We start from the raw sequence: 72089 nt of genomic DNA on the forward strand, positions 1-72089 counted from the left end.
CTTCAAACGTTTGAATTGTCGATGAAAATGATATTTTTGCCAATTTCTCAACTGGCAATAGTGAATTATAGGATTAATAGGATTATTCTTTAACACGGTAGGACTGTTTATAGATACCATCTATTTTAAGGCTTTCTTTTAATAAATTTTAAAAATATAACTTAAAATTATGAAATTGCAACTTTAATCTTGTGTATTCAGCACTAATTTCTTTTACATTCATTCACTATCAAATCTTTATTTAAAAATCATTTAAAATCACCAAAAATCATCTAATTTTCTACCTGTGTCCAATTTAAAGCTGACCATTCAATTTTGATAATGAGTGTCCAATTTAAAAGCATTTAATTTCTCAATCATTTACAAAATAAACCCAATTGATTATTGATGTATAATGATTAATTTTTGGACAGTGGTCAGGAAATTGAATACTTGTAAATTTGACACTTATTATCAAAATTAATCAGTCAGCTTTAAACTGGACACAGGTAGAAATTATATGATTTTTGGTGATTTTAAATGATTTTTACAAATTTTTAAAGAAAGGTTTGATATTAAATGTAAAAGAAATTAATGCTAGATACACAAGATTAAATGATATACTGGTTACAGTGATATTTGTCAGTTTTATTGCATTTTAGATGTTTTATGTGGAGAACATGTGTCTATATTATTATCTTTGTTTAGAGAATTGATAAATCTATATTGCGATATAACTCATCTTGTGTACAGCAGTCAATAGTTTAAAAGCAAAATTGGTTTAGAAATAACAAAACAATCTAACATTCACTTAATATCAATTGAAAAGGAAAATTTAAATTTAATCATATGGAGCATGTTCCAGCATGTTCCAGCATGTTCCATTACTAGTAGAATTAATAATTTAATTTCAAATTCTAGCTTTTTGGGGTTTGGGGGGTGGGGGGATACAAATTCAGATCAATGTTTTTTTTTAATGAAACATCTTATTTCGTTGCAACTGTTTCTAAAAAAAATTTAATGATATTGTGCATTTCTAATTGTGTTTACTTCATCCATATTGCATGCGCTAATTGCAATGACTATAATAGCTGAATAATAAGTGATAAACCAATGAGTTTACAATTTTGAATTGAACACAGCTTCATTGTTTTCAATGAGAAATAATTCATACAATCAATATTTCTTAGTAGTTTGACATTTAAAATGATTTGTCTTGTAAATGTACGTTCCAATATATTCCAATCAGATAATTCTTCCATTGGTTTCAGAAAGGGGGCAGGGGATACAAGACTTCTATTGCGGGATTAGGGAAACTTAATTTGGCGGAAGGGAAAAAAAAACAAACCCTCAATCCATTCCATGCCGCTCCAATGAGCAGTGCAGTGATCCATCCGTGTTGCAAGTATTTAATTTTAGGCCTTTTGGGAAGATCGGAATTTCCCACATATCGATTTGCACACCACAAAGATTGGGTTAATATTAGGGGTCGGTAACTTAAACCTTAACCCCAAAATCCTTATTGAATAATTTTTTATATGGAAATGATCTTCCCAAACAGTCTGATAATAGACAAACCATGCTTGTTAATCGTACAGTAGAATTAAATTATCTTAGAGCAAATATGTAAATTATTTATGAATTGTAAAAGGTCAGAAATATTTCCACATTCTAATAATCTTATAAAGTATTTTTAAACCTAGAGAATTAACCCTTTAGTCCTTGGTACATAATGTCATTATTGACCTAGAGAATTAATCCTTTAGTTCTTGGTACAAGACGTCAATACTGACCCCAAAGAAAATTAGAGCGGAGTGATATAATATGTTCAGATATATCCCTGGACAGTCCGAAAGCACAAAACATTACCAGACTCAAACCGTCCTAGATATGTGAATAGTTATTCATATGATTCAGGTGGTTTGAGCAGCCTAAGGAGCCCTAGTGACAAGACAGTTTTCGGTCAGTCTAAGGAGCCCTGTGACCGACAGTTTGAGCAGCCAAAAGAGCCCTAGTCACAGTTTGGGCAGCCAAAGGAGCCCTAGTGACCGGTGGTTTTGGCAGTCTAAGGAGCCCTAGTGACAAACAGTTTCAGTCAGTCTAAGGAGCCCAAGTCACAGAAGGTTTTCGGTCAGTCTAAGGAGCCTTAGTGACAGAAGGTTTTGGCAGTCCAAGGACCCCAAGTCACAGATGGTTTTCAGTCATTCTAAGGAGCCCAAGTCACAGAAGGTTTTGGGTCAGTCTAAGGAACCCTAGTGACAGACGGTTTCAGTCAGTCTAAGTAGCCCATTGACAGACGGTTTTCTGTCAGTCCAAATACTAAGGGGTTAATACATTAGAAATAATAGTTTAACATTTATTAATAGTTAATAAGTCAATTAGAAATGTCTTACAAACATAGAAAGATTCAAAATAACACACCTTTATGGATTTATAACTTCTTGGTTTATTATCAAGCAATGTTAGTCATTTGATAAAGATACCTGTATGAGTATTGAAACGGTGCATGTCATAAACGGGTTGAGTGGTAGTTATTATACACTCAGTACACGATATTAATTTTGAAATTCTGAATATTATTCACCATGTCTTGATGTCCGATTGGGCATGGTCCTGGTCAGACAGTTTAGGAAAAATGCGTTGGACATGTGCGGAATATACGGGAGAAATCCCATCACTGTCATAATCCATAAAGTCGTGTCGTTATGTATTTTAAAGGTATCTCTACTTAGAAAGGTCATTGAAGGATATTAACAAACACAGAAACAATTTGATTAAAATACAGATCAATATTTCGTTTCACTTTAACTTTTCGATGGCCTAAACAACTCGTAGGTCGTGTCAGGTGTCGAACGAACGGCTTTTGACCCTATGACGTCAGACATTGATTAATCAATCAGCATTGGCGTTTCTAGTGGTTTACCCACAGTTCCGTGCATAGCATGCCAAGAAGTCGCTGTAACAGACTGTTTCATTGGCTTATCCCTCACTTCAACCAAAACACCGGTAATATAACAACTTTTCCAGATCCTAGTGTAGTAAGGACAAGTAAAACGAAATTTTGAACTATAAAAAACAAAATGAAATAGGATCTGTGTTTTAACCAGATTGTCACAGAAAGTTCTTGTTCATTTAAGTATAATTTATGCCTGTAAATCTGCTAGAAAAACCAAACCTTTTATTTATTGTTTATTTAAAGATACATTATGGGAGATTAAATAAAGAGCTGGCAGTTCTCACTATAATAGTTAAAAACTAGATAATGTAAATGGAATTTGCTGAAAATTTCTGACAAATTGATCCAATAGATAACATTTCAGGCCTAAAGAAAGACCTGCAATGGACAGATTTAGCTCTTGCATAATCTTCATTTAAGTATAATTCATTGTTCATAATATTGAAGCCATCCAAAATCTACCAAGGTAACTGTGATTGATTATACTGTATTATGAGACATTATATATTTGATATTATTATTATAGGTTTTTAATAGTAACGGGAAAACTTGGAAAGTCAAATAAATCAAAGTATTACAGGACACATTTTTCTCTTTAAAAAGATAAAACAGTAGTCTGAATTCTAAATATAACCTAAATTTAAAAAAGCATTCGATATATTTCTTTCTTTCTTAATAGAACAGAAATTCAAGTTTATTGAAACACATTTTTCTCTTCAGATCTGATTGGAATACAAAAGTAAAAAAAAAAATAACCGAAGTAAAGCATGCAATATTCCGTATTTGTTAATAAATCATAACCTAAATAAAGATTTCAAAAGATCTAATGGTTAAAGTGCTTCAATTCCAATTTTTAAGTTTTTCACTTTTTAGCCCTGCTCATTTTTTAAATGAGACCAAACATTTGAAATTTCAACATTTTTACAGGTTAGTCAGTTTGAACAACTTTCACTGTATAGAATTGTATTATGCATTATGTTGTGATAACAGCTGCTGACATTTGTATTTGCTGAGGAATTGTATAAGATATTCACTATACCAAATACTGGGGGCTTGTCCGGGATAATTTTGTTATAAAATACCTCAAAATCCTTAAGCTTCTATCACAAATTACCAGAGATATACGTGTTGTATTTATTGTACTGTAGTATATATTTTTGGCTTTTATTGTGTAAATGAATTATTTTTTTTTAAAAAGTAAACAGGCACCCAGTAATTTTATCTGCTTTTCAAAAAACAAAGCTGAGCTTTTGGTAAATTAACACTTACTGTTTTTTTAATATTATGCTTGGATTTACTTGATTTCAATACAACTATAGAAACAGTTATAGCTTTTATGGACCAGGAACTCATCCAAGGGATCTTAAGTCTAGCTTATGTCGCCCTACGACGCGATAAAACTGACGAAGACTCGAAATCGGCGTCTGGTTTACGATCAAGTGGAACTGATCAGTCGTGACTATGAGGGCGACCTGAGCGCTGTTACGACTGGTGTAAGTCGGACGGCAACCAGTCGCCGTCCAGTTGTCTCCAGTTTCTCTGAGACGCACATGTTCTACTCTTACGACTGGAGACAACTAGTTGTCCCTAGTCGCAAGCAACATGAGCGCACCTACGACTGGCTTAAGTCGGCACTTCGCTGACGTAGCCAATAAGATTCGGTTATTTAGTCACGTGGTACCCCAGGGCGGTAACAACCATAGGAGACAAGTGGAATAAGGCCATTTTGAAGGTTATCACGTGTCAGTCATGTGATCAGTTGTGGCTCCGATTCTGCAACTGACGCCGGCCGACATGAGCGCGCTTACGACTATGATCAACTGGTTGCTCGTGGTTGCGTCCAGTCGTGGATAAAGTCAGTCGTAGCGATATAAGCTGTCAGTTGCCGTTAGTCGCTGTCAGTTTTATCGCGTCGTAGGACGACATAAGCTAGGCTTTAGGGATGATGCTCTTTAGAAAAAAAAAAGCCGAAGACAAGGCCAATTCAAGTACGATCAACATGAAACTTGGCATGTTCATTCCTTGGACAATTGTGCATGTCACATTTCCAAGATGGCTGCTCGGTTCCAGGTCCATATGCTACGCTTGTGCTTGTTTTTTTTTTATTGGATGGTGCTATTAAGTAAGCCTCATATATTGTTAACTGGTTGCATTGCATTTGTGTATAAGACTTATTAAGGGTTTAGTTGCATATCAGTTATTTTTGTATAATGTAGAAATAGATGTTGTTTATATGTAATTATATTATATATCAATTTGTATATTTAAAATTACTGATCAAGTATATATCCCTCCATTTATATTTCTTCACTCTGCCTAAATTGCCAAGTGTCTATTTTTGTTAAAATAGTAATTTGTTTTTGTATATATTGTATAGTATCATATCTATAAGTGTTTTAATTGTTATCGTTTAATTGTGAGTTATAATTTAATCAGTTTAATATAATTTAATCAGTTTAATATGAGTTATAATTTAATCAGTTTAATATGAGTTAAAAGTTAATCAGGTCAATATGAGTTAAAAGTAAACTGGGTTGATATAATTAGTTTAATAATATGAGTTATTATTTAATCAATTTATTAGGAGTTATTATTTATTTAGTTTAATATGAGTTATAATGTAATCAGTTTAATATGAGTTATGATCTAATCAGGCCAATATGAGTTAAAGGCTAATCAGGTCAATATGAGTTAAAGGCTAATCAGGTCAATATGAGTTATAAGTGATCCAGGTTAATATAATTAGTTTAATATGAGTTATAAGTTAATCAATTAAATATGTGGTAATGAGTTATTATTTAATCAGTTTAAAATGGGTTAGTATAATCAGTTCAATATAAGTAAATCAGTTTAATTTGAGTTCAAAAAGAGTTATAAGTGAACAAGTTTAATATGAGTTACAAGTTAATCAGTTTGACATGTGTTATAATTTTACTCATGTCACTCACTATGAGTTATAAGTTAAAGATGAGTTATAAGTTAATCAGTTTAACATGTGTTATAATTTTACTCATGTCCATATGAGTTATAAGTTAATCACTTTAACATGTGTTATAATTTCACTCATGTCCATATGAGTTATAAGTTAATCACTTTAACATGTGTTATAATTTCACTCATGTCCATATGAGTTATAAGTTAATCACTTTAACATGTGTTATAATTTCACTCATGTCCATATGAGTTATAAATTAATCACTTATGAGTTATATGTCTTAGGTCTTGGCCAATGGAAAGGCTGTATTATTTTAGTTTAAATTTTCTTGAATAAGAATCCTGCTTTGTGAGATGATTCAGATCCATTGTTGAGATATTATAGGTAATATTATATACAATGTGTACATATAAAATAATTATATATTTAACATTTTATATTAAGCCACACCAATTTGATTTTCGGAAACAACTGTAAAAAAATTCTTGCTTATTTCTTCAGGAAAATAACTAATTTAAAATTCAAAAGTATTTGGTTGAATTGTTTAAAAGTTTTAGTTCCAAATTTTAGACATACATTATGCAAGAGCTAAATCTGCCTATTGCAGGTCTTTCTTTAGGCCTGACATGTTATCTAAATTATTAATTAGACATTAATTAACTGATCCAGACCATAATCAACTCTAGATGGCATCGCTAGTCTGCGATATTTACTGGATTATGATCCCATTTGCTGTTCGAATTCCATTCATAATTTAATCATGAAATGAATGATTGAGACTATGTTTTTTTATCGTACTCACTTTAGTAATGATGATCAAGGCTAGGCTGAAATTTCAGTCGCTAAAATCTCGATTCGGAGTGGATCAATTTGACTGAAATTTTCAGCAAATTCCCTTTACATTATCTAGTTTTTAACTATTATAGTGTGAACTGCCAGCTCATTATCTTATCTTCCATAATGTATCTTTAAATTTTGAAATTTTGAACAAAACACCTTTCACATGATTCATGTGGCTATAGATTTATCAAATGTGTCTATTGATTTATTGATTTATCATGTGGCTATTGATTTATTGATTTATCATGTGGCGATTGATTTATCATGTGGCGATTGATTTATTGATTTATCATGTGGCTATTGATTTATTGATTTATCATGTGTCTATTGATTTATCATGTGTCTATCGATTTATTGATTTATCATGTGGCTATTGATTTATTGATTTATCATGTGGCGATTGATTTATCATGTGGCGATTGATTTATCATGTGTTTATTGATTTATCATGTGGCGATTGATTTATTGATTTGTCATGTGGCGATTGATTTATTGATTTATCAAGCCCCTGAAAAACAGAAAATCCAATTCGAGTGACCTACTTACTCAGAATGATATATTTATTGTTAAGCCAAGCAACAAAGGATAAATAACTGTGAGTATTTATGTATTTTTGTTATTTTGAAAGGGGCTGGTTAGGTCTGTTAATTCCGTTGAAACCCAGGGACCCTCCCTAAGGACGAGAACTTATTCTAAGATTTGAGAATACTGACTGTCCATTGGCTGACAGCTTAATTCATAGCATAAATTCTGACCAATGAAAAGGCTATATTCTTACAAATTTTTACTTAATTAATTAGGCTGTTTCACTTATTGCCCTGCCATGGATTATGATCAATTTGGGCGACCTTCAGATGTAAACTATGGTTCGGACTACAGTTTGAACTATCCCGACCATGCTCTAACGTATGGTATGGCTGGTCACGACCACATGTTGAACTATAGTGCAACACTAGCCTAGACTGTTCCACTTATTGCACAACAAGCAAATTTAAACCTGCTGATATGGTTAAGTAATAGTAGTTTATTTGTGCCATATCTTCACTTCTCACTGTGTATTATACTATATTATCCAATTTATATATCATATCATTATGTATTGTCTATTGCATTATTTATACATGTTATTTTATCGTAAAAAAAACCCCAGAAAATTATTATTATTATTCTTGTAATAAGTATTCAAGAAGTGTCCTGGTTATGATGGTTTTCTTTCCGTTAACCGGAACCAGTTCTGTTCGCTCAGAATCTACACTTAACAGTACCTGCTTTTTGTTCAAAGTCAATTTTGATTTGTTCAGGGTTGGATTCTTACCTTGAAAAAAATCAAAATGGTTTCCTTCAAGTAAAATTCATTGAAACTAAATGACATCATCACAAACTATTCAACACTTAATTATGCCAATAATACAATTAGTATTTTAAGAATAATTATTGAAAATATGTTACAGCGATTTGGTCTATCGTGTCAACTATTGCAATTCCACTTGTTTATTTTGTTAAAAAAAAAATGATTTAGCAATTCCATAACTAAAAGATTAAACAGCATAGTTAACCCTTTTGTACCTGGTATATATGTAAATATTGAAAACCCCTGTTTCCAGACAAAAATCAGAGAAAAGTGATGTTTTTTAGCTCATTTTCAAACGCCTGAAACTGCTGGTCCTTTGTCCAGTTCAAACTACCTGAGTCACAGAGCTAGTATATGGTTTTTATATGTTTCACAGCTATTCGAGTGCCTCAGGCAGTTTGTGGCGCTATATAGACACAGTAGTAGTTTCATGAGTTTCAGGTGCCAAAGGGTTAACTACTTTGATAGGTATCTTTCAATAATTTGGTACTATATATTGAGGGCATCAGATATCAAAGATTAAATTCCACTTTTGCTGTGATCGTATAAAATCCTATTAAGTTATTCTTCCCCCTCCATTTAATGACAGTACAAAGGTGTAAACAATTGCCCAACCCAGACTGTTTTAAGGGGCAAGTACACCTCGTGATATTGCTTAAGCAGGTGTGCATACCGTGTTATTTTGTTTAAGGGAGTTTACATGCATGCATTATATCATTTAAGGGAGTTTACGCACATAGGTTATATTGTTTATACCTGCTTAAGGGGGTGTACACACCACGTTATATTGTTTAAGGGATATACTATATAATACATACCAATTGTTATATTTTATAAGGGGCTGTACACAACTGCTTATATTGTTTAAAGGGATGTACACACCATGCCAGGGCTCACGCTGTCAGTAGCCAAATTCGCAATTTGCGATAAAAATATGAGATTGGAGATTAAAGTTTGATTTTGGCAATAATTTTGGCGATAACGTTTTGGGATACTGGCGGAAAAAAAAATATGAACAATTTTTTGTATAAAAATTATTATCTATTTTGGCGGAAAAAAAATGAAAGCCAGTGTGAGTCCTGCATCTTGTTATATAGTTTAAGGGTGTGTGCACGTCTTGTGTTGTTTAAGGGGCCGTGTACACTTAGTTGCTATATGTATTAGTTAATATTGAAGAATAACTTAATATGAAAACATTTTATATTTTAAATATACATATGTATGAAAAGAAAGTTATTTTAATTTGTATAAATATTAAAACTATACAAGGACCTCACTATAACACTGTTTTTGTCGGCCATTGCATGAATAGCCTTTCGTTTATTAAGTGAAAAAATGGTATACTAACTTGTACACCAGGTGCAGTACAGCTGTTACTGTGTGGGTGAAATAGGTTTATTTAGCGTCCGCTTCACCGAAGTGTTATTGCAGATAACCACCGCAGTTACAGAGAAACTCCCCTACTACACTGGGGCTTCACTTTAAATAACAGTGTTGTTGCCAATTGAATACAAAGCCCAAGGAGAGTTTATCTATAATGCTGTTGTCACGTCCTTTGGATAGACAAACAACAGTTACAGTGAAACTCCCCTTATATTTTAAACACACAAGAATTTCACTTTAGATGTGGTTGGAAATCTTGCCGATCACCCGATCCCGTGTTATAGTGACGTCCGTCGATAAATAAGCTTTTCATATTTTTTATTATATAAACAAATTTATTGTTATTTACTGACTTTCAGGTGTTGAGTGACAATATCCATCAACAGATTGTGATTTTGATATGTTTTACTGTAAGTTTCTACTAACAAACATTAAATATGAGTTACCTTTTTTTGCACTATTTAAGATTCTTTGTTTTATTTTGGATACACCCAAGCATTGCTTTCTCCATCTTGGTCAGGGGGATCGGGTGTGGGGTGGTGTGGGGTGGGGGGTCGAGATATCTATTACATGTGCTTAAGATGATAAGGTCTGTCATTGGGGGGGGGGGGGATGGCTGAATGGTTAGCACGCGCGCGCTGTATCATAAAGTCTGTCATTGAGTCAACAGGAATGGTTTCGAATCCCCGGTTGTACGTGACAAGGAGTAGGGTCGCCTGTCCAACCTTGTGGGTTTTCTCCGGGTCCTCCGGTTTCCTCCCACTGCTAAAGACCCCTACGCACAAGCGAATTATTGAAATAAAATTAAACCATATGTAAGTCCCGAAATGACCTAGTTTGTGTCGAGTGGATGTTAAACCCCAATTCTCTCTCTCTCTCTATCATTGGGTCGAGTGGCCTGGTTTCAATCCCAAGCTTGTACAAAGAGTAGGGTTGCTCGACCAACTCCTTGGGTTTTCTCTAGCTCCTTCAGTTTCTTTTCACTGAACATTAAACCCAATTTCTCTCTCTCTCACTCTCATCTGAACTATCAGTGGGGTCCGGTACTGCTATTATAACTACCCTTGGTAAGCAACGGACTGTCATATTACTGGATGACGAGGACTATGCACCATTCCGACAGCTTTAAACAAACTGCTATGATAATTCTTGTAATGTAAGGGGAGGTAGGGGTGGTTTAACACATGTGGTGAACTGTGAAATCACAAGGTCTGTCATTGAGTCAACTGGTGTGGTTTAGATTCCTCGCCTGAACCTGACAAGGAGTAGGGTCGCCTGTCCAACCTTGTGGGTTTTTTCCGGGTTCTACGGTTTCCTCCCACTGCTTAAGACCCCTGCAAACAAAGCGAATTATTGAAATAAAATTGAACCATATATTAGTCCCGAAATTGCCTAGTTTGTGTCGAGCGGACATTAAACCCCATTCCTCTCTTTCTCTTTGTTGGATACAAATTTTGGCAATTAATAACATTACCATTTGACCATTGATGGGTCAACCATGAAGCATTCTGATGACCAAACCTGGGGTGGTGTATAACTCGAGATCACTAATAAACAGTACTAGTGATATTTAGAGATTCACAGTAGCCATATTGGAGATTCACAGTAGTGATAATGGCGATTCAAAGGAGTGATATTGCAGAATCACAGTAATGATTATTGGAGATTACAACCAGGATATTGGTGATTCACAGTAGTAATATTGGAGATTTACAGCAGTGATAATGGAGATTCACAGTAGTAATATTGAAGATTCACAGCAGTGACAATGGAGATTCACAGCATTGATAATGGGCATCCACAGCAGTGATAATGGACATCCACAGTAGTGATATTAGAAATTCACAGTAGTGATCTTGGAGATACACAGTAGTAATATTAGAGATTCGCAGTAGTAATATTAGAGATTTACAACAGTGTTATTAGAGTTTCGCAGCAGTGGTATTGTAAATTCCCAGGAGTGATATTGGCGATTCACTGTAGTAATATTGGAGATTCGGGGTAGTGATAATGGAGATCCACAGTAAAGATTCAGGATAGTGAAGTTGGAGATTCGGGGTAGTGATAATGGAGATTCACAGTACTCATATTGGAGATTCAGGGTAGTGATATTAGAGATTCAGGGTAGTGATATTAGAGATCCATAGTAGTGATAATGGAGATTCGGGGTAGTGATATTGGAGATTAGGGGTAGTGATATTAGAGATTCGGGGTAGTGATATTAGAGATTCACAGTACTCATATTGGAGATTCGGGGTAGTGATATTAGAGATTCACAGTACTCATATTGGAGATTCGGGGTAGTGATATTAGAGATTTACAGTATTCATATTGGAGATTCGGGGTAGTGATATTAGGGATTCGGGGTAGTGATATTGGAGATTAGGGGTAGTGATGTTGGAGATTCAGGGTAGTGATATTAGAGATTCAAAATAAATTAAAGAGTGTTTGTGTACTTTTGGATAACATGTGACGTGGATAATTAAGAACGACAGGTTAATTACTGAAGTGATAAAAAAACATAAAAAAAAGAATTGTGATACATCGATACATACAGCATCTCGCGATTCAATACACAAATTGTTAGAAGGTGAATCGTGATACATCGATTTAACGATACATTTTGCCAGAACTAATATCCAATATTTAAAGCGAGAATTTCAAATTTTCTAAGAAAGTCAAAACATAATTATTTCTATGTCTTTTGCTCAATAGATTATCAAATCACTATTATACGATCATGGGCATTATTTCCCACCCTTAAAAATCTATGACACAGGAAATAACAACACAATTACCTCCCCTGTTTTGCTATTGACAACTTGGGGCAGCCACTTTCCAACGTTGGAACTTGAAGTTAAAAATGATATTTTTGCCAATTTCTTAGCTGGCAATAGCGAATTATAGGATTAATAGGATTATTCTTTAACAAGGTAGGACTGTTTATGGATACCATTTATTTTAAGGCTTTATTTTAATACATTTTAAAAATATAACTTGAAAATTTGCAATTGCAACTTTAAAGATACATTATGTAAAAAGCTAAATCTGCCTATTGCAGGTTTTTATTTAGACATTTCATTTATTCACATGACAAGCCTATAATCAACACTCTAGATCATCAGACTGTGCAGATGTGAACGAATACTATAGCCATTTAATGATTTGATTCAAAGCCCAGCTTAGGCATGGGCCTGAGGGGCCCTCCGGTTCAAGGCAAAAAGGGAAAGAATTCAAATTCCAGAGGAAAGTTTCACAGAGAGGATCTAAAGGCACGAGGGCGGAGATTGAGCTATCCCTCAACCTTCTCTGTGAAGTTCCACAGACTTGTATGCCTTTCGGAACTGAATAGATTTCGTATATGATCATATAATTCTTGTATTACGGACCGTTTGTGTGTTACGCATGCGTGCCATTCAAAAGGATATGCAATAATCTTTTCATCGCATTAGGGGCCTCGGAATTCTAGTCAGGCCCAGGGGCCCTGCTCCGGTTAAGCTGGGCTTTGATTTGATTAGAAAATAGAAAAGCAAGGCTGAGTCGCAATTAACAAATAAAGGTGCTACGATAATAAACAATCTATGTCTAAACTTGAAACAGTGATAAGATCGCTCAGGATAAAGTAATTTGAATGAATATTATTAATTTTAAATTATCTATTTTGGAACTATTACAGCAAGAACGACCAGCTCTTTATCTAAATCTTACATGATAAATCTATAAGACAAAATGAACATTTTAAAATCAATACACACGGTCATGAACATACTGGTTTCAAGCGCTATTTGTAACGAATGCATCCCAATTTGTTTTAGGTATATCGCACCATTCCTACTGTTAAGGCCTGAACAATAAAATGCTTATTTGACAAACAAAATATTTACTACTGAAAAAGAATCGTATTGATAAAAAATTAGCTACACACTTTTAAATATTTATTTCTTATATTTGTGCAGAAGTATTTCTGATTTTTTATTATTCCAAAACTCAAAACACTGTAGCACAGATAGCAGCCATTTTAGTTTTCTTTCCTCAAAGGAAGTTACATTTATACCACCCAATATTGGCAGTCAATCTATAAATGAGGTGGTGGTCACGTTGGTTAAGTGGGTAGACGCTTGCTGGTTAGCCTGGAGGTCGGTGTTCGATCCCTGCATTGGCTGAGAAAGTTCATCCAGATTTTCTTGCGTGGTTCCCCCTTGTAGTTATGCAAGATGGAGGGCCTGACAAGAATAGCTGTCTAGTCGTTTGAATTGGACAAAAACCAAGGTCCCATGTACACATTGGCGTGCACGTAAAAGATCTCTGGACAGTTGGAATTCGCATATGCACACTGTTTCACGTATGCCCGTCTTCATTAGCGCAGTTCGGAGCAGAACAGTAGGATGTTAAACCCCATTTCATTTTATTTCATTTCTTTATAAATGACGTCAATGGTAGAAGTAAACAAAAATAGCTAATTCACAAACGACAAAATAATAACAAAAACATGTGTGTAGAATAGACTAAGCAAACCCAAACAACTGCTATTCAATTCGAACTGTTCGCGTATTTCACCGAACATAATGGATTAAAAATTAAATTAATAATTTAATGTAAATCACTATAATATTACATTAATATGTGCTTTTAAACTCAGTTCTGCCTACCCGTATTACAGGGCGGTAACTAGCGCAGAGCAATGTGGGGGGGGGGGGGCTAGAAGTGTTCTCAGGGGTGCTGTAAAATTGACGGACAATGTATATCTATTTTATTAATGATCGACAATTTTTTCACAGGGGGGAGGGGGGCGAAATTTTTTGCAGGGGTGGCTTTCCTCTCACTGCGCCCCCCCCCCCACCAAAGTTACGTGCCTGTCGTGTTATAAGGTTCCAGACAATAGTTAGCGCGTGCGTGTTGTGTCATACAGTCTGTCATTGAGTCAACTGGTGTGGTTTTGATTCCCCGGTTGTTTGTGACAAGGAGTAGGGTTGCCTGTCCAACCTCGTGGGTTTTCTCCGGGTCCCCCAGTTTCATCCCACTGCTAAAGACACCTACGTGGAAGCATATTATTAAAATAAAACTGGACCATATGTTAGCCCCAAAATGACCTAGTTAGTGTCGAGTGGATGATAAACCCCATTCCTCTCTTTCCTTTAAGATAGAGCGATTAATGTAGGCCAGAGTATAAGAGTCCTTCACACTTAATTGCCTGTAATAGACCTCTTTAGAAGTTATATTGCATATGAATATAAGTAGCTACGAGAATGTAGCTAAAAACGTTGAGATATACTGATGTGCTTGTTTTTAGCTACGATTGGGTGCCCTTAATTCCAAGTTTCTTTATTAATTCATGTAACATCTTTAAAATAAGATAATTTTATACTATTATGACTAATTAAACTTACAGAGGTCAATGTAGTGGCACAACTATCGCCTAACTCCAAATATTCGCGTTTAAATTAATGAAGCGTTGTTTTTATCCGACATACACTGTCATACATCTCCCGTTTAAAAATGGCGTTCTTAGTATCGGCTTAACGCCTCGATATTAAATATGATGATTTATACCAGTTTCAGAGAGGATTATATGCTTAATTTCAGTTGGATGTGGCAGAAATATTATAAATAACAATAATCAATCCTTGTTTTGATGAAAAATATTGTCAATTTTGCTTACCGAGGCCCAATATAATTTGTGTTGGGCTTTGCTACGTGGAACTATAGCACCATCTCTTATCTCGAAACACAGAGTGTTGAGAGATGAGGTTTGTTATCTAATGAATAAGTTATACAATTGCATAAAAATAACCAAACGTAGATAATAAAGGGTTATAATATAAATATGGAAATATTTTCTATTGGAATAGGGTACGCTCCTCTGATGTGAAAGCAAATTAATTTGTTGTTCAATTTGAGTCGGGGGATTGGATTGCCGTGTGGTTAGCACGTGACAAGGAATTGGGTTGCCTGTCCAGCCTTGTGGGTTTTCTCCGGGTCCTCCGGTTTCAGTCCCACTGCTAAAGACCCCTACACGCAAGCGAATTATCGAAATAAAATTAAACCATATGTTAGTCCCGAAATTACCTAGTTTGTGTCGAGTGGACGTTACACCCCATTTCTCTCTCTCTCTCTCTCAATTTGAGTCAAATTGAAAAATAAATATCATTTGCAATCCTGTGAACAATTCTTTTATTTAAAGATACATTATGAAAGATAAAGAGTTGTCACTAAAATAGTTAAAAACTAGATAATGTAAAAGGAATATGTTGAAAATTTCAGTCAAATCTCTCCATTCTTAACCGAGATATTAGCAATTGAATTTTAGGCCTAGCCTCGACCATCATTACTAAAGTCGGTACGATAAATTACAGTCTTGATTATCCATTTTTTGATTTAATCATCAATGAGCATTGAGCAGTGAAAGTCCAACACACATCAGATGGCATCGAGAATTGATTATGGTCTGGATAAGCTAATTTATGTCTAAATAATAATTGTCCCCCACCTTTCGAAGAAAGCAGCTGGACTATTAAAATGGGTCTGTCTGTCTGTCACACTTTTTGGGACACAATAGCTCTCTTTCTAATTAAGCTAGAATGTTCAAACTTGGTGTAGGTGTTTATTAGGCCAATGCCTTGATGGAGTTCGAAGATGAGCATTTTCTGCTTAGGGTAAGCAGAGATACGCAATTTGATTGGTTGAGATTTTGGGACACGATAACTTTAGTTCTAATTAAGTGAGAGTGATGAAACTTGGTGTATAGTTTCATTACATCAATACCTTGACTAAGTTCGATAATGAGCATTTTCTGCTCAGGGTAAGCAGAGCGATAAGCAATTTGATTGGCTGAGACTTTGGAACACATTAACTCTCCTTCCAATTGAGCTAGAATGTTCAAACTTGGTGTAGGTGTTCATTAGGTGAATGCCTTGATGGAGTTCGATGATAAACATTGTTTGCTTACGGTCAGCAGAGATAAGCAATCTGATTGGTTGATGACTTGGGGCACGATAACTTTGGTTTTTATTAAGTGAGAGTGATGAAACTCTGAGTATAGATTCATTATATCATTACCTTGACTAAGTTTGTTGATGAGAATTTTCTGCTTAGGCTAAGGATGGATAAACAATTTGATTGGTAAAGACTTTTGAACATGACAACTCTGCTTTTAATTGAGGTAGAATGTTTAAACTTGATGTAGATGTTCATTAGGTGAATGTCTTGACTGAGTTCAATGATTAACATTTCGAGCTAAAGCTAAGCAGAGCTAAGCAAATTCATTGGTCGATGCTTTGGGACACGATAACTTTGATTCTATCTGATGAAACTTAGTGTATAGGTGATAATTTGTTTGATTGCTTGATACTTTAGAAAAAAATAAATGTGCGATTAATGAATATGTGTCATCTATTTATTTTGGAATTTCGGCGGGGGACATCAGCCTCGCTGTTAGCTTGTTTAGATAACATTTCAGGCATAAAGAAAGACCTGAAATAGGCAGATTTAGCTCTTCCATAATGTATGTTTAAAATTTTGAAACTTTTAAGTTAAAAAAACGAAAGAGAAAACAAGGTTTTCTTTGTTTCTTTGATTTTTAAATTTCACCAAGAAATAAGAATTAGGGTGTTTCCATTTAAATAGGCGTAGCTTTAAAGCGAGAATTTCATATTTTCTAAGAAAGTCAAAACATAATTATTTCTATGTCTTTTGCTCAATAGGTTATCATCTCACTATTATACGACCATGGGCATTATTTCCCACCCTTAAAAATCATTGACACATGAAATAATAACACAATTACCTCCCTTGTTTTCCTATTACCTGATCCATGGAATAGCATTTGAAGCTGAAAATGATATTTTTGCTAATTTCTCAGCTGGCAATAGTGAATTATAGGATTAATAGGATTATTCTTTAACAAAGTAGGACTGTTTATGGATACCATCTATTTTAAGGCTTTATTTTAATAAATTTTAAAAATATAACTTAAAAATATGAAATTGTAGCTTTAAAGCAATTTATAGAAATAGAATGAGGAATTCTTTTTATGTATAATTATATAACATTTAAAAAAATCTCCTAATTTAAGTGCATTTGTTACTTTATTTCTTGATTATTTGTTGTGGAAATGTTGATATTTTATCTACCGCTCCCCTCTCCGCATTATCTCTGGACCACTCCTTGAGTTGAGGTCCTTTTGTTTTTGAGTCCAAATGACCGAGACGCGGGTAGTAAAAATTTAGAATACTATATGTCATTGGTTAGTTGCAGATACCGGATCCAATCACAGGCATCGTAACTGTTCACGCGAGTTCTAAGCTGTTCGATCGCTGGATTAATATCTATTTTTGAGAGTATAAATATTTGGATCTTCGGATTTTACCAAACGAGTAACGTACAGGAAAAGTAACTTTATTTTTCCACTGAGGTTTAACCTCACAATCCTTGAACTGAAAATAGCGACCTTAGTAATATTTGAATGTTGTTATCAGTAATGTAGTGACTGGTTCATTAGTCAGGCGACCATCTTAGATTTCTATTTTAGGGCGGATAAAATACCGAAAAATCTAAACGAACGCACGCAGTAAAATGGCAACAGTGAAGGCATCGAAAACAGTGGAAATTATGTCAGGGAATAAACATAACTTACAGGAAGAGAAAAACGGCGTAAAACCAGATGGAAATGGACGAGTGAACGGTCGAAATGGATCAAGCAGTTATAAATCGAAGGTATGTAGACTTTACTATTGACATTCTCAAGAACCGAACGAGTCGGTGAAAGTACCGAGTCTGCAGTCACTAACTCACTTTGCTGACTGAATAGATTCTGCTGGTGTTTTCTGGAATAATTTCTATTTTTAGTCACAAGTCACACTGACCCCCAGTGTCATTTGTAGTAACATGATTATGACTAGTCTATATATATATATATTTTTTTTTTCATACGAAATTGAATATTTAGATTTCCTACTGGCGTGCTATTATAGTTGATTGTCAGATTAAATTTTAATTTAAAACCTTTGCCAAATATCTGTACCTACATTTCATGTAGGTACAGATAATATGCGCCCTAATTTCCAAATTCAAAAATCATACACCCCCAAAAATCAGAACACTGCAATTAAAAAATTAAACGCACACATTGTTGACCATTGGCATTAATTTGAGTTGAAGTCAACAGGTGCTACAGACAGGTGTCAAAGGTAGATTGTAGTACTACCTGTGGTTGAACCTGTTATATTGCAACCATTAATCTAAAACTAGATTTTGTACACCAAGCGGGGGTGGGGGGGGAAGAAATGGTTAGTGTGTGCCGGTTATAATTATATCATAAGGTCTGTCATTGAGTCAATTTAACTGGCCGTGGTTTCGATTCCTCGGAAGGCTTGCCTGTACAACCTTGTGGGTTTTCTCCGGGTCCTCTGGTTTCCTCCCACTGCTAAAGACCCCTACGCGCAAGCGCATTATAGAAATAAAAATTAAACCCTGGAAGGCTCACCTGTACAACCTTGTGGGTTTCCTCCGGGTCATCTGGTTTCCTCCCACTGCTAAAGACCCCTATGCGCAAGCGAATTATTGAATTACAAATTGAACCATGTTAGTTCGAAATGACCTGGTCTGTGTCGAGTGGCTGTTAAACCCCATCTCTCTCTCTCTCTCTCTCTCTCTCTCTCTCTCTCTCTCTTTCTCTCCACTTCAAAAGACCCATGCATAAATGAAAATACACCCTAGTAGTAGTATATTATTAGCCCTGAAATAATTACCTAGTTTGTGTTCAGTGGATGTTAAACCCCATTCTTCCTCTGTGTATGGGGGATTGGATGGCTGAATGGTTAGCGTGCGCGCGCCGTATCATAAAGTCTGTCACTGAGTCGACTGTCGTGGTGTCGAATCCCCGGTTGTACGTGGCAAGGAGTAGGGTGGCCTGTCCAACCTCGTGGGTTTTCTCTGGGTCCTCCGGTTTCCTCCCACTGCTAAAGACCCTACGCGCAAGCGAATTATGTAAATAAAATTAGAACCATATGTTAGTCCCGAAATAACCTAGTTTGTGTCAAGTGGACGTTAAACCCCATTTCTCTCTTTCTCTCTCCCTCTGTGTATATCGGTATAACGAATACCTGAATATAATATTAATGAGATGATCACAGTTATTGTCATTGACTACAGTACAAAACAATTCACAGTACACATGTTGTTGTTGATAACACCATCTAGATACCAAACCAACTATCAGGCGTATGTTGCCTGGCGATTTACATGTATGTGTTATATCATGACATTGTAATTTATATTGAGACCATACCTCGTTTTTATAATACTTACAATCTTCGCACTAAAAACTATTTATGGAATAACAATTACTGGTTTATTAACATGCAGCATTTGGACGATATTTCTTTATCATGCAAATGATAACATACTGTACATTTACAGGTAAAAAGCTGAAGATTTTATAGTGTTTTACCTGTACAGGATGTTATCATTAGCTTGATATGACGAGAGAGAGAGAGAGGGTTTAACATCCACTCGACACAAACTAGGTCATTTCGGGACTAACATATGGTTCATTTTTATTTCAATAATTTGCTTGCGCGTATGGGTCTTTAGCAATGGTAGGAGACCGGAGAAAACACACGAGGTTGGACAGGTGACACTACTGCTTGTCGCGTACAACTGGGGAATCAAAACCATGCCAGTTGACTCAATGACAGACCTTATGATACAACGCGCACATGCTAACCATTCGGCCATCCCCTCTTGATAAAGACGAAAGTATCGTCGTTGCATGTTAATAATTTAAGGGGCATTATGGAGATTAGATAAAGAGTTGACGGTTCTCGCTATAATAGTTAAAAAATAGATAAGGTAAATAGAATATGCTGAAAATTCCAGGCAAATTGTTCCTCTCCGAACCGAGATATTAGCTTTTGAATTTTAGGCTACCCTCGATCATCATTATTAATAATGTCTTCTTCTTTGGCTTCAAGTACTTCAACATCCTCTAAAATGGATCTAAACCTATCCGCGACTGAATTAGTATTAATAACCCTGTATAGGACGTAAGAACCCGCAGTATCAAAAATACACGAAGACGGGGATGAGAAGTGTTGCCTTGAGGTCTATTGCTGCCATTTTAGTCAGTTACTAAGAAAAAACAAATCAAAATGAAATGAAATGGGGTTTAACGTCCGAACTGGGCTTATGAAGACGGGCATACGCCATACAGTGTGCTACGAGGGAAATTTTGCCCCGACAGCGGCACTACGTCCTACTTTTATATCGAATTCCAACGACTAGACAGTTGTCCTTGTTAGGCTCTCCGTCCTGCATCACTGACAAGGGAGAACCCAATCTGTTTTACAGACCTAATGCGACATCCGTCTTTTATCTCTGTCCAAGATGACTGACTTTTAAAAGGTCAGACCGCTGTAGTTCTAAGGGTGACGTCACATCACAATGTTTACCAACAAAGCAAGATTGCATCGATAACGCCAAAAAAGATTACTTCTGTGGCTTGTTTTTGTTGTTTTAAAACAAACACGGGCCGGTCAATCAGATTAGGCAGTAAAAAATGTACTTCTGAAAGAATTCAGAGTAAACAAACAGAAAAAAACGTCAAATTGATGGTCACACGTGCGTTGTTTACATCGAACGTAGTAATATGAACTGGTACGGGCAAAATTATATCGTTTTACCCATTTTATGCCTCCGCATACTATTTTCTGTACCTATTTACGCTAAATATGGAATATTTTTTATCAAGATATACTTCAAACACCTTTATTTATTTTTCTAATACTAAAAAATATGTTTCAGAATTTAATTTGTCGAAAGAAAAAAGTTAATATTTTGTAGTCATTAAGTCGCATCGATGTCATCCTTATCAGTGATTGTAGCGGCCAAGCGAATATTCACTGCGGATCAGTGTGGGGAGAACCACGCCAGAAAATCTGGATGAACTTTCTCGACCAATGCAGGGATCGAACACTCGACCTACAGGCTAGCGAGCCAGCGCCTTACCCACTTAGCCACCGTGATCCCCAGGAATAAATAGAACCATTGTATTGTGTGAACAGCCATCCAATATATTGCATCCAACGGTTGTGTGGATTGGTTGTATCAGTCGTCGATGTTTGATTTTTAGAAGAGAGCTGAAATTGAAAGAAATCGCTCCCCTAAAAAAGCTCTTCTAGTTTTGATAAATGATAATACACCCCCCCCCCCCCCCCCATGACTGTAAAGAAGAGCGATTTTCAATTTTAAGAGTAGGGAGGAGGAAAGCTTCCCGTCAGTCGGCATTCAGGTGATCAGCAGGCACTTGAGAATGTTCGCTCGCCTTAAAAGCAATGACTGGTTATAATTGTATCGTGTAAATGCCGCTTAAAAAGAACAATCTGATTAACATACAGTGCCCTGTTTCGTGAAACAGGTCCCCAGATCTATATTTCATTTCGGTTTTTTTATACTTTCGATGCCTACACTACATGAAGATCTGACCGGTTGTAGCGATAGGTCGCGTCAGAGGTCATACGAGCGGCTTTTGACCCTATGGCTCAGACATTTGATTAACCAATCAGCATTGATGTTACTAGTGGATTATCCACAGTTCCGTGCAAAACATAAACGCCATAACAGAATGTTTCATTGGCTAATTCCTCACACCATTCAGAACAGGTCAGTGATAACAATTCTTCCAGATCCTAGTGTAGTAAAGACAAGTAAAACGAAATTTTGAACTATAAAAACGAAACGAAATAGGATCTGTGTTTTAATCTGATTGGCTTAAAGCACATGTGCAAAATCTACATCTATATTATCAGACCTCACAACATTGATAACGACAACAAATGAATAACATATGTTACATTATTTCCTCGACATACGCGTAAACCACACAAACTATAACTGAATAACAAACAATATTTTTTCCTGTACAGATTTTTTCCTCGACTCGTGCAGTCATAGTCATAGAGAAACAATTACTTGTTAAAGTGGCATTAGATAAGATTAAGTAAAGGGAGCGAAATGGGGTTTAGCGTCCACTCGACACAAACTAGGTCATTTCGGGACTAACATATGGTTCAATTTTATTTCAATAATTCGCTTGCGCGTAGGGGTCTTTAGCAGTGGGAGGAAACCGGAGGACCTGTAGAAAACCCACGAGGTTGTACAGGCGACCCTACTCGTGGATTTTACCCGGTTTCCTTCCACTGCTAGAGATCCCTAGCACAAGCGAATTATTGAAATGAAATTGAACAATGTTAGTCCCGAAATGACCTTGTGTGTGTTTTGTGTGTGTGTCTGTCTGTCTCTCTTTCCTCTTTCTCTCTCGGTTGGGCTGTGGTGGGATTTATCTTTCAAATTAGGGTCAGGAATTTGACTTCCCACTTTAAGCTGTCTGTCTGACATATCTAATTAATATTGTATGTTATGTTGTCACAAGACACGTTAAGACAAATTATTCAGGTACAGGTACAGGTACATGTAAATAATCCAACAACTTACCTGTAAGTTTTAGGTTTATATTATTGTCATGCTATATTAAGACAATACAGATATGACGTCATCCTTTGATGTTGGCCTACCATTATTTGAATCCCACCAATCCTACATTATTTATACTGGATGAAATGTGAAGATTTTATTGAAATACATGTGTGAGATAGTGTTTATCTGTATTTTAAATTGTTTAATGATCTGTCATGACATTGTGTACTATCCATGTTTAAAATACAGATGTGACGTCATCCTTTGATGCTGGCGAATCATTATTTCAAATAATAATGGTACAGGCAAATTGCCAATCGTGCATTATTTATACTAGTGAAATACTGAACCCGCGTGACGCATTTCATTGCAAAAGCATGTGCAGAGTATCTGTATTTTAAGTTGTTTAATGGTCTCGAGCTAACGACATTGTGTAATACATGTATATTGTATTACATCCCTCTTGTTACAATATATTACTTAATGTCTCGCTCTCGACCATTAAACTATACATAATATATTGATGAAACACACTATCAATATGTTGTGCACGCAACCATGAAACCGCACATAATATCATAATATAGTTCTTCCTTCCAAGTCTGTTGTTTTAGTCATATACCAATCTGGGGCTTGAGGTCTAAATTGTACACATACTAAAATTGTGCTGTCTTGAGAACAGACACTATGCCTATTGACTGACATTTCAATTCCCAAATCGATGATTTTAGTCGAAAACAATAAGTATGCTTCACAGAGTAGGATTTTATTTAAATGCCATTTCATTTGTTATTGTATAAATATTAAAGGGGCAATATGGGGGATTAGATAAAGAGCTGGCAGTTCTCACTATAAATAATAGTTAAAAACTAAATTTCAGTCAAATTGCTTCACTTTGAACCGAGATATTAACAATTGAATTTTAGACCTAGCCTCGATCATCAATACTGAAGTGGGTACAATAAAAAACATAATCTCGATTATTCAATTTTAGGATTCAAATCCAGTGAAAATCCGACACATAAGATGGCATCGAGAGTTGATTAAGGTCTTTTCATGTTAATAAATGTCTAATTAATAGTTTAGATAACATTTCAGGCCTAAAGAAAGACCTGCGATATACAGATTTAGCTCTTGCATAATGTATGTTTAATTGCCGATATTTATATTTTTCAGAAAAATTGGAAAGATAATTTTTATGAATCATTTGAAGAAACCCCGCTACTTACAGCCATTTTAACTGTGATGTGTTATGGTATACTAGTTCTAGTTGGTCATATCAGAGAATATTTACGATTTTATTCCATAGAGCAGAACAAGGGGCACACAGAACCTAAAATAGAGGTAAATAAATTTACTTATTATTCTACGTTGGTCTGTTTTCATGGACCCCACTCTTGTACATGTAGGTGACAAGGAGTAGAGACGTTTGCCCGACCCAATGGCTTGTCTCTGGAATCACCACTTTCCTTCCACTGCTGAAGAACCCTACGTCCAAGCGAATTATTGAAATAAAATTGAACCATGTGTTATTCCCAAAATAACCTATTTTGTGGCGAGTGGATCTCTCTCTCTCTCTCTCTCTCTCTCTCTCCCCATCCCCTATGTATTTGTGTGTTGCAGTTAAATAAATCATGTGATTGTGTTTAAATTGACTGACTGGTAGCTAGGCTCTGAAGCTTGTTCATTTCACTGTCAGTCAAGGCTGGAAAATATGACTGCAACTAGTTCAACAAATATTACTGCAACACATATGACAACAAAAATATGACTGCAACACATATGACAACAAAAATATGACTGCAACACATACATGTATGACAACAAAAATATGACTGCAACAAATATGACTACAGCAAATATGAATTGCAACAAATATGACTGAATTGAGAAACATCAAAGAAATAATCATATCATGTGCCTGACAATACACTTCTCAGTAAAGAAATTTACAAAAACTTTAACATTTTTTAATATTGGCCATCTGAGAGAGCTAGTCTCAAATTGTATATGAGGCTTGCTTCACCGAGGTCAAATCCCTCCAGCTATCTAATAATCTAACATAATCTTAGGAAGGTTGTATTTCATGGATGACTAATGAAGAACTGTAGGGAGTACTGTGCTAGAAGTCCAGTATAGAATTTTAAAAATGTGTTCACAGAAGATTGATTAGGTTGTCCACTAAGTGTTAAGTACTTGTACATAGTTAATCCTGAAAAGCTAGAAATTTCTTATGGCCTTGAAAATATAGACTGAAAGTGATAACTGGTGATGTACTGACAGTAAATGAAATCAGAAAGAAATCTGTCAACTCTTGTTGGTGTTGGGGGGGATTTCGGGTCCTACAGTTTCCCCCCAACTTCTAAAGACCCCCTACACGCACTCAAATTAATGAAAAAAAAATGCAATACTATATTTTAGTTCCAAATTTACCTAGTTTGTATCAAGTTGACTTTAAACTCATTTCTCTATGCAAGTAAGGCAGAAGTCAGTTTGTGTCGGTGAAAGGGTCACAGCTAAAAGGGATAGGCTATAGCGGGTGCAGTGTAGCATCCAATCTGATTAAAATACAGATCTATATCTCGTTTCGTTTTTTTTTATACTTTCGATGGCCTCTTCTACATGAAAATCTGTTGTTGGAGGTCACGTCAGGGGTCATACTAGTGGTCTTTGACCTACATGTACGACATCATGATTTTTGATTAACAAATTTTGATTTGTTTTCTACCGCTGCAAATGTCTACCCATAGTTCCGCATGCCAGACGGCATGAACTCGACCCAACACAACATTTCATTGGCTATTACTTCACATCAACCAGAATGCAAGATATTTAAAAACTCTTCCAGATCTAGGTGTAGTTAGGATACGATAAGTCAAAAGTCGGAATTTCTGGACGTGACATTTCATTGTCTGCCATTTCTCTAGGCGCCACCGCTTGTTCAACATAGACGTCCAGACAACACAAAGATATACTGGTAGTGCCCACAATACAAGTGGCCAATTCTCTCGCCATCAATCCAGATTTTCCGACGTGGTTCTCCCTTGTCAGTGAAGCAGGACGGAGGGGCTGACAAGGAAAGCTGTCTAGTCATTCAGATGGGACGAAAAACCGAGGTCCCGTGTACACATTGGCGTGCACGTAAAAGATCCCTTGGCAGATGGAATTCGATATAAGAGTAGGCCGTAGTGCCGCTGTCCGGGCAAAATTTCCCTCATAGCACACTGTATGGCGTATGCCCGTCTTCATTAGTCCAGGTTAGGAGCAGAACAGTAGGACGTTAAACTCCATTTCATTTCATTTCTCTCGCCATCATCATCACTGTTTCGTTGGAATATTAAAGATAATGGGAAACATTGAATCTAAACAGAAATCTATTGTATGTATGTGTGTGTATACATGTAGGTCCGGGATGCTTAGGTAAACAATCAGAGTATTGTCGTCAATGGATTTATTTTGTTTGTGTTAGATTTGATTTCTATGCATACAGTACAATTCTACTTGACAAAAATCCATTTTCGCTGTAGAAAAAGGTTGTATGGACAATTGATTGTGATGTTTTTTTTCCACTGCTTTAAGCTGACGATCCCAGTTGTGAATTTTAACGGATATTCTAATTTTTCACCAATCTGATTAAAACACAGATCCTATTTGGTTTCATTTTTTATAGTTCAAAATTTGGTTTTACTTGTCTTTACTACACTAGGATCTGGAAGAGTTGTTGTATAACCCAAGTTGTAGATGATATGAGGGATTAGGCAATGAAACGGTCTGTTAAAGTGAGCTTTTGGCATGAGGTGCACAGAACTGTGTGTAACCCACTGGAAACATCACCGCTGATTGGTTAATCAAATATCTGATGTCATAGGGTCAAAAGCCGCTCTGATCCTGATTCCACCTTCCATTACAACTGGTCAGATCTTCATGTAGTGTTGGCCATCAAAACCAAAAGTACATGTATAAAAAAACGAAACGAAATATTGGTCTGTATTTTAATCTGATTGATATTCCACCGCATCTAGATGCATCCTGTAAGAGTAATACTAAGAGCTAAATCTGTCTATTGCTGGTCTTTCTTTTGGCCTCAAATGTTACATAAACTATTATTACATGTAGGACATTTATTCAGGTGAAAAGCCTATAATATACTCACTAGCCTATCGGATGGCCAAGATTTCAACGGATTTGAACACTTGCAAGATTTAAAAATTTAACAATAAAATGGATAATCGAGACTTTAATCAGTTGTCAACTACCATTGCTACAATAATTCACGATCTATGCTACATGTTCAGACAGCGATAACTTCGCTCAGAATAAAGTCATTTGAATGAAATCTTCAATATATTCATTTTTCATTATCTATTTTCGAACTATTATAGCGATAACTGTCAGCTCTTTATCTAAATCTTACATAATGTATCTTTAATCCACACCAACAAGGAGGGTTGGATGGCCGAATGGTTAGTGTATGTGCATTGTATCATAAGGTCTGTCGTTAAAGGACAATATTGGTGCCAGTCATTATCACATATGTGTTAAAGCTGGTTAAACACATTCCAAATATAATTTTAACACAGAGATCATTGCTACGATGGATGAGTAATACAGTTTTCCTGAGTCGGAAGTGACAAATATTGTCCTTTAAGTCAACTGACGTGGTTTCGATTCCCCTGTTGTATGTGACAAGGAGTAGGGTCGCCTGTCCAACCTCATGGCTTCTCTCCGGGTTCTCCGGTTTCCTCCCACTGCTAAAGACCCCTATGCGCAATCAAATTATTGAAATAAGATTGTACCATATGTTAGTCCCAAAATGACCCAGTTTGTTTCGAATGGATATTAAACCCTCTCTCCCTCTCTCTGTCTAATTGCATGGGTTTTCTTTTCACCACTAAATCTCTCTCTCTCTCGGAAATAGGCTGTGTTCTGTACTTTAGAATTTATGATAGGCTGTGTTCTGTACTTGAGGATTTCTGATAGGTAAAAACATCTGTATCCTGTGGGACAAGTTTGAACACTTACATGTGAGTATTATATGTATCCTAGCGATATAAAGGATAAATCGAATAGTGTAGTTGTAGGCTGTGTTTATCACACTTGGTATCTAGGGACTTGTTATACTCAAATATCCTGGTACATTCACCAGTGTGTCACACCATATGATAATAAATGTATATTATTCTACTGGTCTGATAAGATTAAAACAACAAAACATTTGTCAACATAACAAAGATAACATTATATTTATTATGTACAGTGGTCAATGATAAACTTGACGTTATATACAGGACACGTTTCTATGAAATGAAATGGTGTTTAACGTCCTACTGTTCTGCTCCTAAACTGGGCTAATGAAGACGGGCATACGCCACACAGTGTGCTATGAGGGAAATTTGCCCGGGCAGCGGCGCTACAGCCTACTCTTATATCGAATTCTAACTGCCAAGGGATCTTTTACGTGCACGCCAATGTGTACACGGGACCTCAGTTTTTCGTCCCATCTGAACAACTAGACAGCTGTCCATGTCAGGCCCTCCATCCTGCATCACTAACAAGGGGAAACCACGCCGGAAAATCTGAATGAACGTTCACGGCCAGTGCAGGGATCGAACACCCGACCTCCAGGCTAGCGAGCCAGCGTCTTAGCCACGTGATCCCCACGTTTCTATGAAATACAATTACTGTTTATTACAGTGGGGGGGTAGGGGGATCAAGGTATGTCATAGAATCAAATGGCGTGGTTTCAATCCAACACTTCCATTTTCTAACCTCTTTGGCGTTCGGGGGGTTGGATGGCCGAATGGTTAGCACACGCGCGCTGTATCATACGGTCTGTCATTGAGTCAGCTGGCGGGGTTTCGATTCCCCAGTTGTACGTGACAAGGAGTAGGGTCGCCTGTCCAACCTCGTGGGTTTTCTCCGGGTCCTTCGGTTTTCTCCCACTGCTAAAGACCCCTACGCGCAAGCGAATTATTGAAATAAAAATAAAACCATATGTTAGTCCCGAAATGACCTAGTTTGTGTCAAGTGGACGTTAAACCCCATCTCTCTCTCTCTCTCTCTCTTTGGCTTTCTTTGGGGAGCCACGGTGACTAAGTGGGTAAGACGCTGGATGTCTCATATTCGATTCCTGCATTGACGTAGAAAGGATATCTCGTATTCAGGATTTTCCGACTTGCTTCCCCCTTGTCAGTGATACAGGACGGAGGGCCTGACAGGGACAGCTGTCTAGTCATTCAGATGGTACGAAAAACTGAGGTACTGTGTATTCATTGGCATGCACGTAAAAGATCCCTTGGCAGTTGGAATTCATTACAAGAGTAGGCCATAGACAATGCTGTATGCCATATGCTCGTCTTCATTAGCCCAGTCGGAGCAGAACAGATTAGGCCCTAGTATTGTTTTCCAGGCAAAATTTTCCTCATAGCACACTGTATGGCGTATGCCCGTCTTCATTAGCCCAGTTCGGAGCAAAACAGTAGGATGTTAAACCCCATTTCATTTCATTTTTGAGCTTTCTTCAGGTCCTTCGGTTTCCTCCCACTGCTGAAGACACCCAGCCATAGCCGGCAAATTATAGAAATAAAATGATCTGGTTTGTGTCCAGCGGAAGTTAAACTCTCCTTCTTTCTCTCTCTCTCTCTCTCTCTCTCTCCGTGTACACATTGGCGTGCACGTAAAAGATCCCTTGGCAGCTAGAATTGGATATAAGAGTAGGCCGTAGCCCCGCTTCCCGGGCAAAATTTCCCTTATAGCACACTGTATGACGTATGCCCGTCTTCATTAGCCCAGGTTAGGAGCAGAACAGTAGGACGTTAAACTCCATTTCATTTCATTTCTCTCTCTCTCTGTGAAATGTGTGTCTTGGTTTACATAATGTATACAAAGTCCAAGGATTTAATCATCAAAATTTCAAGAGTTACAGCCATGTGCTTAAAGGGACAATAACACTCTTGCTGGCTTGAAAGCTCCAGAAAATAAATAATAGCCTTATTCTAAGTACTAGATGTTTAAGTGTCCTACCTGTTGTGTAAATTATCCATTAAATCCTATTTTACTTGTCCAGAGGGTTCGAAAATATTTTTAAATCGAAGTTTCATTAGAAAAGGTTTACGTTAGACGTTTCAAACCATTATGTTGAATTTTTCAAAATTTTTAAATAAGGTGTGTTAAGATGAAATTTGTATCATCAATTAATTGGAATATTGTAAAATAGTACAATTTGTTGACCAGAATAAAGATTGGGACATATTATTCAGTTACAACAAGAGTGGTATTGAGCCTTTAATACCGGTATTAATTTGAGAGAAAGCGTTATCTTTCCCCTAATCCTCTTGAAGTGTGTGGTAAGGTTTTCGTTGTTTACTCGCGTCACTCGAGTCGACTCCATTGCCGAGTTTACCCGGGTGAAACATCCCGAACGATCCGAGTAGTCACATGACATCAAAACAGTTACGACCGTCAGTATGTGATCGAGAGACAGGCTTTTTTGCGTATAGGACGCCATTTTGTCACGTGACAAACCCTTTTACTCTCCGCTCAACGGAGTAAACGGGTTAGTCACGTGATGCGACTCGAGTCAGTCATGTGACCAACTCGATTCAAAACGCGAACGGTCTGGTGTCGACTCGGGTGAACAACGAAAACCTTACCCAAGAGAGAGAGAGACAGAGAGAGAGAGATGGGGTTTAACATCCACTCGACACAAACTAGGTCATTTCGGGACTAACATATGGTTTAATTTTATTTCAATAATTCGCTTGCGCGTAGGGGTCTTCACCAGTGGGAGGAAACCGGAGGACCCGGAGAAAACCCACGAGGTTGGACAGGCGACCCTACTTCTTGTCACGTACAACCGGGGATTCGAAACCACGCCAGTTGACTCAATGACAGACTTAGTTGACTCAATGACAGACTTAATGATACAGCGCGCACGTGCTAACCCCCCTTAAAGTGTGTGAAGTAATCTAATTAAAACACAGATCCTATTTCGTTTCATTTTTATATAGTTCAAAATTTCGTTTTACTTGTCTTTACTACACTATAATCTGGAAGAGTTGTTATCATTGACGTGCTCTGGATTATGTGAGGGATTAGCCAATGAAACGGTCTGTTGCGACGAATTCTTGGCCTTTTGATGCACGGAATTGTAGGTAAATCACTAGAGACGTCAACGCTGATTGATTAATTAATGTCATAGGGCCAAAAGCCGCTCGTTTGACCCCTGAGGTGAACTCCTACTCTTACTTGTCAGATCTGCATGTACAGCAGGCCATCGAAAGTATAAAAAAAAAAAAAAAAAATATAGATCAGCTTGTGTGTGAAGTAAAATCCATGGAGTTATAAATGTCTCATTGATATTTTAAAACTTGACAACATATATGGTATATGTATATATGCTAATGATATGCAATGTGATAAACACTGATTAGGGTACTGGTATATACATTGTACTGATAAATATTAAATATTAAATTTAAAGTTCATTTGAAAATAGGTCAAAAGAAAACTTTAAATTCTCAATCGCTTTCACCCTGCATACTGTGTCAAATTTGTGTCTATGGGCTACTAGCTAGGAGATTGAATGATAAAGTATAAATGGCTATATTATTATGTCATGCTTCAGTAAACACTTTAATGGAATATCTTATGAATGATCTTATGAAAGGCAGAGTAACTAAGGCCAAACAGATTTAATTTTTAGTTTAAATATTGTTTGTGTGCCTCAATCCAACACTCATCACAAACACGTGGGTATTCCTAATTAACCTTGTTAAAGATACATTATGTAAGATTTAGATAAAGAGCTAGCCATTCTTGCTATAATAGTTCGAAAATAAATAATGTAAAATGAATAATTTGAAATTTTAATTCAAATTCTTCTGTTGCGATCGGATATATTAGCCTTTGAAGGTTTGACAAGACGTGTGCAATATTTTCAATTGTACTGGCTGTTCGAAGCTAAGTCTCACTCCTCCATTTTTAGCTTAAATCAAAATATGGCTGAACTGTTCTAATCTATTTAATATCGAGAAATCCGATGCCATCAAGGGTTGATTATGGCCTGGATAAGTTAATTAATTTCTAATTAATAATTTAGAAAACATTTCAGGCCTAAAGAAAGACCTGCAATAGGCAGATTTAGCTCTTGCATAATGTATGTTTAATTTTTAGTTCTGTATAATAAAAGTGATAATGATGACTTTATTGACCCCATCTGTCAACGAAAGCAGAGGATTATTAAAATGGGTCTGTCTTTGCATCGGTCTGTTCGTCACACTTTTTGGGACACAATAATTTTCCTTCTAAAATTTTCAAACTTGGTGTAGGTGGTTATTAGGTGAATGCCTTGATGGAGTTCGAAGATGATCATTTTCTGCTTAGGCTAAGCAGAGATACATTTAAGCTAGGGACATCAGCCTCACAATTGGCTTGTTTTCTAAGGAAACATTTTTAGTACTGTACATGTACATGAGCTCTAATTTGTAAAGGGGGGGGGGGGGAAAGTGCTTCGGCATGTCCGATGCGTGGGTGTATTTCGACACTTTGTCTGGCTGTCTTTTACTCAGTGAAACGGAATGGGGTGCAGTTTGGATGGCCGAATGATTAGCATGTGCGCATTGTATCATAAGGTCTGTCATTGAGTCAACGTGCGTGGTTTCGATTACCTGGTTGTACGTGACAAGGAGTAGGGTCGCCTGTCTACGCTATCGTTTATTTTGTGATAAAAAGCTACTGTGTGGGTGTATTTCCACACCTTGCCTGGCTATCTTTTACTACACAAAATAGGAAGCCAATTGTTGTAGAGATGTTCTTAAAGAACAAACATTCAAATGGATGTGGCCTAAGCCTTTATATAGGGGTTAGGGGTCGCTTGCATTAAACATGAACAGATTTTACTTCTAGAGAAAAGGGTATTGCATCACCAGTTTTAAGTACACATGTATAGTAATGAAAATAAATGGAGTTTAACACCCTACTTTTCTACTCTGACTGGGTAATGAAAACTGGCATACGCCATACAGTGTGCTATGAGGAAAATTTTGCCTGGAAAACAGTGCCAGGGCCTAATCTGGATCAAATTCCAACACCAATGTCAATAATCAGTTTTAAGTTTAGTACCATAATGAAATGACTAATTGAGATTGGCTTTAGAAGCTTTTTGCCCGGTGGGTGGGGGGGGTAAGAGGGGGGTATGATGGCCGAATGGTTAGATCTTGCGTGCAGTATCGTAAGGTCTGTTATTGAGTCAACTGACGGGGTTTCGATTCCCAGGATGTACGTGACAAGAACGAGGGATTATTGAAATATAATTGAACGATGTGTTAGTCCCAAAATGACCTAGTTTGTGTGAGTGGACATTAAACCCCCCTCTCTCTCTCTTCCTCTCTCTCTCTGTATTGATTTTATTATTGACTGTAACTTGGAGGATATTTTTCCAATTTGGATAAACAATGATCCTTTGATGTTTTGTTGAGTAGAAAGCTTCATCTATCAATGATTGATTATATTATTATTTAATTGTTTGATCCGTTAAAGAAATAAAGATACTTGTATCAAGAAATTGGATAAAATGGTAGCAAACATTAAAACATTAATATATAGTATCTTCTATTTACTTGAGCCTGATCATAATGCACATCAAACAAAAAAAAATATGTTTGTTCAAGCTATAGTTCTATTCATTCACAAGGGTGGTTTGGTTTCGATCCTGATGCTGGCAGAGAAAGTTCCTCTTGCCAATATGGTGCTATACGGATAGTCTGGCAATAAAAAAGCAGAGGTCCCGTATTAAACTAAATATTATATAAATTATTAATTAGACATTGATTAACCATCACTAGCCTGCGATACTTAGTAAATACATTTTGTAATGGATAATTGAGACTTTGTTTATTATTGTACCAACCTTAGTCATGATGATGGAGCCATATTTTTTAACTATTATAGCAAGAACTATGAGCTCTTTATCTAAATCTCCCATAATGCCCCTTTATGCTATAGTTCCCTTCATCTCTTGTAACTTTTTTTTTTTTTTAAATATATTCATTAAATTTGAATTTGAATTTGGCTGTGTCTACATGTATGTGTAACCCCTCTCTCTGATTTAGATACATGTACACATTATAAATATATACATACATACATTGTACATACATACATACTGTATATACATACATAATTACATAAACATAGATGGAAGAAAAAGTCTCTAGTCATTCCAATAGGATAAAAAAACCTAAGAACCTTTGTACACATTGGAAGAAAAAGTCTCTAGTCATTCCCATAGGATAAAAAAAACCTAAAAACCTTTGTACACATTGACAAGAACATAAATCAACCAAATTAGAATTGGCTGTTGTCCAGACAAAAATTTCCATCATAACACACTCACTGCATGACGTACCAGTATGCCTGTCTTCATTAGCCCAGTAGGTGCAGGAAGGTAGACCGTTAACCTTATTTCACTCCATCCCATCAGTATTCATGAACTACATGTAGTTACCTCGTAAACTTTTATTGGGTTTCTTTAAGTAGATCCATTAGTCGACCTATTTACATTTAGAAGTCCACACTATTTATTGATCTGTAGTACGATAATAACTAATTGTGAGCGAAGTAAAGGATCTGCTAACGTCAAGAAGAACAGACGCTATGTTGATATCATTTGTTTTTAATCGTAATGTTTCGACGTTTCAGTCTTAGCTGACCACCTTTAGATATTTATTTGTTCAATGTGGAGGGATGGGGTGGGGGGCTCTAGTGGTTTAATGCGTGCCTGTGTATTAACAAAGGTATGTCATTGAGTCAACTGGCATGGTTTCATTTTCCCGATTGAACGTGACAAGGTGTTGGGTCGCCTGTCCAACCACGTGGGTTTTCTGTGGGTCCTCCAATTTGCTCCTACTGCTATAAAAAAACCTATGCTTAAGCGAAATATTGAAATAAATTTGAACCATGTTAGTCCCAAAATTACCTAGTTTGTGTTGAATGGACATTAAACCCTCTCTTTTTTTCTCTTTTTATCTTTTTATTTACGAGTATCTACTTCCGCTATTTTACCGTACATCATTTCTGATTGGTTGGAATATAGTGGTGTCATCAAGGGTCAGTTCCTGGATTATTTGACGTATATGAGATGAATTTAACCCTGTATACAGCTATCTTAAAAATCAGTATTAATCCCCAAATTTGAAAATAAATTAAGAACACACTATTGTAATTCCCATTTTGATGGATTAGAAAAATGGGTTAGGGTTAGGGTTCAAATTTATATCCTATTTTCAGAACATCTGTACTTTCCGCCATTTTGAATAAGGTATGACATCATCATACAAATTGGCCAATCAGAAACGATATACGGTAAAGTAGCGGAAGTAGATACTTTGTCGTATACGGTTAAATATATTCTTTTTTTTATTTATTCAAGTTTACAGATTACATGTACTTCCACCTCGTATTTAACAGTTTTTCTCAATATCTAATATGTAAGTTTTGTATATTTTTCAGGGTTTTGTTCCACTATTTCAAAGTTGGGAGAGTTTTTATACACGAAATGTTTACAGAAGAATTAGAGATTGTTGGAATCGACCTGTTGCTAGTTCAGCTGGTGCTTATATAGATGTGCTAGAATGTAAATCAGATGATCATAACTGGAGTTTAGAGTAAGATTAAAATATCATATTGCAGATCGGGGGGGGGGGGGGATGGCTGAATGGTTAGCATGTGCGCACTGTATCATAAGGCCTGTTATTGAGTCAACTGGCATGGTTTTGAATCCCAGCATAATCTCTTTACGTTATCTATTTTTTAACTATTATAGCGAGAACTGTCAACTCTTGAATCTCCCATAATGCCCCTTAAATTATTAACATGCAACATTCTTACATGAAATGAAATGGGGGTTTAACGTGGTACTGTTCTGCTCCCTGGCTAATGAAGACGTGCATACGCAAAAAAGGTACTGCGTACACATTGGCGTGCACGTAAAAGATCCCTTGACAGTTGGAATTCGATATAAGAGTAGGTCGTAGTGCCGCTGTCTGGGTAAAATTCCCTCATAGCCCACTGTATTCATTAGCCCAGTTCGGAGCAAAACAGGTCGTTGAACCTCATTTCATTTTCATTTGGACATGCAAAGGAATTTATTTCGATGTTTGAAGTCAGTTTATTTTTATGTAACAGCAAAGTTGTAATCCGAACTTGAGTATTATAATAAAGTTTTTGTTTTTTTCTACAGGCTGACAGAAAAAAAATATCATGTTATGAACTTTGGTTCATATAATTATTTGGGTTTCTCTGAAACAAGCGGACCCTGTGCAGATTCAGCAGAACAGTGTGTTAGAGAGACGTCGTTATCTGTCAGTAACAGTCGGCAGGAATTAGGTAGATTTCATTTATTTTACATTCTTTTAAAATACTCATGTCTAAAGCCTACGGTTGGCCGCCCGGATCCATTCACTTGATTTGATATTTGTTTATTTGGTTCAATGTTTATATCCTGTCTTGCCCGCAGGTTTATCGTGTAGATTTTTGTTTTGTGTGTAGTGCCGTCCTCCTCCACTTACTATTAGTTACAAGATGTCTTCTCCTTATATTTTTGTCTAATCCTATTGTTAACCATGTCGTCTGCTAGTTGTGCGTGAGAGAATGACAGTGAGTGCATGTTAGTTTAGGTGTGTGCTGTGAATACACAGGTGATCGGAGAAGCATGATATCTAGGGTGTGCAAGGAGAGAGGGATATGAAGGTGGTATTGATGAATGAATAAAGCCCATTATAAATCTATTTAAAATAGAGATGTCACCTCATCCTTTCATGTTGGTGTACCATTATTTCAAATAATGGTACGGGCAATGTACCAAGCGTACATTATTTATACTATTTGAAATATTGGACCTGCGTGATGTATTGCATTGCAAAGCACGTGCAAGTGTGTTTTAAGTTGTTCAATGGTCTCGAGCTTAAGACAGTCTGGTTATAAAGCAAGTCGTGCTGGAAATTAAGTTGCATTCAAATTACACACTTGAATAATATGTGGAAAAAACAACATATTAACCCGTTAAGCGTGACGTTTTTAAAACGTTAACTACCCCCTATTGTGTAATTATTTTGACGAAGTGACAAAGAACTATGTACTATGTTCTAAGAATAGGTTGGGGAAAATACCTCCAAGGCGTTATATTAAGCCCTAAACACAGTTTGTGGCAGTTGTCCAGGACGTAATATAGTCCTACACATGCTGCGATCACGGGGGAATCCCTTGGGAATTCCCCCACGATCGCAGCATGTGTAGGACGTTATATTACAAATTCCCCCAAGTGACGAACTATGTTCTAAGAATAGTTTGGGAAAAATACCTCCAACGCGTTATATTACGCCCTACACACAGTGAGTGGCAGTTGTCCAGGACGTTATATAACAACCTACGCACTTAACGGGTTAATAATGATATATATATATATATATATATATATGTCCGTAATATGAAATGAAATGAAATGAAATGGGGTTTAACGTCCTACTGTTTTGCTCCTAACTGGGCTAATGAAGACGGGCATACGCCATACAGTGTGCTATGAGGGAAATTTTGCCCGGACAGCGGCACTACGGCCTACTCTTATATCGAATTCCAACTGTCAAGGGATCTTTTACGTGCACGCCAATGTGTACACGGGACCTCGGTTTTTCATCTCATCCGAATGACTAGACAGCTGTCCTTGTCAGGCCCTCCGTCCTGCATCACTGACAAGGGGGAATCACGCCGGAAAATCGGGATGAACTTTTGTCCGTAATATGACTCTAAGAAAGCCAATAGTGAGTTAGAGTGTTAGAGTTAGTCAGTGATTGGAATTGTCTAGCAGATTATTATCATTATTAATTTAGGTTATACAACAGTACATCAAGAATTAGATAGAAAAGTGGCCAAGTTTTTGGGAGTTGAAGATGCCATCACTTTTCCTATGGGATTTGCAACTAATTCCATGAATATGCCATGCTTAGTTGGAAAGGTAAAATAAAAATCTTTTATATTAGAATGATAATAATTTTTTTCTGTGTGTTTTATTTTAAATCCCATTACCATAATTATGCATACCCAATCATATTGCTATTGAATATTTTTATTGTCTCTTGCTTTACGGAGAGGGGGGTGGGAGGGGGGGGGGGGTGGTTGGCCAAATGGTTAATGCATGTGCATTGTATCATAAGGTTTGTCATTGAATCAACTGTCGTGGTTTCGATTCCCCGGTTGAACGTGATTAGGAGTAGGGTCGCTTGTCCTACCTCGTGTGTTTTCTTCGGGTCTACTGGTTTCCTCCCACTGCTAAAGACCCCTACGTGCAAGCGAATTATTAAATTAAAATTGAACCATATATATGTTAGTCCCAAAATGACCTACTCTCCCTCTCTCTCTCTCTCTCTTTTGGATGACAATAACCCTGCGTCGAATTGTCCGGCAGAACAACGAAAATTAATGCTGGCATAAAGGGGTTGCCAGCCAATATCTTATCTCTGTATCTAATTTTTCAGTGCCTTTAAGCTTGTTTTTGTGTATTTCAGGGTTGTTTATTATTAAGTGATGAATTAAATCACGCATCGCTAGTTCTTGGTTCCAGATTAACAGGTTCTACAATCAGAGTTTTTAAACATAATAGTAAGTTTACTTTTTATTCTATTCCCCTACATAATAGTAAGTTTTTAAACATAATAGTAAGTTTACTTTTTTATCAAGATGCTTCAGCGTGTAATGCCGTATATAAAGACTTAATTGAACCATGACACATTCAAATAACACACTGTTTATGGATAATTATTACAATGGTTTATTTCACTGCGACACATTTTATTTGTGTTATATGCTTGATAAATTTGTGTTATATGCTTGATAAATTTGTATTATATGCTTGATAAATTTGTATTATATGCTTGATAACAACTTGTGAAATAGTGTGTTATTGGATTATGTTCCATTCAGGAAAATGTAACATCACAGGTTGTAAGAGAACATCTTTTTACCAATATTGCGTTTCATTTTTTTTATACTTTTGATGGCCTCGACTACATGAAGATCTGACCAGTTGTAGTGTTAGGTCGTGTCAGTGGTCATACGTGCGGTATTTGACCTTATGACATCAGACATTTGATTAAGCGATTAGCATTGATGTTTCTCTTAGAATGCCCCGTGTTCTGTACATCGCACGCCAAAAACTTGCTGCAACAGATCGTTTCATTGGCTAATCCCTCACATCAACTAGAATGCGGGTTATATAACAACTTGGTGGGTTAGGTGGCTGAATGGTTAGCGTGTACGCGCTGTATTATAAGGTCTGTCATTGAGTCAACTGGCGTAGTTTCGATTCCTGGGTTGTACAGGACAAGGTGTTGGGTCGTCTGCCCAACCTCGTGGGTTTTCTCCGGTTTCTCCCACTGCTAAAGACCCCTACACGCAAGCGAATTATTGAAATAAAATTGAACCATATGTTAGTCCAGAAATGACCTAGTTTGTGTCGAGTGGACGTTAAACCCAATTTCTCACTCTTATATATAACAACTCTTCCAGATCCTAGTGTAGTAAAGACAAGTAAAAAGAAATTTAGAACTATAAAAAACGAAACGAAATAGGATCTGTGTTTTATTCAGATTGATAGAAATAACTATGTTATAATAGTGTTTATTATTATTATCTACTATTAGATATGGTAGAGGGGTTCACGGTGGTTAAGTGGGTAAGGCCTGGTTCCCTTGTTAGTGATGCAGGACAGAGGGCCTGACAAGGACAGCTGTCTAGTCGTTCGGATGGTACGAAAAACCAAGGTTCCGTGTACACATTGGTGTGCACCTAAAAGATCCCTTGACAGTTGAAATTTGATATAAGAGTAGGCCTTACTGTCGCTGTCTGGACAAAATTTCCCTCATAGTACACTGTACGACGTATGCCTGTCTTCATTAGCCCAGGGGGGGTTGGATGGCTGAATGGTTAGCACGTGCGCGCTGTACCATAAAGTCAGTCATTGAGTCAACTGGCGTGGTTTCGATTCCCCGGTTGTACGTGACGAGGAGTAGGGTCGCCTGTCCAATCTCGTGGGTTTTCTCCGGGTCCTCCGGTTTCCTCCCACTGCTAAAGACCCCTACGCGCAAGCGAATTATTGAAATAAAATTAAACCTTATGTTAGTCCCGAAATGACCTAGTTTGTGTCAAGTGGACGTTAAACCCCATTTCTCTCTCTCTCTCTCTCTCTCTCTCTCGACGTTAAAACCCATCTCTCTCTCTCTCATTAGCCCAGTTTGGAGCAGAACAGTAGGAAGTTAAATCTCGTTTCATTTCATTTCATTTCAGACATGGTAGATCTGGAGAAAAAGTTAAAAGCTGCACTAATTGAGGGTCGTCCACGAAATCATCGACCATGGAAGAAAATATTGATAGTAGTTGAAGGTGTTTATAGGTGAGAAACTATTTTGTTTTTTTGTGACAGCTGTCTAGTCCATCGGATGATACGAAAAACCGAGGTCCCGTATATACAGTAGAATCTGTATGAGCAGCCACTCCTATTCAGCAACATCTCCTTGTAAGCGGTCACGATAAATTCCCCCCGTAGAAATTCTGTTGTTTCATCTCTTTATTCAACGTTCACTCCTCTAACGCGGCCAGCGGTCACTATTTTACTAATAAATTCAACAAAGCATCGCCCATTCAACGGCCATTGTTGAATGATACCATCTTGTCGTTCTTTGTAACACCCCCGCTAATCCCGTGAGTAGTAGTTAATTAACTGGACCCCCACTGATCAGGTAAAAAGAAATGTAAAAATAACAATCAACCCGGGATTATCTGTTAATTAATCTTTTGTTTTATTTAACGACTAACCTGATCATTGTTTTCACGCGTAACGACACATTATTTGATACTGATTGAATATAATAAAAGTACCGAGTTTTGTCACGATCATCTAGTATCTCTCTTAGCGCCTCCTATAACATTACATACAGAGTTACACCCCCTGTAAATAGGTGATAAAATTAGCGATGTTTTTTGTTCATGTGCTTTTTTGATAAAATAAAATGAATTCATCGATTTTCTTCACAAAAATGGATAAATATTATCGAATGCATCACAATGGTAGACAGTAGTATCGAAGGTTGGTACAAAATGACAAGTTTGCAGAAGTTATGTCCGAGATTTGAGTAAAGAATTTTCATTCGGCGCAAGATTCAGCGACGGCCAAATTTACCGCTTCCAATGCATCCATGCGTAATATTTAATTTATGGCGGCACAAAAAGCAACAAGATTTTATTAAGAGGCCACTCCCGTTAAGTTATGTCCGAGATTTGAGTAAAGAATTTTCGTTCGGCGCAAGATTCAGCGACGGCCAAATTTACCGCTTCCAATGCATCCAAGCGTAATATTTAATTTATGTCGGCACAAAAAGCAACGAGATTTTATTATGAGGTCACTCCCGTTAAGTTATGTTCGAGATTTGACTAAAGAATTTTCGTTCTGCACAAGATTCAGCGACGGCCAAATTTACCGCTTCCAATGCATCCAAGCGTAATATTTAATTTATGTCGGCACAAAAAGCAACGAGATTTTATTAAGAGGCAACTCCCGTTAAGCGGTCAGTTGTGAAAATTCCCTTGGGTGGCTGCTTAATGCAGATTCTACTGTACATTGAAATGGCAGTTGGAATTCGATATAAGAGTAGGCGATAGTGCTGCTGCCCGGGCAAAATTTCCCTCATAGCACACTGTATGGCGTATGCCCGTCTTCATTAGCCCAGCATAGGAGCAGAACAGTAGGACGTTAAACCCCATTTCATTTTGTTATTTTGTTAGACATAGCCTCAGTGATCCTGGCTAACTATTCAGGAAGTCTCATGTTCAATCGCGTTAGGGAGTCACTCACGGTGGCTTGATCAGTCGGGCGTTAGCTTGCCATGATGGCCGAGAAAGTTCATCAGTTCAGAATTTTCTGACGTGCTTCCCCCTTGTCAGTGGTGTAGGACGGAGGGCCTAGCAAGGGACAAAGTATAGTCATTTGGATGGTGGAGGGCCTGGCAATGGACAATGTATAGTCGTTTGGATGGGACAAAAAACCAAGGTCGTGTGTACACATTGGCATGCATGTAAAAGATCCCTTGACAGTTGGAATTTGATATAAGAGTAGGCCATAGCGCCGCTGTCCGGACAAAATTTCCCCCCATAGCACTCTGCATGGCATATGCCCGTCTTCCTTAGCCCATTCAGAGTAGAACAGTAGGACGTTTAACCGCATTTCATTTGCATAAAGAGAAAGATAGAAAAATGGGGATTTAACATCCACTCGACATAAACTAGGTCACTTCGGGACTAATATTTGGTTCACTTTTATTTCAATAATTAGCTTGCGCGAAGGGGTGTTTAGAAACGGGAGGAAATCGGAGGACCTGGAGAAAACCAACGAGGTTGAACAGGTGACCTAACTTCTTGTCACATACAGCTGGGGAATTGAAACCATCAATCTACGAATTGAAAAAATCTCTCCCCTCAAAAAAACTCTCCCAGTTTTGATAAGAGTATTTTAGAAATTAAGGAGAGTGATGTGATATTAAGGAGAGTGATTAGTTATGTGGATGGGGAAATGGTATTTATTAATATATTCATTATTGTTATTATTCCAGTATGGAAGGGTCAATTGTTCGTCTACCAGAAATTCTACTACTAAAGAAGAAGTATAAAGCTTACGTATATTTAGATGAAGCTCACAGTATCGGAGCTCTTGGTCCACATGGTCGAGGTGTTACAGATTATTTTGGTATCGATCCTAATGAAGTTGATATTATGATGGGAACGTTTACAAAAAGTTTTGGAGCTGCTGGGGGATACTTAGCAGGTAGTAAGGTAGGTCTATATTTTGTCATTATCCAAAACATCTGTGGTCAAAAGATCCATCTTGCAACGCGGATATCCTAAACATAATATAGCCTGGAGGTAGGGTGTTCGATCCCTGCATTGGTCGAGAAAGTTCATCCAGACTTTCCGGCGTGGTTCCCCCCTTGTCAATGACGCAGGATGGAGGGCCTGACAAGGACAGCTGTCTAGTCGTTTGGATGGAACGAAAAACCAAGGTCCGGTGTACACATTAGCAATTGGAATTCGATATAAGAGTAGGGCATAGTGCTGCAGCTTGGCCAAAATTCGCTTTGTAACTGTTTTTCCAACAAGATAAATGAATAATTGATATTTTTATGGTGAGAGTTTCTAGTCCTGCCGAAGTCAAAGAAATAAAACTGTTTTATATCACGATATTCATATCGATCAAAATAAGGACCTAAACAATTTAAGGGTATTTAATTAAGAGGGATGCATTAGTTACTGAAGTGACAAAATAAAAATTAAAAAAAAAAAAAAAAATGAATCATAAAAGATTGATTCAGAGGCTCGCAATTTAATATGTGAATCGCGACAAGGTGAATCATGATACATTGATTCAACGATATATCGTGCTAGGACAAATTCACAAAGTTAGAAATGTCAGGTACGACTTTTGGTATTGGTGATAAAGTTTGTTTCTTGTTGCAGGCTCTGATTCGCCATTTTCGCCTTCATTCCCACAGTTCCATTTATTCAGCAGCAGTGCCGCCACCTATAGCTAAACAGGTTATATCAGTTATAGATATTATATCAGGAATTGATGGAACCAAAAAAGGTAAGTAAACGGACAGGTGACTGAAAAATATCTGATTAAAACACAGATCGTTTCGTTTTTTATAGTTCAAACTTTCGTTTTACTTGTCTTTACTACACTAGGATCTGGAAGAGTTTTTATATAACCCGCGTTCTGGATGATGTGAGGGATTAGCCAATGAAACGGTCTGTTACGGCTACTTTTTGGCGTTAGTTGCACAGAACTTTGGGTAAACCACTAGAAGCGTCATTTAGTGTAGGCCATCGCAAGTGGATTATTGAAATAAAATTGAACTTGTTCCTTGGGTCGGGGGTTATGTGGTTAAATAGTTAACACATGTGCGTTACATCGTAAGGTCTATCATTCCTCGCTTGTACGTGACAGAGAGTGGAGTCGCCGGTCTAACCTCGTGAGTTTTCTCCAGGTCTCCGGTTTCCTCCCACTGCTAAAACAACCCTAAGCACAAGCCAATTATTGAAATAAAATTGAACCATCTCCCCTAGGGGTTATCCCTGGCGCAAATTTTTGATTTTTCATATACTATAGAGTTTTGTTTAGTCTATTCTGACACTTCCAGTAATCTAAGAGAGAGAGAGAAATGGGGTTTAACGTCCACTCGACACAAACTAGGTCCTTTCGGGACTAACATATGGTTTAATTTTATTTACATAATTTGCTTGCGCATAGGGGTCTTTAGCAGTGGGAGGAAACCGGAGGCCCCGGAGAAAACCCACGAGGTTGGACAGGCGACCCTACTCCTTGCCACGTACAACTGGGGATTCGAAACCACGCCAGTCGACTCAATGACAGACTTTATGATACAGCGCGCGCACGCTAACCATTCAGCCATCCAACCCCCCTTTCAAGTAATCTAAGGATAACTATCTCATCACACACACAGGTTTGACCACTCGACCAAACATGATAGTTGTTTTGTTGGACTAGGAACTGGTCACTAACCGCTACTCAACTTGTTCTTCTTCTTGGGTTGACGCTCTTTGAAAAAGCCTAAGGCTCCATCAACATGACAATTGGCATGCTTGTTCTTTGAACAATCCTGCATTGATTTGGTGAATTAGATTTTTTGAATTTCATCCAACAACATGGTCACTTCCTGGTCTATAGTATGGTCGGACAATATTCTGACATTTGGGGTGGCACAAAGTCTATCAAGATCTATTCTGTTGACTAATATCTTTCGCGATCCATATGACGTGAGCCAGGTCAGTTTTGCTTAGTTTTCGTTTGTTCGACGAAACAAGTTTTGATTTGCCATGGATTTAAATGTTACCCATAATAGTTATTTTGTTTTAGAATAACGAAAGGCATAATGTGTATTATAAGTATTGAGCATATATATCAACTAGCGTGGAATACTTATTTTAGTTATTTTGTTTTCGAATAACGAATGCAATAATGTCTAATTTAGGTATTGAGCGTATAAATAAATTAGCTTGGAATACGATCATACTTGTTTTAGAATAACAAAAGGTATAATATCTATTATAGGTATTGAGCGAATAAATCAACTAGCTTAGAATACTTGTGGATCACGTGGCTAAGTGGGTAAGATGTTGGCTCACTAGCCTGGAGGTCGGGTGTTCGATCCCTGCATTGGCCGATAAAGTTTATCCAGATTTTCCGGCTTGGTTTCCCCATTGTCAGTGATGCAGGACGGAGGGCCTGTCAAGGACAGCTGTCTAGTTGTTCGGATGGGACGAAAAACCGAGGTTCCGTGTATAAATTGGCGTGCACGTAAACGATCCCTTGGCATTTGGAATTCGATATAAGAGTAGGCCGTAGCGCCGCTGCCCGGGCAAAATTTCCCTCATAGCACACTGTATGGCGTATGCCCGTCTTCATTAGCCCAGTTTAGGAGCAAAACAGTAGGACGTTAAACCCCATTTCATTTCATTTAACATAACAAATGATATAATATCTATTATAGGTATTGAGCGTATAAATGGTACATGTATAATGTCTATTATAGGTATTGAGCGTATTAATCAACTAGCGTGGAATACACAGTATATGAGACGTCGTTTACAAGAGATGGGTTTTATAGTGTATGGAAATAAAGACTCACCTGTCGTGCCTTTTATAGTTTTTTATCCAACTAAACTAGCGTAAGTAGCCGTTCTTTTATTTTATCAATAAAGGGCTAGCACACAACCAGGATAAGCTAGCACACAACCCAGAATATGCTAGCACACTACCAGAATAATCTAGCACACAACCAGAATAAGCTAGCACACAACCAGAATTATTTGATAAATAATTGCTAACACAAAACCACAATTATTTGATAAAAAATGTCTAGCATACAACCATAATTAGTAATGGCTAGCACACAACCAGAATTATTTATAAATAAATTCTAGAACACAACTAGATTTCTTTTATAAATAAAGGCTAGCACACCTCCAGAATTATTTGATAGAGGCTAGCACACAACTAGAATTATTTTATAAATAAAGGCTAGCACACCTCCAGAATTATTCGATAGATGATGGCTAGCGCACACAGAAATATTTGATAGATAATGACTAGCGCACATCCAGAAATATTTAATAAATAAAGGCTACATGCAACCAGAAATATTTAATGAATAAAGGTCAACATATATCCTGCTCTTGTGCTAAAATAATTAAAATAAAGATGTCTGCGATATCACCTTGAGTGGAAGCGGATGTTAAACACCACGAACAACAACTGTCTTATGAATGTGCGCTCCCCTTATTATGATTACTCTTCTTATTCATCAAATCCCTCACCAGGTCCAGACTTTGAGAGCTTTTTTTTTTTTTAAGTAGAGATTTTTTTTTTTTATTTTTTTTTTTATTTTAAAGTAGAGCTTTTATTTAAAGTAGACAAAATATTGAAAACAACAACTACATTATACAAAATACATTATTTACAACAATACCTATATTTGTTTTTGTTTTTTTACAGTTCAATATCACGGAAAGCTCTAGAGAGGGGATTGGGTGTAGTGGTGGTAGGTTTCCCAGCTACACCTGTTATTGAAGGTCGTGTTAGATTGTGTATGTCTGCCGCCCACACGAAAGAAATGTTAGATAAGACTCTTGATATTTTAAATCAATTAGGAGATGAATTAAATCTGAAATATTCTCGAAAAACACCTCCAGATTTTAAAGAGGATGATTCATTATTAAAAAAACAGGTAAGTCATAAAACATACATTATGCAAGAGAACACAATTTTTAATGGGAAACAATCACTGGTTTTATTCTAAAAGCACGACGTTTTGACAAGTATCCTCTTGTCGTTATCCTCTTGTCATTGTGCTTGATAACGACAAGAGGATACTTGTCGAAATGTCGTGCTTTTAGAATAAAATCAGTGATTGTTTCCCATAAAAATGCCACTTAAAGATTATTACTTAAGAGCTAAATCTGCCTATTGCAGGTCTTTCCATAGGCCTTAAATGCTATATAAACTATTAATTAGACATTAATTAACGGGGGGTTGGGATGGCCTAGTGGTCTAGAGTGTCACGCTTCGACCTCGAGCTGACCGGTCACCTCTGGCTTGCGGTTGTGCTTTCGATCCCTGGTGTGAGCGTATGTGGCTTGGAGATAGGGGCGGCGCCTTCTCAGCCTCGTGGGTTTACTCAGGGTACTCCGGTTTCCTCCCACAGGAAAGACCCTTACGCTTGCGCTAAGATAACGAAAATAAAAAAAAGACAACTTGTCTGCGATATCACCTTCGGTGGGAGCGGACGTTAAACACTAAAACAACAACAACATTTATTAACATGACAAAACCATAATCAATACTTGATGCCATCGGATGCCTCCGATTTAAGTAGATTAGAACGGTTTCGTCATTTAATGATTTAATTTAAAAATGGAGACTTTGAATGACCAGTACGGTAGTTACGATCAATGTACATATGCTGTCAAAGCCACAACCATTAACAACTTTGCTCAAATTAAAGTCATTTTAATGAAATTTTCAAAATATTCATTTTACATTTTTGAAATATTATAGTAAGAACGGCTAACTCTTTATCTCAATCTTACATAATGTTCTGTTAAAGGAAAATGAAATGAAATGGGGTTTAACGTCCTACTGTTCTGCCTCGACTGGGCTATTGAAGATGGGCATACAGTGTGCTATGAGGGAAATCCTGCCCAGACAGCAGCACTACGGCCTACACTTATATCGAGGGCTTGGCAAGGCAAAGTGTCTAGTCCTTCAGACGCAACGAAAATTAGCCTAGTTGATACAGAAAGCAAATGTTAATTTTAGGCTGAATTATTTTGTTTTTTAGTAATCTGTTAACGTGAGTTATTATGAAATCAACTGTGACTACAACAAGCCAGGGAGAATAACAACTTACAGACGAAAAAAAAAATAAAATATTTCTCAAGAATACAAGAAAAAAAGAAGTGAAAAAGAAACCAATGACAGCTTAACTTATAACAATGGTTATTAAATGTTCTCTGATTTTATTTTTGATCTGTACCCTATCCCCCTGTTTCTTATTTTTTATACCACAGCCTTAAAGCAATAAACGCTGAGAAAATTGATCTGGAAATTTCCACCTCTCGACAGTTTCAAATTTTGAAATTGTCTATGTTAAAGAGACGGATTAAGTCTGTTTTAACTTGAACAATTAGCAATAATAAGAGCAATGGAAACTGGCTGAATTTATTTACGTAATTCTATGGTTTTTACAATCAAAGATGATTCCTGAAACCTGATTTGTGATCCGGTGGAAAATTTGAAATATTTTTGATATTCTTGTTTTTTCTCTCCTTTTTTCTTTTTTGGAAGAAATCTCATTTTTTTCGTATTGTCTAAGAATACACGTACGTATCTTATCGATTGATAAAAACTACGAAGCCACGACTCCACCTTTCTCTCTTCTTGTGTTTATCAAGGATGATGTTTGTTGATATTTATAATTGCGTAATTCAGATCAGATTACATCTAAGAATTATTTGATAACACCATCTGATTAAAATTCAGATCTATATTTCGTTTCGTTAATTTTATTCTTTCGATGGCTATTAGCTACTGATGACACGCACTTGGCTTTATGGCCTATCTAGTCTTTATAGGATATCTATGATCTACACTACATGAAGATCTGACCGGTTGTAGCGATAGGTCGCTTCAGAAGTCATTCGAGCGGCTTTGACCCTATGACGTCAGACAATTGATTAACCAATGATGTTACTAGTGGATTACCCACAGTTCCGTGCAAAACACGCCTAAAGCTCGTCGTAACAGACCTTTCATTGGCTAATTCCTCACACCATTCAGAACACGTCAAAGATAACGACTCTTCCAGATCCAAGTGTAGTAAAAACAAGTAAAACTAAATTTTGAAATATAAAAAACGAAACGAAATAGTATTTGTATTTTATTCAGAGTGTTGATAGCTGTGAAATCTGGGATCACCATACAATAATTAGCTCACATATTTTACACAAACTGTCTATTTTAATATTATTTATATTATATATTATAAATGTCTCTTTGGTAGCTTGATGCTATATAAAAAAAAGAAAACGACAAAAATACTGTCCTTGTAAATTGTTCTAAATTTATATTATATCATCATATCTAAGACGTTCGTTTTACTGTCCTTGTAAATTGTTCTAAATTTATATTATATCATCTTATCTAAGAAGTTGGTTTTAAGATTTAGGGATTTTTTTGTTAGCTTTACGATATTTTAAAACAATGTAAGCATGTTATGTTCAAGTCTGGGCACCTATCATGGACTTTGTCAGGCACAAATTAAGTGTCTTGTGTCCAGGGCCCTGTTTCTCGAAATATTAACTAAAGATAGGATCCAAATTTTAGTAGATACTTCAATTTTGATTGGCTAAGCACTAAAATCAATCTATTATTATCCAATCAAATTACTAAAATTTGAATTTTATCTTAGTTAAAATTTCGTGAAACAGGCCCCAGGCTTGTGTATGTTACATTTTTTATATTCGTATATCTAATACCTTAGTTAACTTTTTATATTCATATATGGAAGTCTCGACACTTGTCAACTTTTGATCAGAAGTTAGGAAATCTGATACAGTTTGCTAATTTTGGTCTGATCAAAGGTTGATAATGCCGATCTGTTTACGGTGCAGGCTACTGTTCAAGATTACTGATTTTTTTAGTCAGTAAATTACATAATTTCAAAATCGTAACAAAGTGTAAACCTGCATAGGATGTTTGATGCTAATCAGGGCTGTAATCAGGACAGAGGGCTTGGAAAGGACCAACGAATAGTCGTTCGGATGGCACAAAATACTGAGGTCCTTTGTACACATTGGTGTGTGCATAAAAGATCCCTTGACAGTTGAAATTCGATATAGGCTGTAGCGCCGCTTTCTGGGCAAAATTCCCCTCATATGGAGTATGTCTGTCTTCATTGGCCCAGTCGGAGCAGAAACGTAGGGCTTTAGGTCCCATTTTAGTCATACATGAATTATCTCCCCTTTAGATTCTGGTCTGACCATTTCTGAAAAAATTAAGACTAAAATTTATCGAACACGTCATCTATAATCAGTTTGACATTTTGTTTTTTTACGATTTTGAAAGATATTTTGATATTATTTATTGGATATTTTGTATACCACCCTGACTCGAGCCATGTTTTAAAGATATGTCAGGAATGGTTGAAATTGCTTGTTTACTCAATTAATGTGTTTATTTTATATCTAGGAGAAAGTCCTGTATATCTCCAGCTCAAAGCGCATGGGTCTTACATGAAAAACAAGAAGGCTCTACTAAAAATTATTTACATTTAAAATACAGATGTGACGTCATACCTTGATGTTGGCGTACCATTATTTCAAATAATGTGCCAAGCATACATTATTTATACTAATTGAAATTTTGGCCCCATGTGACGTTATTTCATTGCAAAACGCGTGTGAGTGTCTGTATTTTAGGTTGTTTAATGGTTTCAACCGTAAGACATTGCGTAATATATTAAAACAAAACTTGGGACTAACGTCCCTCGTGTTGTTTCCATGTATTGCTTAATGTCTCACTCTTGGTCTTTAAACCACATTAACACCTATATTTACCCAAAGAAAATTTGAATGGATAAAGACCCTTGACAGTTACAAAAAATTTGCAATAATTAATGTTAAATATTAAAAATTTATAAAATAAAAAAAAAGGAATCGTGATCGTAAAACTTTAAATTATGAAAATATTGTGATTATCACAGTTATATTAGAAATGAAAATATTTATAAAAAAATAAAATTGTGAGAGTTTTTAAATTGATTTATGACACAAAAAATATTGTTTGCAAACAGAATCAGACCGAAAATGTTTTAAAGTAGCTAAATCACTATAACTCAATATCAGCCAACATTGATGTTGTGGTTTTACCAAGAAAAGACTCTATAATTTGATAGGTTTTTTTTATGTTTAAAAACTTTTACAAAGATACAGAAAAGAATTGGAATAAATGCAAAACAATAATCGTATATTTTCTTTGGAAGAAAATATATGTTGCTAATAAATAAAATATATAAAAACTTAAAATCCTGCCAAATTTTTAATTAAAATCACTGCGTTAAACTGTTACATTCGAGACAATTTCTCAACTGAAGTTCGTGAAAACTTTCAATTATTGGGGGTCTTCGGTAAACAAAATACATCATCCTGCCAAAGTTTTAATTAAAAACCGTGCGTTAAACTATTACATTCGAGACGATTTGTCAACTGAAATTAAAATTGGTGAAAACTTTCAATTATTGAGGTTGGGGGTGGTCATCTTGCTATTCTTAGGTAAACAAAATCCATCATCCTGCCAAAGTTTTAATTAAAAGTCGTGTGTTAAACTATTACATTCGAGACAATTTCTCAAGTGAAGTTGGTGAAAACTATTTCAGTTATTGTTTTTTCCCCTTGTTTCGTGTTGATTTTATAATAATTAATATTGTTAAATGTACCCATTATAAAATAAAAATAGAAAAAAAAATACAAATCTTGTATTTCATTGCCTTATAAAATATTTATAAAACATCCCTTCTATTTTGTATTCTATTAATATTATTAATTTTTTCTATAAAAAAAAAGGGCAGGGCGGTGGGGGGCACTTTGTGATAATAGAATTGAATGTCTTTCAAAATATATCATTATTTTTGAATTTTATGTAAGGAATATAGCAGAAAGTGTGATTGAATCTGTGGGTTTATGGCTTACAGTATTGAATATAAGGAATGGAAGTAACATCTATATCTGATAAATATCTCATCAATATCAAGGTAGATATACAAACATACAGTTTGAATTTTTCTGCTTCGGAAAAATCAATTATTAAATATAAAAGCAAAGAACTTGGTTACTCTTCTAAATAACTATTCCAGGTAGCTCCAAATTTCGTAGATTTTGAATTTTAAACAGAACATCAAGTTCATCAAGACCTCAAAGAATTAAAATTGGTTTAATTCTTCCCAAGATTAAATCCATACTTTGAATTTTTAATGTGAATTAAAAAAGTTGAGAGACATTCAATTTTTCATTGAACAAAATATTTTCTCAATTTTCACTTACATGTAAGCCCTTTCTTACTTACTGCAGCCTCGGAAATACATCTCAATTCTCTTGTTTCACGTCCCCCAGCCCCTTCTAAATATTCCAGGGCCTTTATTCAGGAAATCTTAAATCTAATATATCTTAATAATACAGGCTTTCCATTGGCCAAGATCTAAAATATTTTAAGAATGCATGCTGTTGATTGGCTGAGCACTAAAATATTTTAAGAATGCAAGCTGTTGATTGGCTGAGCACTAAAATATTTTAAGAATGCAAGCTGTTGATTAGCTGAGCACTAAAATATTTTAAGAATGCAAGCTGTTGATTGGCTGAGCACTAAAATATTTTAAGAGTGCTATCTGTTGATTGGCTGAGCACTAAAATATTTTAAGATAGCAAGCTGTTGATTGGCTGAGCACTAAAATCATAGCACTGATTTTAGCTTTCAGTCAAAGAGATGGCCATATTCTGTTATTTTACTATATATTTATTAAATTCAAATCTTTGTTATATTTTCTTTAAATTAATTAAATATAGGTTGTGCTTTAAACAAAATTATACTTACCGGTACTATGATATTATATTCTTTTAAATCAGCATAATCCTACCCTATTCTCCTATAACTTGCCATTTTTGCTACTTTTTTAATAATAAAATTGTTGACCATTGTTACATGTGAGAGAAATATATCCCGGCTTGCTGAATTCAACATAATATTCACATCCTAAGGTTTATATCTTTGATTGATTTCAATTCATTGAGGAAGGAAGAACACTCCAATAGCGTAACTGCCAGAGGGATTTTTTTTTTTTGTATAGTGTTTAGATAAGTCGTCAATTGAATTCGAGCCCCTTTGTGATTTAAGCCTTAATTTGTGTTCGTAATTGTGCTGTAATGTAAGCTACCTAAAGTAGTTTTGTAGGTCACTGAGTGAATTTATAATAATTATTATTGTATATAAATATTTCATCCCCTTCTTCTACGACTTTATAATGCTTTGATAATAATTACCAGTCTGCACTTCTCTTGCTTTCAGCTGTAAAACCTGGAATCTTTTTTTTTTTTTTTTTTTAAATGTGAAAAATTGATGTAAAAAAGATACATTATGGGAAGTTAGATAAACAGCTGACAGGTCTCACTATTATAGTTAAAAACTAAATAATGTAAAGACAATTTACTGAAAACTTCAGTCAAATTGATCCACTCTGAACCAAGATTTTAACGATTGCATTTTCAGCCTAGCCTTGATCATCATTACTAAAGTTGGTATGATAAAAAAAACGTAGTCTCGATTATCCATTTCATGATTAAATAATGAATGGAAGTCGAACAGCAAATCAGTTGATTATGGTCTGGATAAGTTAATTAATATCTAATTAATAATTTAGATAACATTTAAGGCCTAATGAAAGTCCTGCAATAGGCAGATTTAGCTCTTATATAATGTATGTTTAAATAAAGTACATCAATAGTATAAGTTTGGTGGCACACAGAAAACTTGAAGTTGTATCCACATGGTTAAATACAGGGTTCAGTTGAGTAGCTGAATTGTTAAAGTTACAATTTCATATTTTCTAAGAAAGTCAAAACATAATTATTTCTATGTCTTTTGCTCAGTAGGTTGTCAACTCACTATTATACGATCATAGGTGTCATTCTCACACTTAAAACTCATTTACGCTGGAAACAATAACACAATTACCTCCCTTGTTTTCTATTCTCCACCATGGAGTAGCTATATTCAAACATTTGAATTTGAAGAGGAAAATGATATTTTTGCCAATTTCTCAACTGGCATTAGTGAATTATAGGATTATTCTTTAACAAGGTAGGACTGTTTATAGATACCATCTATTTTAAGCCTTTATTTTAATAAATTTTAAAAATATAACGTAAAAAATATGAAATTGTAATTTTAAACAACGTTAAATCGTAAGATCTGTCATTGAATCAAGTTGAATGATTTTGATTTGTACGTGACAATGAGTAGTACTTCGGTTTCCTCCCACTGCTAAAGACCCCTGCGTGCAAGCGAATTATTGAAATAAAATTAAACCATATGTTAGTCTCGAAATGATCTAGTTTGTGTCGAGTGGACAATAAACTTCATTTCTGTGTCTCTCCCATTACTTATTGATTCATCGTTGTAAAATTCAGTAGAAAATTTTGAAGAAAAAAGATTCCAGGTTGTAACACAGTATCGAATTTTGCTTCGCTATTTTGGAATCCATTTATGCATACATTTGTGTAAGTACTAACCAGTTTCCATGGTTTCATTATTTTTATATATTCCATTTTATACTTCGTTCGACCTACATATTATTTCCGTATTCTACTTACATGTTTACTAGTATGCGGTTTTATCTGCTGTTAGAAATATAAATTCTTTGAAAATAAATGTTTGGGTTTTTTTTCGTAAGGTTGTGCCAGTTAGGGACCGTAGCAAAGTTTATTAAAACAACCTACAGAACTGGGTTGCTGGGTCCCTTAATTGTTAAATATTATCGTTATATTATATTATCATTATTGTTGTATCATGGATATTTATTCGTAAAATTTTATCAATATATATATATATATCATTATAAGTGAAACTTGTTATTGATGACAGTAAGCTTGCCATCTGTTTCAGTAAATTTTTGTTTTTTCGTTATATGATTCACGCATCATGACATATCACAGCCAGCACACTGTCACAGAATTAAGACAAGATATTATTGCACGGAAGAAATTAATGGGTTAGGTCACACAAATTTGAACGCTTTTTTTTTTCAGAGAATGTGTCAAAATTTCGCTTCATATTTCTTTTAGAAACAATAAATACTTGGGTTGCTCTACACTGAATTATTGAAATTTTAAGCAGAAAATTGTTCAGGAGAGTCTAAGTGACTATTGAACAAGATTTCAAATAATTAAAAGTTAATTTGTTTTGGCCTGAATTGTGATCAATTTAGATTTAAGTGCTCATTTAAAGTTGATAGAATAATAATTATGTAAAGTCTACTTTGTACTTTAAATGAGTGTTCATTTGACTGGCTATCGATCGTGCGACCGGCTATTAGTGGTTTGACTGGCTAATGGTCGTGCAAATGGCTAGCGGTTGTGCGAATGGCTAGCGGTCGTGCGACTGGTTAGCGATCGTGTGACTGGCTAGCGATAGTGTGAATGGCTATCAGTCGTGTGACTTGCTAGTGGTCGTGCGAATAGCTAGCGGTCGGGCGACTGGCTAGCGATCGTGTCACTGCCGATCAGTCGTGTGAATGGGTAGCGGTCGTGTAACAGCGAATGGCTATAGGTCACTTCTAATGCATTCATGCAAACAACCCGCTTCATGTTGCACTAATATCTTGTTTTACACTACCATGTGCACAACACCTGTCAATATTATTGAACAAGCTGTTTGTTAATTTAGATTGGTCTAGAATTTATTTAATTATATTTTATGAATATAACGTATATCTTGTTTAGGTTTGTTTTTATATATTCTACTCTACTAACATCAGATTAAGTTTATAATAGATTATGTACATGTTGCAACCGGCCCTTTACTAACATTAGATTAGGTTTACGATTGAAAACTGTAAAAGATCGTATGATTGAGAATTGTAAAGGATTATCATAGATTATGTACCTGTTGCGTCCAGGCCTGTACTAACATCAGATTAAGTTAAGATTGAGAATTGTAAAAAATTGTCATAGATTATGTACGTGTTGCAACCAGGCCTGTAGAATGGTAAATTTGTGGGGAGGGGGGTGTACAGAATTTGGTATGGGATATTGCGCAAGTAGTGACAAACTACAGGATGCTGGAAACTCCCAGGGAGTCGATTGTATCACCTCGCCCCTCATCCTGCCGCTCACTCTACCACTCTCAAGTGTCTATAGGCCTGTGTTGTATTAAATTCTAGATGCAGCAACTCACCCTGCCTCTCTCAGAGTCTACAGGCCTGTGTTGTATTCAGTTGTAGATGCATTTAGATATTTTCTTACTTAATCTTCAAATTTGATTCCACAATTAACAGTTAATATAAATAAGTTATTGTTTCTGTATTTTACATGACCAAACTTGTAGTTAGGTAATAGTAAAAATGGTGATTTGATTATATCTGCTATGTTTTTCAAAGTGGTGATGAAGCAAGCACTGTATGATCCATTATGTTCGACATGCACGGAAAAGAACCTTGGACAGTTTAAATTTATTTGCTCTCCGGTCAAAACTTCCCTTCATTCATTCTTTAAATAACTGGGGTTGAGTGGCCGAATGGTTAAGGTATGCACGTTATATCACAAAGGCTTGTCATTGAGTCAAGTGGTGTGGTTTCAATTCCCCGGTTGTACGTGACAATGAGTAGGGTCACCTGTCAAACCTCGCCCAATGCGCAAGTGATTTATTGAAATAAAATTGAACCATATGTTAGTCCCAAAATGACCTAGTTTGTGTCGAATGAATGTTAACCCCATTTCTCTCCCTCTGTCATTTGTCATTTGCAATTTTTGGAAAGTATCTCAGTTTTAATCCAGACTAAAATGTACTCGAAATTGATTTTTTGACATTTAGTTAAGAAATCAAAATGAAAATATCCAAGCTAGATAATCTCTTGGCTTGGATTCAGTCAGGTTAGAGGTGAACATCAACACTTAAACGGTGGACACACTAGCAGCATGATTCGGCCGAATCAATCTGCATCATAATTCACCTAGTGAGTCCACTGTCATTTGCCCGAATCAAACATGTTTGATATACTTGGCCGACTCGTCGCTATGATTAATCACGTGACGTGAAAGGTGATGCAATCGTCTGGTGAATCTGGCAAAGGATTCGCCTAGTGTGTCCACCCATTCGGCCAAATAAAATTCAGCACCGAATGATTCGGCTAATGTGTCCACAACTTATAGATAGGTGACATCTATAAATGTATCTCGGCTTAATCCACACTAAAATGTATCCAAACAAATCAACATATATTAACATTAGATAATCTCCCAAGTTGGAATCAATCAGATTATAAAGACGCCTATCAAATGATTTTAGCTAAGATCATAGCTGGCACTCTCTTGTGTTAACAATAATCTGTATAATGTTGACAAATTTTCATCTAATCTTTGTAAAATATTGAACAGAATTGAGTTGAGGGGACGGTAATTCTCATTATCTGAACAGAATTGAAACATTTTTGGACTGATGTTCCGGTTCAGAGATTCAACTTTGATAATATTAAAGTTGGCAAGGGATTCCCCCATCCCACAAATGACAAGGGAATCTCCCATTCCTCAAATGACAAGGGAATTCCCCATTGCTCAAATGGACAAGGGATTCCCCAATTCCTCAAATGGGCAAGGGTTTCCCCAATCCCTCAAATAGGCAAGGGATTCCCCCCAATTCCTCAAATGACAAGGGATTCCCCCATTCCTCAAATGACAAGGGATTCCCCCAGGGATTCCCCCATTCCTCAGATGATAATCAGAGACTTGAAATGAATTAAAGCATAATATAGTCCAGTGGTATTTTGTTTGCTCATCGTTATTGTAAGTGCCTTTTGTTAGTTTTCAGAGCTTCAGTTATAGATAACCATAAATCTAAAATTAAGTTTTAAAAAAAAAAAAAAGATAATAGTACTCAATCCACCAGAATCAACTGAGTTAGTCTCAGTTTTAATATTTTCGAAATCACTCAAAACATTCCCTAGATACAATTTCGAAAGTTCTCCCCCATAAAGAGAGAGAATTTCAAATATTGCCAAAAATTATCTATGAAGATTCTAAAGTGAAGAGAGATTTAAATAAATGAGTTCTTTATTTCATTCTCTGTTGATTTGCGATATTTTTTATTGATCAATGTTTAGCTTGTTGCCTCACCAATATTTATCTTAGAATTGAAAGAAGTCAAATTCCTGGAAAAAAATCATATATATATTTAAAAAAAAAAAAGGGACAAGGGGTTTCATAAGGTACTATTGATGTGAAAGGTTGTCCGCCCATTAGTCGCGGGGAATGTTAAAACCCATTTCTCTCACCGTCTGCCCATGTCTCTCTCTCCGTCTGTCCATGGACTGGTGACAAATCGGCAGAAGGATAGAGATGATTATACATTGTATAGAAACCGTTTCCCTGGTTACGGTGCAGACTTTCTTTAGATACTCTCGACAATAAATCATATCATTAGTTGAAAGTATGACTAAGACAACAAAATTTTTAATTTCATATCAGATTCTGTAGGTTATAATGCAGACTTACTTGACGATATTCTTGGACAATAAAATTTACATTTCATATCAGATTATGTTACCTAGTAACATTCAAAAGTGGGGGTGTTGGATGACCTAATGGTTAGCATGTGCGCGCTGTATCATTAGGTCTGTCATTGAGTCAACTGGCGTGGTTTCGATTCCCCGGTTGTACGTGACAAGCAGTATTGTCACCTGTCCAACCTCGTGGGTTTTCTCCAGGTCCTCTGGTTTCCTCCCACTGCTAAAGACCCCAACGCGCAAGCGAATTATTGAAATAAATTTGAACCATATGTTAGTCCCAAAATGGCCTAGTTTGTGTCGAGTGGACATTAAACCCCATTTCTCTCTCTCTCTTTACCTGTCAAAAGTTCATAAAAATATAAAAGATATATTTTTTTCTAGGGACTTAGCTTCCTCAATTCACGTATGGATGATTAATATTATAAGTTATGTAATATTTTGTATGTATATACGGTATACTGTAGTATAGTATATTTCTTTGTTATAACTTTGTGTAAGAATTATTATATCACTATTTTTTTTTAAAAGGATTCATAATTTTACTACCATGTTGTCGACGGAAAAGCGAAGGGGTATATTCACATATTCTCTATATGACGTCCTGTGGATAATTTTATACTGTATAGTAAACCATATCGTCGAACTAAAGCAAATATTGCCAGTGAAAAACAGTGGACGTAAATTGTTCTACTACACATTTTACAACTTTGAGAGTATACTCTTCGAAACATCGCCCAATAGATTAGTAATGGTTCTTCCATAAGTATGCGTTTTCGGTTAATTGCTCTAAACCTGCTAAAGATCCCTACACGCAAGGAAATTTTTGAAATAAAATTAAACCATATGTTAGTCCCGAAATGACCTAGTTTATGTCGCGTGGACGTTAAACCCCAGTAGGTGCCGATGTGCCATTGAACACCTTTTCAATTACCCAGTTATTAATTAAACGCCTCTACTTTGTCAGAATTGGTTATATTTTAATCCTCACTGATTTGGTGAGGAGTTAATTTACAAGTTGATAAAACATAATGATGTAGGCAGTATTTGCGTTGACTTGACGATATGGTATCAATCTCAGGACCGAATGACTTTTGATGTTGACAGCAGTTTGTAGTCTTTATCAGGAAAATATTCTAAGATTTAGTGTATTGTAAAAATGAAAATAAAAACATCTATTTGAATTAATACAGGATCAATCAGCACCAGGGTAGCCATAATTATAATATAGCGGGAATCGGAAATCTCCTCATTTTATGAGGTCTGTCATTGAGTCGAGTGGCGTGGTTTCGATTCCCAGCTTGTACGTTACAAGGAGTAGGGTTGTCTATCCATCTTCGTGATTTTCTCTGGGTCCTCTGGATTCCTCCAACTACCAATGACCATGCGAAAGTGAGTAAATTATTGGAATAAATACCATATGTTAGTCCCGAAGTAACATGGTTTTTATCAAGCGGATGATAAACCCTGTCTCTCTGATTGTTTTTGGTAGGGTTGGGGGGGGGGGGGGATGGTTAACATATGCGCGTTGTACCATAAAGTCTGTCATTGAGTCAACTGGCGTGGTTTCAATTCCCCGGATGTACATAACAAGGAGTAGGGTTGCTTGTCCAACCTTGTGGGTTTTCTCTGGGTTTCCCCAGTTTCCTCCAACTGCTAAAGACCCCTCCACACAAACGAATTATTGAAATAAAATTGAACCATATGTTAGTCCTAAAATGACCTGGTTTGTGTGAGTGGAGTCAAACCCCTCTCTCTCTCTCTCTCTCTCTCTGGTAAAAAGACTGGGTAATGTCTTGGATGAAAATAACCCCCGCCCCTCCCCCTGGTGCTGTTGACCCAACTTCATAATAATTTGTTCATCTGGATTTTGACAATTTCTATTAAATCCAAATGTTTATTTACAGCAAGACTACTATTTTCTATAAACTAATCATTTCTACATTTTGTAAATTATGTTTTCTATTGTACTTGTATTTTAAAATGGAGATAAATTATGAAAATATTTGTATTTTAAGATTTGAAATATAAACCTTTATCTCTATCCTAATCCTTTGTTTGTCTTGGGTGAGACGGTGGCTCGCTAGCCAGGAGGTCGGGTGTTCGATCCCTGCATTGGCCGAGAAAGTTCTTCCAGATTTTCCGGCGTGGTTCTCCCTTGTCAGTGATGCAGGACGGAGGGGCTGACAAGGAAAGCTGTCTAGTCGTTCGGATGGGACGAAAAACCGAGGTCCCGTGTACACATTGGCGTGCACGTAAAAGATCCCTTGGCAGTTGGAATTCGATATAAGAGTAGGCCGTAGTGCCGCTGTCCGGGCAAAATTTCCCTCATAGCACACTGTATGGCGTATGCCCGTCTTCATTAGCCCAGGTTAGGAGCAGAAAAGTAGGACGTTAAACTCCATTTCATTTCATTTCATTTGTTTGTCTTAACTATTAAATAACTTAAGGTCCTGGGTTCAAATCCCAGCGATGGTCAAGAAGTAGGGGTGGGGGCATGTTCCTGAAGCAACGACTGCTAGTTTTACAACATCTGGACATTGCTAGATTACTGAACAATTCCCGAACTTATAGCTACCTACAGACACGTGAACAGTAGCGTCCAATCAGAGGTTGTGACATTGTGACTTCCAAGGAAACCTTGACATTGAACGAGCCTTGAACTTTGCAACTCGATAATCACAGGTAGACATTTTAGCTGGAAAGCGCGAGACTTGGTATTCGCGATGATATTTTCTATCAAGGAATCTAAGACGTCCCATGCTGGGTCAGTCACCAATCGAAATTAGTGACGAAATATGCAGGGTATTACGTGAAGCACTTGATAAGATGTACGGAGTTAAAGCAAGATCATCCCTTCTATTGAAGATGGGGTGGGGGAAACTGGACCCCTAACTAGAAGATCATGGGTTCGCATCCCAGCATATTCCTGAAGCAATGGCCCGAGAACCCCCCCCTCTCTACGAAACACTGCAAGGAGTATGGCATCCAAGTGATGCTCATGGAGTGTTGGATCAGGGGGATGCCAAACTAGAAGGTCTTGGGTTCGAGTCCCAGCACGGGATCACGTGGCTAAGTGGGTGAGATGCTGGCTCGCTAGCCTGGAGGTCGGGTGTTCAATCCCTGCATTGGCCGAGAAAGTTCATCCAGATTTTTCGGCGTGGTTTCCCCTTGCCAGTGATGCAGAACGGAGGGCCTGACAAGGACAGCTGTCTAGTCGTTCGGATGGGAAGAAAAACCGAGGTCCCGTGTATATATTGGCATGCACGTAAAAGATCCCTTGGCAGTTGGAATTCGATATAAGAGTAGGCCGTAGCGCCCCTGCCCAGGCAAAATTTCCCTCATAGCACACTGTATGGCATATGCCCGTCTTCATTAGCCCAGTTAAGGAGCAGAACAGTAGGACGTTAAACCCCATTTCATTTCATTTCATTTTCGAGTTCCAACGATGAAGTTTTGGGTTGGGGGGATGGCCAAGAAGTAGGAGGTGGGGGGAACTAGAAGATATTGGGTTTAATTTAGAGTGATGGCCAAGAAATGAAATGGGGTTTAACGTCCTACTGTTCTGCTCCTATGCTGGGCTAATGAAGATGGGCATACGCCATACAGTGTGCTATGAGGGAAATTTTGCCCGGGCAGCGGCACTATCGCCTACTCTTATATCGAATTCCAACTGCCAGGGGATCTTTTACGTGCATTCCAATATATACACAGGACCTCGGTTTTTTGTCTCATCCGAAAGACTAGACAGCTGTCCTTGTCAGGCCCTCCTTTCTGCACCACTGACAAGGGGAAACCACGTCGGAAAATCTGGATGAACTTTCTCGGCCAATGCAGGGATCGAACACCCGACCAAGAACAACCATCATATCCATGCTCCATGATGATGCAATAATTTCTTTTGATTCACAGGGAAATTTTTCAAAATCATTTTGCTTTTAAGAGTAATAATAAGGAGCATAATATGGACCAGTAACTGAGTATGACGTCATCTCTGCTATGTTGGCAACCTCCGGTTTCCTCCCACGGCTAAAGACCCCTAGGTGCAAGCAAAATATTGAAAGAAGGTTGAACCATACGTTAGTCCGAAATGACCTAGTTTGTGTCAAGCGCATGTTAAACCCATCTTTCTCTCTGCCATTTTGGAATTATGACGTCATATCAAAAATCGAAGTCCGTCAATCAATGTACATAATTGTCCAAGGAACAAGTTTCATGTCAATCTTACTTGAATTGGCGGAGGTTTCTATCAATGAAATGAAATGAAATGGGGTTTAACGTCCTACAGTTCTGCTCCGAACTGACCTAATGAAGACGGGCATACGCCATACAGTGTGCTATGAGGGAAATTTTGCCCGGACAGCGGCACTACGGCCTACTCTTATATCGAATACCAACTGTTAAGGATTCTTTTACGTGCACACCAATTTGTACACAGGACCTCGGTTTTCCGTCCGATCTGAACGACCACACGTCCCTTGCCAGGCCCTTCATCCTACACTATTGACAAGGGGGACGACACTGCGAAATCCTGATGAACTTTCTTGGCCAATGCAAGGTTTAAACACAGAACCTCTAGGTTAGCGAGCCAACGACTTACTCACTGAGTCACCATTGCTCCTAAGGACAAGAACAAGATGAATAGTACTTGGGGGGTCTAGTCACCAGCGCCTGGTCAATTTTATTAAAATACAGATCTATATTTCGTTTCGTTTTTTTTATACTTTCGATGGCCTCTACTACATGAAGATCTGACCATTTGTTGTGGGAGGTCGCGTCAGGAGTCATACGAGTGACTTTCAACGTTTACCAAGAACAAGATGAGGAACACTTGGGAGCTCAGTTTCGAGTCCACAAACGTTCATCATCCGACTCAGTCAAGACATTCACCTGATGAAAATCTACCCAAGTTTGAACATCATACCTCAGTTTGAAAGTTCTGACAGTTAGACAGACGGACATATGACAGAAGAGTAGAGGTCGGGGTGCAGTTTCTGGTCGAAGAACGTAAACTAGAAATAAGTATTTAGGTCAATTTTATTGAGGTGGATCACAAAATCTACAAATGCAGTAGTACAACTAATTCATTTAAATACAGTAGTACGACTCTTTCATTTAAATACAGTAGTACGACTCTTTCATTTAAATACAGTAGTACAACTAATTCATTTAAATACAGTAGTAGTACAACTAATTTACAGTAGTACGACACTTCCATTTAAATTCATTCATTTACTTTATCAACATTTCATACTTTAAATTATTTGTTATTGGATAAAGAATAATATGTATTGTTTAATGGTTGAGAGGGAGAGATTAAGTAATATATTGTAACAACAAGCGGGCCGTAGGCCAGAGTGTTTTTACAAAATATTACGCAATGTCGTAAGCTCGAGACCATTAAGTGACTTAAAATTCAGACACTCCGCACATGCTTTTACAGTGGAATACGTCACGCGAGTCCAATATTTCACTAGTATAAATAATATACGATTATTTGAAATAATGGTACGCCAACATCAAAAGGTGACGTCACATCTGTATTTTGATTCTAGATACAGTAATGTACAATTATTACCTGCCCTCATCCAGAAGTCATTACAAAATCTTACTCTGTTGGGTATATGACACTTGGGTGGATTGGTTGAATGGACTAACCCAATTTTGATCATAAGGTCTGTCATTGGCTGGCAGTTACCTGTATTTTTTTGGTTATACAGAGGCTTCTATCTGCAGTTATTCCAAATAAGGTGATTATAAAATAGGCCTATATCAAGGTCTATAGGCCTATTTCAACTATTGCTTTATTTTTTTTTTATTTCATTTTTCCGAAACCAGTTCAAAACAACCCTACAGAGTAAAGATACGCCATTTTATTTTATGTGTAAACATATTTATGGAATAAAATAAAAAAAAAAAAATATTACTGACAAATATAATATATAGCAGTAATATTATTTTTTCTATGACCAGCATGCTTTGTATAATGCTTACATACAATCCTACACACAGCCCAGGTTTTGGCAAAATCTGGTCAGATAAAAGTAAATGAAATGAAATGGGGTTTAATGTCCTACGTTCTGCTTCGACTGAGCTAATGAAGACGGGTTTACGCCATGCAGTGTGCTATGAGGAATATTTTTCCTGGACAGTGGCGCTACGGCTTACTCTTACATCGAATTCCATCTTGTGCAGGCCAGAAATTATGACTGATTCCATGTTTAATGCAATGTACCAAATTTTTGTAATAGATTAAATTTAAATTTTGCATATATATAATTCACAAGAAAAGGCAAAATATAAACATTGAGGAAATACTCTCAGAAAACTTCTCCCCAAAAGAAATTGCATAACAAAATGAGGGCATGACAGAGAAAGGCAAAAACCTAGGTTCGATAAATTGAAATAAACTTTAAAATATAAAGAATACAAAAAGGGAAAGAGATATGCATACATAATATAAAACCACTTACTCAATTATTTTAAAATTTCTACTACTTCAACATTACATTGAAAGGCAAAATAAGATATAGTCATGTTTCATCTGATCCACTTTCAATTTTTTAGAGCAGTGATTCTAAACCAGTTTGCCGCAGCACACCTGCTTGCCGCAAGATCTTCCTATGTGTGCTGCGAAATTTTGAACGGCACACTAAGAAAATGCAAAAAACCATGTGATCCCAATTGAGTATTCATTGGTGTCTACTGGTCAGTTCATAGCTGTGTTTTTCTTTATTTAGTTTGATGTGTCTATGACTAGTCTCTGTCTACAGTTGTGTGCCATCTGACTTAAAATTACCATGTTTTTATTTTGCAAAATTCAAATATTTTTCATATATATTTATCCAGGTGTGCCGCTATTTTTTCATGTGTTCCAAGGTGTGCCGTTGGCAAAAAAAGGTTGAGCGAAGCACTGGTATAGAGTAACAAATCGACATTAAATATTGTCAGTTTACAAATCAAGCATCTTGTATGCACAAATGTTGCAGCTGGTTAAATTTTCTGTTCTACATAAAGTCCCAACCCAAATTTAAACACAGTTTATAAACAAACCACCAATAGGAAATCAGCCGTTAGTTGCCCTAATTGTCGGAGAACGCTAGATCGGAGATGGTCCTGCACATATGACGTCATATGTGGATTGTGCGTTGGGGTTAGGGTTAGGGTTAGGACTTGCAGATTTCGTCAAAGTCTTAAAATGTAAACAGGGCTTGTGCTAACCCTAACCGTGGACCATGTTTAACCCTTACCCTAACCCTAACCCTAATCCTAACGCACAATCCACATCTGACGTCATATGTGCAGGACGGTCTCAGATCTAGCATTTTCCCTAATTGTTAAAACAGACATACATAAATAATCATAATTCCATCATATTTACACAATCTGATTAAAACACAGATCCTATTTCGTTTTGTTTTTTATAGTTCAAAATTTTGTTTTACTTGTCTTTACTACACTAGGATCTGAAAGAGTTGTTATATAACTCGCAATCTGGATAACACAAGGGATTAGCCAATGAAATGGTCTGTTACGGCAAGTTTTTGGCTTGAGGTGCACAGAACTGTGGGTAATTCACTAGAAACATCAACTTTGGTTAATCAAATGTCTGACGTCAACTTTGGTTAATCAAATGTCTAACGTCAACTTTGGTTAATCCAATGTGTAATGTCATAGGGTCAAATGTCGCTCGTATGATCTCTGAAGCAACCTTCCAGTACAACCGGTCAGATCTTCATATAGAAGAGGCCATCAAAAGTATAAAAAAACGAAACGAAATATAGATCTGTATTGTAATCAGATTGCTATTAAAGAAACTGAGATAAGTTTCTACACATAAACTGATTGACTATAAAAAGATATTTGGAGTGAGAGAGAGAGAAGGGGTTTAACGTCCACTCGACACAAACTAGGTCATTTCGGGCTAACATATGGTTTAATTTTATTTCAATAATTCGCTTGCGCGTAGGGGTCTTTAGCAGTGGGAGGAAACCGGAGGACCCGGAGAAAACCCACGAGGTTGGACAGGCGACCCTACTCCTTGCCACGTACAACCGGGGATTCGAAACCATGGTCCTACGAAACTTAGGCTGTCTGTCTACAATCAATTAGCTCTGTCTGGGAACAGTCACATGGCCATCTGCAGATTTTGTCATAGGTCATGAGATATAAACAGGGCTAGCACTAATCCTAACCCAAGATCTAGCCCTAAGCCTTACCTTAGCCTACAATCCTCGGCAACAATCATATGCCCTAATTTTTCATCATCCTAGGTCAGTGCCTAATCTCTCCCTCAAATTCTTAAACCTAACCCAAGATCTAGCCCTAAGCCTTACCCTAGCCCACAATCCTCGGCAACAATCACATGCCCTAACCCTGTTTACGTCACTTGACCTTGGGGAATCTGCAGGAGGCTATATAGTTGACCGACATTTTAAATAACCATTTCAACGTGTTTTAGTCAAAAACACTAACCATACTTTGAGAATTATTAGAAGTATTTATTCTGCTTCCATTTTAATATGTAATGAAATTGAAAATGTTTATTTGGTCTTTGTGTGTATAAAAGATGTATAAAGATAGGTTGCCAGGCAACCAAACATACACCCACAGCATCTATTTTCAATGTAGGAGTATAAAAATGAATTAGAACGGCATAACAAAGTACTACACTAATTTATCAATATGGGAGTCATTCAAGAAGATCTACTCTAAAAACACTAATCAAAATCAATGTTAATTATCGCTAACCAGGCCCATAGCTAGCAGGGGAGCAAGGGGGCAGCCCAACCAATTTCACTCGGCTTTATGGGGCGCCCATACTGATATGGGCACATTGGTCGTTGGCTGTGTATTGCGTCTAATGGAAAGGGTGCAGTTCGGCGCCCAGGGAGAGCTCCCGCTGGCTACGGACCTGCTAACTTTACTCAACAGCATTAAAGAAAATATCTTATAAATCTCTTCGATCCGATTACAATACAGATCTATATTGCATTTCGTTTATTTTATACTATCGATGGCCTACACTACATGAATACAGTTGTAGTGGAACGTCCATCAGGTGTCATACGAGCGGCCTTTGACTGTATGGCTAATCCCTTACATCATCCAGAACGCAGGTTATATAACAATTCTTCCAGATCCTATTGTAGTAAAGACAAGTAAAATGAAATTTTGAACTATAAAAAACAAAACAAAATAGGATCTGTGTTTTACTCGGATTGATTAATTTCATTCTAGCACAGAATATAAACACAAATATATGCTTTGAGCATGAAAATATAGAAATATATATACAACATATAACACTGTAACCCGGGTATCATTTAATCTTGTGTATTTAGCACTCATTTCTTTCATATTCATTTAATATCAAATCTTTGTTTAAAAATTCGTAAAAATTGTTTAAAATCACTCCAAATCATTTATTTTGTACTTGTGTCCAGTTTAAAGATGACCATTCAATTTTGATAATGAGTGTTCAATTTACAAGTGTTTAATTTCTCGATCATTGTTAAAAAATAAACAACTCAATTGATTATTGATGTATAATGATTAATTTTTAAACAGTGTTCAGGATATTAAATACTTGTAAATTGGACACTCATTATCAAAATTAATCAGTCAGCTTTAAACTGGACACAAATTGGATGATTTGGGGTGATTTTAAATGATTTTTACGAATTTTTAAACAAGGATTTGATATTGAATGAATGTAAAAGAAATTAGTGCTAGATACACAAGATTAAATAATACCTGGTTTACAGTGATAAGATAACTAACATACAATAATAATAATAATACACAGCACCAATATTATTGTTCACAATACTTGTAATTTATTATATAATAATAATAATTAAATATAATATTCTGGTTTATTTTGTAGGAGCTGTGTATTTACATCTCGTATATAACATATTATACTGAGCAAATAAACACAAGTCATGTTCAACCAAATTCACAGAGACAGCAGCCATCTTGCTGATAGGACAACTTCCACCATGCCTCATGGATAATTGATGTAATGTCACTAGGACAACCCATTAAGACAACTGCCACCATGCCTCACAACCATGCCACAAGGACAACTGCTACCATGCCACAACGACAATCGTTCTATTAATAGAACAGTAATGTTGCTACTAGGACAACTTCCAACATGGACAACTGATGTGATGCCACATGGACAACTACCATAATGACACAAGGATAGCGGCCATCATGCTACTAATGACAATCATGCTCATGCCACTAGGCCGACAGCTATTTCATACCACTAGAACAACAGTCTTTTTTCCACAAGGACAACTGCCACTTGACTAGAGACCATCCTGATTCTCACTTGTCAAGGGTTGACAATGAAGAGTAGCACAGTTGTTTGGATGGGACAAAAAAACGAGGTAACGGTATACCACTTGGCATGGACGTAGAAAACCCCTTGGCAGCTGGAATTCAATGAAGAGTAGCAGGAAACAGTGCTGTCCAGGCAAATTCTCCCTGCATTGCACAGTCTCAAAATGCCCAGAGTTGAAGAGACATTAAGCCCCATTCCATTCTCTAACTAACACGTTGATAGAGGGTGGGGTGGTGGGGGGCTTGGAGAATAATTATGAGTCTGGTTGACTAAGACTTGAAATACACTAACACATATATAATAACTGTGAGTCTGGTTGACGGAGACTTGAAATACATCAACACATATATAGACATCTGTATAATACTCTATATATACAATTCAATCATAAACAAGATATCTTAATTATATACTAATTATTTACCTTAAAGCCTCTGGGCGTTATTTCTGACACTATCTCATTTGGTTTTTAACAGCTTAACTCACGCTAAAATGAACCTAAATTGATTAGTCAACATTTAAAGTGGCATTAGGTAAGATTAGATAAAGAGCTAACAGTTCTGGCTATAATAGTTGAAAAATAGATAATGAAAACTGAATATGCTGAAAACTTCATTTCAAATTGCTTCACTCTGAACCAAGATATTTGCGATTCAATTTTAGGCTAGCCTCGATCATCATTACTAATGTTGGTATGATAACAAACAAAGTCTCGATTATCCACTTTTACGTTAAATTATCCATCACAAAATGTATTCAAATCCACTAAACATCGCAGGCTAGCGATGACATTGAGAGATGATTATGGTCTGGATAAGTTAATTAATGTTTTATTAATAATTTTGATAAAATTTCAGGCCTAAAGAAAGACCTGCAATAGGCAGATTTAGCTCTTGCATAATATATGTTTAAGTAAGAAAATCAAATGTAGATAATCTCCCAGCATGGATTCAAAGATCTATCCAAACATTTCAGCAAAAATCACAAGTGGCGCTGGCTTGACCATATCTTGTATATATTATAATTAGGATTATAGGTGTGGACAATATCTATAAGTCGGGTCTAAATCTCAAGACCAACTGCAGATTTCATCAAGGGTCACAAGATTTAAACAGGGCTGGCACTACCCCTAACCCTAACACTAGACCAAGCTTTCACCCTTACCCACAATCTCGCCAACAATCACATGCCCTAACCTTATCTATATCTCGCAACTTTGACAAAATCTGCAGTTGACCATAATATTTAGACCTGACCATATCGTCTGCAGTGGATGTTGAATGTCTATAAATACTGAACAGAAATGAAAATTTTTGGGGATTAGCTCTAAATATTAAGGCCACCTGCAGATCTTGGCAAGGTCATAAGATGTAAAGCAGGCTAGTGCTTACCCTAGACCAAGCCCTAATCCTTGCCCTAACCCTATACATCTCGCGACCTTGACGAAGTATGTAAGTGACCTTAATATTTAGACCTGGCCCATTTTTGGACTGCTATTTCTTTTAGATATTGTAGATTTCGCCCACAGAAATTAAGACTGAAACTGTACATTCTCAGAAACACACTAATTTCAAGAAACATTTCTGATTTGCAAGATTCGATAATTTAATTTTATTCATACCTCCGCTAAAAATAATTTTGAGAAAGGAAAGCATTTAAACTACATAATACAGACATGTTCGGTTTCTAAACAGATTCACACTTCCATCAACTGAATGAAATAACCAATCATAATTATGTTTCACAAAACAAAATGTGTTTCAATCAACTGGAATGTCTAGTTTTCATAGGCATAAGGGCTTAACAGGAGTTTGTTTTTGCTAGGTTTCTACTATCACGATCTATGCTACGATTGAAATCGTGGTTTTAATTGTGGAGTAATCATGGTGATCCTATCAGGTCTTAACATATATTGAGATCAGTTGTAGCAACCGTGTTGATCGTATCGAAACGTATCTGCAGGTACCAGATCGTAGACTCAATAGAGACAATCCTATAATAAAGCATCGCACAACAGTGTGAACCTATCATTAGCTGTAAACTGTCTTGTTCTCATGAGAATATCTCTGTAAAACTGTAAAACAATCTAATATTTTCACCAGGAGTTTTGCTGTTAAAAATCTAACTTTTTTCATGCAACTAATAGCAATTCATTCAATATTAAGTAATAGTCATTCAATAATATACTTACAGTCAATTATATGGACATTTATAATCTAATTAATCATTTAATCACTTTACTTATAATCTAATTAATTAATCATTTAATCACTTTACTTAAAATTTGATTAATTAATCATTTAATTACTTTACTTATCTGATTAATTAAATAATAATTTAATCACTTTACTTAAAATATGATTAATTAATAATTTAATCACGTTATTTATAATCTGATTAATTAATCATTTAATCACTCATAATATGATTAATTAATCATTTAATCACTTTACTTATAGTATATTTAATTAATTATTTAATCATTTTACTTAAAATCGAATTAATCAATCATTTAATCATTTAATTACTTTACTTAAAATATTTAATTAATCATTTAATCATTTTACTTATAGTATTTTAATTAATTATTTAATCACTTTACTTAAAATTTGGGTAATTAATCATTTAATTACTTTACTTATAAACTGATTAATTAATCATTTAATCACTCATAATATGATTAATTAATCATTTAATCACTTTACTTATTATCTGATTAATTTATCATTTAATTACTTCACTTATAATATGATTAATTAACCATTTAATCACTTTACTTATAGTATATTTAATTAATCATTTAATTACTTCACTTAAAATTTGAGTAATTAATCATTAAATTACTTTCCACAGAACTTGGTAATTAACTAATTAATCATTTAATCACTTCACATATAATCTGACTATCCACAACAGTTCATAATCACAAGGAACAAATAGAACTCTACAACTTTATATATATATATCAGTACAGTTAATTAATCATCATATTATCATCAGCAATAAACACGGGAATACTCGTAAAAATTATTGTCGAGTATTGTGGCGGGAGATTTGATCACCCAGCCCTATAAATATAATATGTTAATACAATATAAAGGAAGCAAAAATCGTTAAATATGAATGACGTGTATAACATGAATTTGGGAGCCCTTAAAAAAGATATTAAAGCATATTGGAAATCTGATTAAAATACGGGGGCCTGTTTCACGAAATTGCTACTAAGATAAAATCCAAATTTTAGTAATTTGATTGGATAATATTAGATTGGTTTTAGTGTTTAGCCAATCAAAATTGAAGTCTCTACTAAAATTTGGATTTTATCTTTAGTTAAGATTTCGAGAAACAGGGCCCTGATCTATATTTATTTCGTT

General features: G+C 36.3%; 1 protein-coding gene across 1 annotated transcript; it reads left to right on the forward strand.

Annotated features, from left to right (window-relative positions):
• Window positions 1-17671: 17671 nt before the first annotated feature.
• LOC126821638 (serine palmitoyltransferase 2) lies at window positions 17672-45061 on the forward strand. Its single transcript, XM_056100889.1, has 10 exons — window positions 17672-18156; window positions 24091-24258; window positions 35425-35579; window positions 36155-36300; window positions 37800-37924; window positions 38475-38568; window positions 40252-40357; window positions 42570-42789; window positions 43471-43597; window positions 45006-45061. Exons 1-10 carry the CDS (start codon window positions 18016-18018, stop codon window positions 45059-45061), a joined length of 1338 nt encoding a protein of 445 aa, XP_055956864.1. The 5' UTR covers window positions 17672-18015.
• The last annotated feature ends 27028 nt before the right edge of the window (window positions 45062-72089 follow it).

This window comes from Patella vulgata, chromosome 5, assembly GCF_932274485.2.
Source record: "Patella vulgata chromosome 5, xgPatVulg1.2, whole genome shotgun sequence".
In the NCBI taxonomy this organism is placed as follows: Eukaryota; Metazoa; Mollusca; class Gastropoda; family Patellidae; genus Patella; species Patella vulgata.

Coding starts and splice junctions, on each gene's coding strand:
- LOC126821638 (XM_056100889.1), top strand. CDS start 18,016: ATGGCAACAGTGAAGGCATCGAAAACAGTGGAAATTATGTCAGGGAAT. Junction 36,301..37,799: donor TAACAGTCGGCAGGAATTAG/GTAGATTTCATT, acceptor TTATTAATTTAG/GTTATACAACAGTACATCAA. Junction 38,569..40,251: donor CAGAGTTTTTAAACATAATA/GTAAGTTTACTT, acceptor ATTTCATTTCAG/ACATGGTAGATCTGGAGAAA.